The following is a 70489-nucleotide window of genomic DNA, read 5'->3' as shown; positions in this document are numbered from 1 at the left end:
CAGCCATGGGAGACGACCCTATGGAGAAGAAGATGTAAGCTGCTAGGGAGAAGAAATAAGGAGGAAGAAGAGAGAGAGACAGAGACAAAGGGAGGAAGAAGAAGACAGTGGTTAAGAGGGAGAAGAAAAGAGAGAGAGAGGGGGAGGAAGAAGAAGAAGACTGAGAAGGGGAAGGCAGAAGCGCAGACATGAATTCTAAAAAAAAAAAAAGTAAGGTATATGTTAGGGTTTTTTAAATATTTTTTTAAATTTTGTTGGATAGACCTATAAATACTAAAAGTATACATCAATAGCATAAAGATATCACTTACCATAGCAGTTTTTGAATTGAAAAGGAATTTAACACTCATTGTGCTCCTTTCTTTTTGTAATATTCAAGGTATTTTATTATTTGGGTTATTTTTGGGTGAGTTTATTTATTATTTGGGTTGGTGTTATTATTTTGATGAAATTTATGGTTTACATAATACATATATGAGCTTGATTTATTGAATGATGTTTTTGTTAATTGGAATAAGTTTGGTGCCTTTTTTATTTTTTATTTTTTGCATTGTTTCATCTTAAAAAGAAAATCGGAACTTTAACACTATGACCCCATAGAGTATAGAGTAACAATTCTGGATCCGCAACTGACTACACGGATGCTAGGATTCGAACTCATGACCGTTCCTGATGGACCAATTACTCCAAACCATTACACTAGAGGATCCAATGTCGGCTATTTGTTAGATACAAAGAAAGCCGACTCACTGCCCACACTATAACTTGTCTAATTTACATCTGCAGTTTAGTTGATTTTAATTATTCATGTAATAGCCAATGACGTACCAGATATCTTCACAACAAAAACAAACAATTTCCATTACGTAACGTATATTGTCTTAGGGAAACAATGTGCGTAGACCAATTAAACCTAATAACCTATGACTACATATATTTTGAAGACTCTGCTTGATGGTTGTCATCATTCGTCTTAACATTTATAAAACTCACCACAACAATAACCAGAAGTGGTGTTCACAGAGAATTAGCACTCGACTTGTCTACACAGAGAGAGAGAGAGAGAGAGAGAGAGAGACATCCCATCCCATGATGTATTTGTTAATTTTATCTCAAAAGCCTGCTTTCTAGCCACTTTACGTAGTGACAAAATACTTTATTTCTAGGACCACCAACTTAAGATTGGAGTGAAATTAATGGGGGGACCCAACATTTTATGTTTGCATGTAACTGTAAAGATAAGTTATTATATACACATTGCTATATGTCTACAAATATTTTTTCTAGCTGCTCTTTCTTCTGTGTGCGTGTGAATTTTTATTTTTTGTTCCCTTCAGTGGGTTAGAGGTCCATTCAGAAATTGTAACGTTTAGAAACATCTCGGAAATAAATAGGAACTTATTTTCAAGTGTATTTTAGTTAGAGGTAATTATATTTTTGGTCATTGGGGTTAGAGTCTAATTCAATTTTGATCACCGAAATTTTAATTTTTCGTATTTGCAATTGTTAGCAAATTATGTCAAATGTTCAATTCCGTTAATTTCATTAAAGATATGTTTCGACGAAAAAGGTTTTTATTTTTTTAATACTTTTAGACCTAAGCTAGAAACATATTGACACGAAAGTGGCCCACAATGTAATCATAAAATTTAGAAAAAGCAGTCCACTTTCGTGTGGAAGCCACGATACCACCACACTAGACTTGATTAAACTAACAAGAGTCCATTCAACTTTCGCGTGGAAGACAATGTTGCCATTTCCAGTACATTGAAAAGAAAAAAAGATTAAACCCACTCACATATATCTAACTTCCTACTACATATTTCAGCACGATTTATGTTCCCACATACATATAGCTTCCAAGTACAGGACAACATTTTTCGAAAAGCAAAACCCCTTTGTCCATTGATGCTGGCCTTGCATCCCCGACTTCTCATTATATTGTTGAGAGTGTCCCATATTGAAAGATGGAAGTTTTGTAATAGTGTTTAAATAGATCTTAAGCTTCTCCACTCAATTTCAATTAGTTTTGAGTTGAATGTGCATTGTGTCTATTTTTAAGAACAATTCTGATCCAATTGATATTAGATTGGAGGATCAATTTTTCGATGATTAAAATGAAAATGAAACGCTTCAAATTTAGTCCAATCATACATTCTAGAATATACTAAGCATAATTATGTCCAATGGATTAGGTTATTCATAATTTATTAACTTTCAAATGCCTTTAAGAATAGAAGAGCATGAAGCCAAACAAACTAGATTAGATGGGATTTGAATTTAGATGTCCAATTTATCACAACATTGTCGTTTGTTGAATTTAGAGATTCAATCCAATACACTAAAGTTATCCAAACCAATCATGATTTAATTGGATTACATTGGATGCAATGGTTTGCATAAATTGGATTGAATAGGTTAAGAGTTTGATTTGTTTGAATCTCATCAAAAGATATTTGAAATGAAAACAAAGGTCTCTTCCTTTGTGAATTCCAAAGAAAAACTCCACAAATGAGGAGGAGGAAGAAGTGTCACCTCCCCTCCTCTCTTCTTGTCTTTATGCAGTTGTGGATGCAGCCGTAACGGCTGCTCTTCAGGTGGTTGTGGTAGGTTTCAGTTAGGCTCCTGTGTTGTTATAGGGTTCCGACTATGTTGGGCTTGCGGGCTTTGTTTGGGATTATGCTTAATTGTGGTTATGTGATGGTTTTAGTGCTGTTTTTGTCGCTATAGTTTTGGTTTTAGCATGTTAGTTTTTTGCCCTCTTGGTATTGGTACTTTAGATGTCATGTTGATGTCTTTAATTGTATTGTTGAAGTTTATGCTTAATTGTGGCAATGTGGTCAATAGTCACAATGATTACGAAATTTAAAGTTATTAACTTAAAGTGATTAATTTTTTAAAGGGAAAAAAATGACTATTAACTGCCTAGCCTTCAAAGGTTTTTTTTTTTTTGAAAAAAAAAAAAAAGAGAAAGGCCAAAGATTGTATTCCTTATTTGGGCCTAAAGGCCGTCCACCACAGAAACCAATATATAAATAAAATAACCACATGGGGTTAATACAAATGCGAAAGTACAATAACTACAAAGGGATAATTCAAATATAGAGGAGTCCACCGGATACAACAAGTGTACAAGGTGCACCTCCGCTCATAGTCACACATGCCCAAATAAATTTCAGCATAAAGCCACAAGCCTAAAAAACCAAGTAAAGACCTCAGCGCACAAAACTACTACTTTTAAACTCTCACAAGTAACATGAGAGAGTTGGTTATCCCCAGCCATTTTGGCAGGTCAAAAGGACACTTGGTAGCCAATGATTGGACTTATAATAAGCAAAATCGCGTGCCTATTAAAAATCTCGTGCTATAAATTTGGCCTATATGACTGGTCATCTAGACAAAGTATTGTGATGCAGATGTTGATTTTCCTAATGATGCCCATTATAAATGAATGTGCAAATTATCTTGGTTTTGTAGCCTCATAAGCTCTTCAATGTACTTCAACTTTCTAGTAAATACTCAAGTCTTAATTTCAAAAGATGAGCTAAGAGGAATTACATACATGACAACTAATGATGTATACAAGAGAACACTATAATGCATGCAATGCATACCTAAAAATATTATCCTCGTTGAGCTTAATTGTATTGGTCAATTATGAAGTTGATCTCAGCCACAGTAGTCAACTTTGCACTAACTTGAACTAACCTAAATTTTTTGAACTTAATCATACATGTGAAATTACATGTTTGTCATAGAAACCTAAAAACATTAGGTAAACAAAACCTAACAAAATTATTATCATAACATGAGCTTTGCTTAAATTTCAAATTTATTTTCAACAATATTCAAACATGCCATCATGAGCTAGTTGATCTTGTAGGGTAACATAATAAATTATAGAAGCACAATTATTAGACTCCAAATCAATGAGAATGGAGTGTCGACCCATTATTAGAGTAACATAATATTCTCTAAATTGGTTTGCTTATATAATAAAAATCTGCCCCCATTAGGTCTGCGTTGCACCTAAAAGCACACTAGCTAGTGTCATGGATGGGAATCGTATTAATTGTTATGTTTTATCTATAGGTTTGTGACGAACTTACTAAATACCTAACTACCAAATAAAACAAATGTACTATACGTATGATCCACTTTCGAAATTATAATTGGGTAAAAATGTTACCCAAAACATTAGGATAAAAAATAAACCCCCCATGAAGATGTCACTATCCAATTATATGATAATTTTTATATGAAAGGACTTTTTGTATAAAACATCATATTAATTATTATAACCAATACAACTTATCAATTTAATTATGGTTGTAGGGATGGCCACTATAGGGTGGGACACTTGTGATTTTACAACTGATTAACAAGCTATGATTACAATATGTTATTATACATAAGTCATTGGAGATTGAAACAACTTCAAATAGATAAATACAATGAAACCAAGAGTTGTTAATCAAGTAATTGTCCTTAGATAATTAACTTGTGTTAGTTTTGTTGCCCTTTCGGCCTAGGTGATTTGGACGTCTTGTTGATATATAGTTGTATCAATGAAAGTTATCTTATGACGTTATTATTTGATTTAAAAATATAAAAAAAGGTAATTATCCTTAAATTTGCTACCTCCTTAAATTTGCTACTACAGTTGATCTGTCATACAAATCAATTACATACAATTATGTACGAAAAGGATTAAGTGTTTGTCAAAATGAAGTGTGTTACATACAAATAACGATACGAATACATTGTATATAGAGAAGATACGATTACATTGTATATAGAAAAGCTCGGGAGCCTGGAGATAGAGAAGGTGTAAATGAAAGTGTTGGAGAGAGACCCACAATCATTAAACTATTAATTAATAGGATGTTTTCATTTTTTATGTGGTATAATACTTTCAATACGCCCCTTCATATGTTGCTTCACTCAAGCAAAAAGTATAGACAACATATATTGGATGATGTGCGTGTACAGTGGCATTTGAACCTAACACGCGAATAACTTTCTTTGTTTAAATCATCGTAAAAAGAGTAAACTCAAAGATATGTGACATCGTATGCACTCGTTAGCGGATAACTTGCTTTGTTAAATCATCGTAAAAAGAGTAAACTCAAAGATACGTGACATTGTATGCACTCGTTAGAACAAAGGCTAATTATCAACACAATACCTAACTAATGTGTTGATTGACCAAACTAATTGACTAATCACCTACTGCAGCCTCCATTTAGGCATTATAATATTAATGCTGATTAAATTGACATTAAATATATATTTCATTTTGTAATTGAAAGGTGGGATGTTGTGGCTGTCAATCATTGCAAATGGAAAACTAAATGTCACATGTCACATGTTGAAAACAAGGCATGCACTTCCGTTACATCATCATGCTCTAACTCCGAATGACTTTAGTGCATGGCAGTTGGATCGTACACTAAACACAGGCTTTATTATGATCTATGCATGCCACATTTGCCGAATATAGTCGCATTCCAATGATCTCTGCCACCAATTCTTCTTTACCCCGATCAATTGTTCAAACACTGTTTTCTCAGTTCTTGTTTCATAGTTTTGAAAGAAACAAAAAATATATACAAATTTGGGATCAACAAATATATAACTGAAAATATAGTATAATGTTTTTGTGCTAAGTAGTAATATGATGTATTGTGTTATCCTACTGTCAATTATAATCGCGTATTAAAACATAATTATACGTGATCGATTTTAATTGCCAAGACTAAAAGAGAAAACATGTCCACTGAACAGAACTTTTTGAGATTATACATTTCTATGTAGATTTCTTACGACATCACATGTAAAGTTTCAAGAGGACTGTCTTGTGTCAGCAACATCTGAGTCCCTTTTTCTTTTCTGGCTGAGATTTTTCGGTCTCTCTCTTTCTTTTTCCTTTTTGGTTGCAGAAAAAAAAAAAAAAAAATTTCTCAGATTTCTTGTAGAGAGGGGTGTACATAATTGATGGACTAAGTCATTACGCAGGTGCTATCGTATGCCTGAGTGCGATGCTTTTTATCATATGCTCTATGAAGGACAAGCAAGCATTCAGCTTGGTGGTGGAATTTAGGCTTAATAAGGCTCCAAACGACATGAAAACTTGAGTGCAAGCTCACTCGAAGGACCAATGGCAAACCATTCCCTGACTCTAGCATGTCCTGCATGCTTCTTCCGGCACCATACATTGGCTTATTCCTTGTTCCAACATATAACTTGAATTTTGATGACCCACTCTCAGCAGCATATAGCTTTGGTCCCTGCAAAATTTAATCAATGACAATGGACTTGAGTAAATTGTAGCTGCAATCCTCTTTTAATTGTGTATCACTTTGGTTCTTCTCTTAAAATTAATCCATTTGCTTTTCTGTCAAATTAAGGGTAAATGTGCACTCACGTAACCGTTCACCTTTCATTATTTATTCTCCTATTTCATCTCAAGTTCGAGTTGCCATGCTCTTTTTCATCCTGAATTGAAGTTGCAACTCTAATTTTTGATGAAATATAAGAAGAAAAGTGAAGGGTGTTCGGCGGGAGTAGACATTTTGCTCTAAACAAGACAGAAAAACTAATAAACATTAACGGAAGAACCAAAGTGACACACCATTATTAAATATTTGAGGACTATACAATTTAAAAATCAAGTAATAATTCAAGGACTATAGCTACAATTTACTCTTAGCACATAAAAATAAAGGGAATTCAGCAAAAACTTTGGCACTAAATTAAGAAGTGACTTCATCCATATTGATCCTTACATGTGACAAAGCAAAAGGTAAGCGGCCGAAGCGCATTTGGATCGTTGGAGGATGAATGTGAAGGCCAAAGATCTTCGATTTGTTGTCTATTATTAGATTTATGGAACAATTGCAGGTGAGGATCTTAGTTGTAACACCCGAGCCATCCACTCCTTCCCCTAGCCCAAATTCGCCAATTCCTGCCATCTGCATGCAGTTTTGAACATCATATATCACTCAATAGTAGAGTAGGAACTGCCTAGAAACTATAGTTAGAAACAATATTGTGTATACATAATTTTTTTTCTTATCCAACGGTGTGATCAGGTGGATTTTTATTGGACAAGGCTCTAAGTGAAGCAACATCTCTACTATTATAAAGTCAGGCCAAAAATAATTGGAGTCACAAGCTTCACTAAAAAAATTGGACAAAAACACCCCTCACACAAAAGAACTAAAAATTGATGTGAAATTTATATTCAAAGCTCATAAGGGTAGTATTATAAAAACACAACAAAATACAGCGTTCTCGTCCATTTTTCTAGTTTTTTTTTAATTTATAATTTATATTTTTGTTCTTTTTATGAGTGCTTTTATTTGTTGATATCCACGAGTTCTAGGTATAAAACTTTTATGATAACACTACAAAGATAACTTTCTTCTTATAAATCTTAGCCTTTCTCATAAACAACTTCTAATGAAGTTTCTCTTTGACTATAAAAAATTAAAAAGTTAGTGGTCCGAATTGACAATTTAACAACATAAACTTTTGCGGGTCTAGCCCAATGAAAAAAGACATTGACTTGTAGACTAGTAGTCTCATATTCGAGCCCTCATGGCATTATAGTAGTGTGTGTATGAGAAACCCTTATAATTTAGACTATCGCTTGTACTAAAAAAAAAAAACAACATAAACTTTTATTTTTTTGAAACATAAAGTAAATTACAAACTAGATCCTCTATGGACATATCACAATGAATTCTAAAATTTACTTCCCTCGGAAAATTACTAAACCATATACAACTAGAAGAGACCTCTTGTCCACATATAAACTTTGATACTTTGTTGGTTGACTTATTATCCACCGTTTCGGCTTTTTTTTTTTTCTTTTTTTTTTTTGGGGGCTTTGGTCCTTGCGGCTTAGGCATGAAGATCATTCCGAAAATTTCATGATTCCTCCACCAATATTACTAGGTGGCATAACAATGTTAAAGGGAGAAGTTTGGGCCAACTAGAAGCTCTGTCTGTGGGCCATTTTATGTGATTTGAGTTTATATTAGTCTTGTGCTTTGAGTCACTTGACGCATGAACTTTAATTAAGTTGCTTCTTCTTTATTGGGTTAACACATCTCAAGTCAATCCCAAGGTCAAGCATATACGAATTTCTTATGGCCTGTTTCCATTAATTTCTAGGCCTTTTCTTGTTCTTCAATTCAACCAACGAGACAACTTTTCAGTTATCAAACACAAGGGTATTGATTTACAAACTAAGTATAAAACCCTAAATTTATTATGAAATTTAAACTTATAACCTTTTCTAATACACTAACTATTTACTAGTCTAATAGTATTCCTCTTTCTAATGTTGAAACAGATACCGAATTCGAATATCTCATTTTTCCTCGTTGATTAAACAAATTACAACTCTTACAATAAAATGGAGACAAATTCCAACCAACTCAAATGGTATAATCCCAAAAAAGAAAATCATATTTGTTAGAATATTATTGTGGTCGTTTATCATACTACTTTAATCCATTATTATATTCTTTTGGGCCACACCTCACTCATCATATGTCACATGCTAAACAGTTTCTCACCCCATTATATGACCAATATTATATGTTATATTGGGTTTTAAATATCTTTGAACTTTTCGTGATATTTTAGGCCTCAACACAAGCAGTAAGGAGCATATAATTTAAATATTAAATTAAATCATAATATTTGTTAAAATATTATTGTGCTAGAATATATATGTTTAATATTTCCTAAATTCTAATTTCTAGGGGGAAATTTTTTTTATAAGCATCAAATTAATGCAACATACAAAATTTGAAAAATAAAAGAGAGTACTTTTGGAGAGATGGATCAATATTTGAACGTACCTTAAGTGACACTTTGGGTGGAGGGGGCTTTGTAGCAATGTAAAACACAAGCAATGCAACGCACAAGCTCAACATAGCCCTCCAACTTATTTGCATACAAATCCATACACACGAATCTGAATTACGATATGAACAATACGTCTTCCACCACCCTGCTGTTTTTCTCACCCCATAATATTCCTCATCATCGTCTTCATCACCACCATCATCGCCCTTGCCACCACCGTCCACAATAATCAAACGGTTTTCTCCATTTTCGGTGCCTGTAACGTTGCTACGTGCGTCGTATGAGATCTTCTTCTGGTGCAAGAATGAGTGGCTGGATCCACGGGAGGAGGAGTAGTGTGAGAGAGTGAAGCGGGAGGCCTCTTCGTGAAGGGTCGGGTTTGTTGGTTCAGGTCGGGTTGGGGAGTGGAATTCAGATTCGGGGATCGTGTTCCGGATATCAGCACTGTTGGCATGGGAGACAGTTGATGGGCTTTGCACGTAATATGCAAAAGGGTATGAATGAAATAGAGCTTCTTGGTCTTGATCATGCTCCATAATAGAGAGAGAGAGAGAGAGAGAGAGAGAGAGAGAATTGAAACTCTGACATGGGAATGGGGTTTTTGGAGGGGTTTTAAACTGGATAAAGAGAAGTTGCTTTTGTTTTCTGTTGTGGGGTTGGCTTGGCTATAATTGGCTTTAGGTTGTGAGGATATGTGGCTATGAGTCAAAGAATGCTTCGCTTAGTAGGAAAGATTGAAACCATTGATCACAAAGAATAATCATACAATTTTTATTACAAACTTGTATAAGTTACACCAAATAATTCACCTTTGATTTTCTAGCTATTGAACCTTGCTTTCCTATACAGTTTGTCACACATAATTACACTACTTAACTATTTGAATGATTTGTCAACGGGTCTAGCTTAGTGGAAAAGAGCTTTGATTTGCTGACATGTGGTCTCTAACCCTCATGACACCTTAATAGTATGTGTATGAGAAAACACCCATCACCCTTCCTAACTTTGGCAAAAAAGAAAAAAAAAACTATTTGAATGATTTATTTCCACACATAAGTTTGACAATATCTCTTAATCTCTTGTACCAAAATTCTAAGAATGTGAAAATATATAATAATAAAAACTTAACAAAATAAAACACGATATATAAGTGAGGGGTTCCACTACTAATAACACTGAGACTTTTTGTGATATAACGCTCACATGATGGACTATGAATGTGGTTAAATGAGGGACAAAATAGGTGTTGGGCCAATTATAAGTAGGGTATCTACCGGTCTCTTTGAAATCTTAACATGGTATCACATCAAGTTGATTAATTGTGTCCAAATTATTGGGTGTCTACCCAGTACATGATATTCACGTGCTTGACTTGAATGAACGATGTGGAATTGGTTGTACATGTGCGCCACTAATGGTCGATCGAACATGAGGAGGTGTGTTGAAGAATGTAAAAATATCATATTGGAAACTTAACAAAACAATATTTGGGCTTGGTGGCCTCCTTCCCCGCCCCTCCGGCCATCCCCTTTCTCCCCTCCTCTCCTTCCCTCTCCTCCATGTCCTTCCCTCTCTCTTGGGGTTGTTTACTTGTGTGTGTGTGTGTGTTTACAATTTCTTTAGTTGTAATAATTGCTTCAACTCTTTGTGAGTTTGGTGTTTGTTTGTAGTCTACTCTCTACATATAGTTTCAATTTGGGAGAGTTTAAAAGTTGTAGTTGTATTGGTAATTTTAGGCACTGTGGTTTATATCTTACTTGTTTAAGCTTGTGACTTTTATGCCAAAATTTCTCTGGCCTTATGTGGCTAATAACACCCCGACATTTTCTGATAACGGCCTATGCAGTGCGCCACCCTCTAAAATGTTTCAAAATGTAAAATATAATCTTTAAAGGGAATTTTTTTTATAAAAAAAAAAAAATCAATCAATGCCCTAGGTAAGAAATCTGCTGGATGATGAAAAGCCATATAATTATTAGGTCTGAGCCACGCTAATAAATCAGCCATGATGCTCAGTGGAGCCATATTCCATACACTTTGAAATTTAATCCGAGAATTACGGGAGAGGGTCTCTTGATCTAGTCTTTAGTATTTGCTTTACACCGAATTGTCTCTCCTTTTACGTCTAAGGAATTATAGCAAAGTAAGCACGCTTTAGCATTTCCTCTATATCCTTTCCACTTTTCAGTTTGTTTTCCTTTCTTTAATTCAACAACACTAAAAGCCCGACAATAAATAAATATTATGCTAATGTTAAAGGCAGCACCCAGGGCTACTTCTTTTTTTCCAGGAAAATAACTAATATTATTATAACCGAACGCTGACCTTCACTCCCTTCTAGATATATATCCGTTTGATAATTATTTTATTTTTACTTTTTTTTAAGAAAAAGAAAACACTGAAAAATAAAAACTTATTTGGAAACAAATTTCGTTTTCTACTTTAGAAAAGTTGAAAACTAGTTTTCAAAGTCACCTTTATTTTTTAAAACATCTTGAGAGTGTTTTTCGTTTTCTTTTTCTTTTTGTTATGCGAAAACACTCCAAGATCTTGTTGTTGATCGACTACGCAACTATCACACACAAGCCACGCAAAGATAAAGAACACACAAATTGAAAGGTACACACGCACACAAAGAACTCAAGAATTTATAGAGGTTCAGCGTTGTGCCTACGTCCTCTTAATGATCCCCGAGAAACTGAAAATTGAAAACCGAAATGGTTATCAAACATGCCCTTAATTAATTTTATGCTAATGTGCCCCATTAGTTATATAACCACTAAAGTGAGATTATTAGAAGAAAATGTCTATATGGGTCTAACTAATCTAATTATCATTTAGTGGTATTTCTCTTCTCTATATGCTATAAGAGATCTTAACTTTCTTACCTCTCCCCGCTCATCAAGAAAAGAAAAGCAAAAAAGAACCAGTTTATACATTTGAAGGTGGTTAATTAATGCATTGAAGTTTAAAATCCAAGTTTTATGTATTCTGAGTTCAAACAAATTTTAATATTATCGGATGCAAAATATGATCCTCTACTGATTTCCTTTTTTATCACTTAAATTGTTCACATACATGATGATTTTCAAAGTAAAAAATTCGTTTAAAAGAGGAGAGAGAGAGAGAGAGAGAGAGAGAGAGAGAGAGACATATTGCTTTCTTTTAAAGATAGACGAGATGGATTGAGATAGAAGGTTCAAGGTTGGCCATGTATGGTAGTGATGATTATAGAATTAAAGTAAGGTGTACATATATTAATCCAATATGAGGATAGCTTTTGCTTTTGCAGACCAAGACATTATGAATTCAACTCCCTCACTACCATCATCATCATCATTTGCTCACAAACCAGATCTCACATATATACAAATATAATTACAACCTCATCCATCGTACGCATTATAAACAATAAAGATGAAAAGCTTTTACATCGATCATCCATGAAATGCAGGTAATACATGGCTTAATTTGTTAGCGCTAGCCCAAGTTAGAATGGGGCGAGCAGAGATAGCTGACTGTGGAATTAGATTTGACTCTTTCAATCCATCTGTTGCTATGCTAGCTTGCCGATTGGATAAGACGGAAAAAAAAATAGTGAGCAACGGATCACAGTTATCTTTTAAGGGGAAAAAATGGTAAATATATAGTGAAAAATAGTAGTAGGTTGTTTGGTAAACAAACTAGCTTCAATGTGAAATAATTCAAAACATATATAAGCGGCCGAAGAGCGTTTGCATCATCGGAGGATGAAGAGATTTATTGAACAATTGGGGTGGTGAGGATCTTAATTGTAACACCCGAGCCATGAAGAGCCATGGTTTCTGCCATATATATGCAATTCTATGATCTCTGTCTTGCCTTTCGTTTGCACTAAAATTCAAAGTTTTTAGGGTTTTACCTTGTCTAGCATAGCATCCACTCGAAATCAATTGATAATGGGTAGAGAGACCTAAGATCATTTACATTACTAAGTCAAGGTTTTTATTTCTGATATAGGATAATATTCTTAACACGTTTGGTATCCTTGTTATTATTTTCGCATACAAACCATGTTTTCCTTAGAGTGCTGTTGAATCCTAAAATTAGTTGAGTACACCCTAATATTTAAATGAAAACGTAAAATTAACTAAGTACACCCTATTTAACTACCAAAAATACCCTTGGTACACCGTAATACACTATCACACAACACCCTAATACCAATCTTAAACCAAGTTTATCTTTTTTACATGAATTCGTGCCCTTTTTCATATTTTGGGTTTGTATCAAAATCTTTAATTTCACAAACTGTTGTGGGAGTAGATTTGCTAGCTCCTTCCATTCAAAGCTTGATTCTTATAAATCCTAATGATTTTCTTTATTTATTTCTTATTTTCGGATTGAACTTGTTGCCCTTCAAATATGTTCTATTATCTTATGAAAGTTTTATGGGTTATTTTTCTTTCTTTTTTGGGGTAAAATTAATTCAAAGACAGACTCTGAATAGATGTATTTCACAAAATAATTCAACAACATAATGTATCGTTGAACACTTTGAAAAGTGAAATTCATCAAATTTGCAAAACGCAGCTATAAGAGCATCCACAGTGGGGGGGGTGTATTTTCGGGGGTGTAAAGCCATTTTTACATCCCCTTTAAACTTCCGGGGGGTGTAAATATGCTTTTTGCTTCAATGGGAAACGATGTAAATCTAAATATGTATAATTGATTTGTTTGTCTTAATTCGTTTTTGTGTTAAATTTTTATTTTGTGTTAACTTTATAAAATTAATTTTTTTTGTATTAGGTTAATTTTATTTTTTAAAATAAATAGATCTAAAAATATTTAAATTCGGAGAAGATATGATTTCATCCAAAAAGAATAGTTGGATTGTAAAATTAAAGCTGCTGCCTAATTCAAGCTGTTTGTTGTTGGCATGTTTTTCAAAAATTAAAGCTGTTGGACTTGATTTAAATGTTGGCTATTGCAATCTAGCCGTTTGGGGGGGAAGATGACAACCAAAAAATTGCGCAGCATATGAATTTTTGTCCAACAGTTACTGAAGCCGTGGGTCCCACCTTTTTATGCTGACTTTTCTCTATTTTTCCTCTCTTTTTCTCAGCTGGGTCCCACTCGGAGGAGATGTAAAAAAAGATGTACAATTGCATCTAAATTTACATCTCATGGTGGTAATGTAATTATACATTCATTTACACCCCCCATTGTGGGTGATTCCGATCACAATGAGTGTATATTTAACATACACCCCGTTATACACCTCCCCACTGTGGATGCTCTAAGTGTTAATATTTACCATACACTACAGTCTACTTCGAAATGTGGGGCACAATAACAGTAAGAATGATGATGTTCACACAACTCAAAGATGAATAATACCCACACACACAAAAACAAAAGTAACATGGACGAGAAGAGAAAATATTAAGTAACATAAAGCATTTAAAATGAAAATGAAAGCCGTCTATTCTAGTTATGAAAAAACGAAGAACCAAAGCTATTCACAGTAAGAAATTCAAAAACCAAAATACACCCTTTCCGCAAGGACATAACCCACCAGGAAGTTCATCTGAGCTGACATCAAATCGTCGCGAAATTCGCTCGGCGTTTATCTTGCTCGTTGCGTTGTTCGCTGTGAGCACAAAGTAATGCCAAAACTTCTCTACATTTGATTAGGGTTGAATATGGAGAGTAGGTGTACTTATTAAAACTATATTTGTTTCACAATTCAATGTATCCTTTTTTGTCATTGTATATTAGGGTAAATTAGTAATTCAATAAATAGTTTGGTAGTAAGGTGTACTCAGTTAATTTTAAGATTCGTTTAGCAACACTCTTGAACATTATGAATTTTTTTTTTTTTTTTAAGGGTTATGAACATCAAATTATTGGTTATATTTATCATTCGTGGGAAACTTGGAAGCACAGTTGGTGGGCTTGAGTCTCATGAATCAGCCGACAAGTTAAACACCTCATGGGCTTGAACTTAAGGTCTAGCATACAATTTCTTTACGGCCGGTTTCCTTATTGGGCTTGTTTTCCAATAATAAGCAATATCAGTGTTAAAGTAGCACTGGAAGATATGCATGCTAGGAACAGCTTCTATAGAAAATGTTTCTGCTCAAAGCGCTTCGGGGTACTCTATCTGTGGTAAGGTTCTTGACCCTGTTTTTGCGGTTGTGCGGATAAGGCTACTCAGTTAGTCCGACAACCGAGCCCGTATGTGTAGAGAAACTTGCCTAATCTCCGACATAGCCTAATTTTTTTTGGTACTTGTTACCTATTTCTTTCATCAATAATACTACCGCTCTTTTCTCAACCAAAACATAATAATAATAAAAGAAGGCAGCACTGGAAGATATGCATATTAGGAATAGCTTCTATAGAAAATATTTCTGGTCAAAACGCTTTTATTAAAAGTGCTTTTGATAGAAGCAGGTTGAATTTTTTGTTAAAAATCCAAGTACTTCCTGAATACTTCTCCAAAAAGCAATTAGGGCTTTGCAGAGGAATTAGGTCTCTCTACTGGGAGGAGGAAGGCATTTCAATTTTAGGGTTTCTATGAAGAACTTGTTGCACTTGGTGAAAGGGAATGGAGAATGAATAGGGAGTTCTATTGTTCTTTAATTAAAAACGGCATCGTTTTAGTCTAGAGCAATGCTGCCATTTGCTCCTTCTTTTTTTCTGGAATTGTTCCAAATGATTTTTTTTACAAAGAAAAATTATCAATTAGTTTAAATTTTGGGGGGGGGTGGTTTAGAATTTATTTTATCTTGTTGTTGATCATTGTGACAGGTTTAAATAAATGGTATGCATAGTAATAAACAAAAAGTGCTGATAACGAACAAGTAGTCGCTTTGGCCGAGTGGTTAAGGCGTGTGCCTGCTAAGTACATGGGGTTTCCCCGCGAGAGTTCGAATCTCTCAGGCGACGTTCTCACCTTTTTATGTTTTGGTTTTTTTACTTTTTGCTGGAAAACTTGACATTTATTTTCATTTAAATGATGTGACGTGACAGCCAAATATTGAGACTGACTCTCCACCTATTTTTATTGCCTTCACTACTTCGACTCTTCTCTGAGTCTATGACGAATTGGGTAACAGAGTGTTTCATTTGTAAGGTTGGGTTTGAAACCACCCCCAAAGATATATATATATATATATATATACAGAGTTTCAGTTGATGGATTCTTCAAATAAACTTATTTAAGGGACATCCTTGTAGGCCTCACTACGCATTATATTACAATAATCTGAACCGTCTAATTTTTAAATATTGACTCAAATATCATCTCTACAAAAAAAATTACTTAAATCTGAAACCATTTAATCACTCAATTAGATGTTGTTATTATAGTCTTTACTTGAAGCACCGTATTCGTTTATTTTGTTGGTCCAGATTAGATGCCTTAATGATTTTCAATTTGCCTGATTTTTTTTGTAAGGATGATCTATGAAGATTTGAAAAATGGCAATTTGGATCGTTAAAAAAAAACAATCGTACCCTAAAGGGTGTCCCTCAAATAAAAAAATTTGAGAGATCCATCAATGGAAAGGGACTATATATTTACATATCAATAATTTGAACCATCTATTTTTTAGGTATTCATTCAAACAATATTGCTCTCTTGAGGACAATATTTTGAGGACTAGTAAGGTCCAAACTTGTTACATCCGTCGGATTTAATCTAACGGCTGGTGGTGCTAGCCTCTTTAAAATACCCATTTCCTCCATCCAAATGGAAGGTAAGTGTGAACTTATATGAAATAAATATGCATGAGAGAGATATCATCAAAAGAAAAATATGAGAGAGAGAGAGAGAGAGAGAGAGAGAGAGAGAGAGAGAGAGAGAGAGAGAGAGAGAGAGAGAGAGAGAGAGAGAGAGAGAGAGAGAGAGAGAGAGAGAGAGAGAGAGAGAGAGAGAGCATTGAATATATTGAATCTATTTTGCTCCTTATTAACGTCTGATTACATCTTCACATATTCCACTAACAACTTCCACCACATTTTTATTCTTTTGTGTACAAAACAATTAACAAATTACAAATATTCCTCATGTCTTATTCTATTTTCTACATCACTATTGACACTTCTGATCTCTAAACGAACGATGAGATATATTATTGCATGCATGTACCAAAAAGAGGGTTGTTTGAATTTGGTAAAGAAGGAAATGATGTATGCCAAAATTTGCTTTGCAAAATGGCTTGGACTAAGAGAGAAAGGAGGATATATCTTGCATGAAACCCTCAAAATCCCATTCTCCCATTCTCAAGTTTTCTCCCTGCCCATTATTTCCAAACCCAAGCATGTCCTCATCTACTTTAAACCCGATCATTTCCGTCGTGCTGTTGAAGCAATTATTATGGAAGTGGTTGTTAATAGTCTTGCTTATATTCTCAGCTACTTGACCATTCATATTACTCTCGACGCTTCTACTCTCAAGTGCAGGAACACAAAGGTCACCTTCTAACCCCATTTTATGGCCAGCCCCTAAGTTTCCATAATCCCCACAATACCCCTGGTCTCCAATATTTGGTAAGTTTGCTAAGCATGTGGGATTAGCGTTCAATGTAGCATCTGCATGGGCCATGTCATAGCGATGGTCAAGCATGGAGAGGGGATCGAATAATGTGTTGCTGTTGACGAACATGGCTTGCATGGATGCAGATGATGAGGAAGATGAATCTATGTTGTACATGGTCATGGTCATCATGTCAGGGTCATGCATGGGCATAAACGTCCCTCCAGTAATGTTGACATCTCTAGGCTCTGATGAATCACTATCGTTTGGTGATGATAAGGACGTGGAAATATTGTTCTTTTTCAACCTTTTCTTCAATGCAGAATTCCAAAAGTTTTTTATTTCGTTGTCCGTTCGTCCTGGAAGACGTGCAGCAATCTGTGACCACCTAAATTGATAATGAGAAAAAACGTTAAGACATATAAAAGGAGGATATACTCTTCATTAGTTTTAAAAGATGTATGCATGACTTTTCTGCGGCCAAAACAAATGCACGGCAATGTTTAATTAGTTGCTTAAATTATACTAGTGCGTAAATGTCAATTGAGATCTCAAACAAGCTACAAACTAAAGACGCTAATTCAAGTTTGATGTCAAGGTTTCAACATGCATTAATTTAAGATCAAGAGGTTTTTGATATTATATTAGAATGCGACCGAAAATCAATTGACAATGGGTGAAGAGGCCCAAGATCTTGTAAACTCTTATGCTAGACTTTCATTCTTAGATGTGATATACCATCAACACTTATGCTAGACTTCCTTAAATTTAGGTCCGCATAGTGCGAACCCGAAAAAAAAGAAGCATTGAGGATTCAAACACTCAAGCCCAGGTGTTTGAACCCCCATTTCAGTTTTTGTTTTTCAGTTTGCACTTCAGGCTTCAACTGTTTTATAATAAACAGAGGGGGAAATATGTAGATGTTAATTAGGATGTATATGTGTATGTCAGTAACAAGTATATGTTACAACGTCATATAAGTTAATTTATATCCAATATAAAGTGGATATAATGGGGTAATGTTAATTTCATCATCAACTTTGTTGAACTTCATTTCCCACATCAAATGAGGCATGCATGTGGAAAAGCTTGCTGACAAACAACCTATCTGTATATATGGGGATCATATATTGCATATAATAATTTTAGATTTGAAATGTATTTATGTATATGGGGAATTGTTTAATCTCACCCAAAAAAAATTACATAAATATTAATGTTGGGAAAAGCTTGCCAAACTGTAAACCTACCGTTGGTTAAGTTGATTTTTTCAAGTAGTTCATAATGACTAGGCTGATAATGAATAGAAAAGAAAATAGTACTAAGGGGAAGAAAAGCAACAGGACTCAATAATATTCTAGGGTGAAGCATTTCGAAATGGTGCTATATATGTTTATGCGTTAAAGCATTATAATAGAGAGAGAGAGAGAGAGAGAGAGAGAGAGAGAGAGAGAGAGAGAGAGAGAGAGAGAGGGTACCTGTTGCCAAGAATTGAATGGAAATGGACGATAAGTTCTTCCTCTTGGGGTGAAAATGCACCACGCTTGAGGTCAGGCCTCAAGTAGTTAATCCATCGAAGACGGCAACTCTTTCCACACCTTTGGAGACCAGCATTTCTAGCAATGTCACTCCAACATCCTTGTCCATTCGTCAACATGTACCTCATCAGCTTCTCATCTTCCTCAGGCGACCACAACCCCTTCCTAAGCTTGCTCATTATCATCTTCTTCTTCTTGTTAATATTGTTTGCTCCCTCCTCTTTTCCCATGGACTCTGGCTTTCGCATTATAATTGCTAGACCAGTTTCTGAGGGGTTTCTGATTTAAGTGGTTAGTTGGAAAGATGGAGATCTAAAAGAAAGCTATATAAGATGATGAGAAGGCTTCATTGGGTGGTAATGGTGATGATGATGGTGATGGTTGTGGGGTTTGCTTAAAATATGAATGAATATAAAAGTTTGAGAGAGAGAGAGATTGTGTTTGTTGGTCGATGGGTGGAGTGGAAAACGGATTGGAGGGGGACCTCCATGGCTCCATTAATTCCCATATGAGAGAGAGAGAGAGAGAGAGAGAGAGAGAGAGAGAGAGAGAGAGAGAGAGATGATTATGTGAAGTGGAAGCAAAAATGTAGCTGTCTCATATACAAAAGATGATATATAATTACCTTGTGAGTGAAGAAAAATGCATCGAAAAAGACAAGAAAGAGTCAAAGACAAGAAGACCAAACCCTCCCCCCTATCAACATACACGTGAATTTGAAGTATATGGAGAGAGAGAGAGAGAGAGAGAGAGAGAGAGAGAGAGAGAGAGAGAGAGAGAGTACAAGAGTACTCTTTGTACACTCTCGGCAAAGTGTGGCATGCACTTTTGCCACATGTTTGTACTTAATTAGTTTGTTTTGTGTGTTGTGGATTGTTTAAGTGGTTGCATGAAACTTATTGGGGATAACTCAATTATGAAAAGCATGCTTCTCAAGCAAACTCTCTCACTTTGGGATCAATTACAGTTGTTCTCTTTGGTCAAAATTGCATTCTCAATCTCATATTAGAAGTTAAGATTGCGCAGCTAGCAATATTCCTTAAACATATATCCTCCCAGTCCCCACTACTACTGGCATGGGCATGGCATGCAATAAAATAATTGCTTTAGTCGTTGCCATGGCCCGACTCAAAGTGAATGAGAATTAATAGTTTCTTACCTGCACACAACCCTGTCCCGAGCTTAAAATCCAATCACAAGAAATCATCCGATCAAATCAACTCAAACGAACCCAAAATAAATACAAATAAAAATACAAATAAAGATTGCTTTTGCAACACTTGTTCATTTGTTAACTAAAAGAAGAAACAACCAATTATAGGCATCATGATATATAGACTAGATATAGTTTCACCAGATATATATATAACTGCTCTTCCTTTATTTCAAGTTTCATCATTGTTAAGAATTTCGACTGAACATCCCATCAGTGTTGTTAATTGATTGCTTCAAGTCTTTTCTATTATTATAAGGGAAGAAGATCAAAGGGTAAAAAGAATAACCAGAAACAAAATAAAAGAAAGGCACCTTATAATTTCATTCCAGAAACTGTGCAACATTATTTGCGCAGCCTTTGCTTATAACTTGGCATATTGTTCACTAATTGGAAAGAAATTTATCCTAGTAATTATATCGCTAGCATTTTCTTTTATTTACATGCTCGCTTGTCAAGCAGTTCTAGCAAGTATATCTTATGTTGCTTGAGAACATTTCATAATTGAGTTATCCCCAATCTTATGTTTAATTAGATTCACAATCAGGCAACTTAAGTTTGAGAAGAGAGTATTTCCCGTGCATAAGATATATGTTCTCTTACCATACTATCTCGATATAATCAGTGTTTCCCCATTACTAATCTAAACTATCTATCAAGACGACTCTTTGTATGATTGTGTAGTCTAAATTTACCCAAACTTAAGATTTCTCATAATCATATATAAAATGGCTTCCGCTAATCCATCGTTATGCATTAATCATAAAAATTTAAATTAAAAATAAAAAATAAAAAATTTGCGATTTCTTTTTAACTTGGAGTATGCATGCGTTTAGATAAACCCGAAATTTCGCTGTCCTGTATGTTGTGTCACCTAATTTTCCTGTCCCTGCATGCTAAGAGCTGTGACTTCCCAGTCATTTTCAAAGCCAAATGGCAAATCAGGTTTACAAGGGAGTCATATTCAATTCTTCCAGATAATTCCAATGAAATATTCAGTTACTTATGTTTGTTAACCAAAAACGACACTGTCACATTTTTTTCTGGGGGAAAAGTGAGTGCAAAACTCTCAAGCTACTCAAGTGTTTGTAAAAAGCCCTGTGTCCTTCTACAGCTGTCCCAGGATAGAATCTATATCTCATGCTTTTGAGGATGTCCGAAGCAACATGCCTGCTTGGTTACAAAGACAAGAAACACCAACTCATGACCCGAATTCATTCAATCTCACACCTTGTACTACAAACCTTACAAAAGTGAATGTACCATTAAAAGAATCTGTATCTTAAAATCTGGCTAGGTGCAGAAAAATACCAAATTTCCGCACACTGCCTCAACAAACCATGGGGTGAAAAAGCAATGCTCAGAAAACTCATGACCAAAGAAAAAGGTGGAGAGATTGATCTGGTTTGACCGTTTATACCTCTGTTTGCACATAGATTGTGGAGTTTCTATCATTATACTTTTTTTATGGGGGAAAAGTGGAGGGAGGCATGAGCACAAAAAACAAATGAGACAAAAAGTTCATCCAAATTCTAGTAGAGAAGGAAAAGGCACATCACATGTTAGAATTGCAACTTTTTTATTTTTTGGACTATGAATCATAAAGCTATTTACACAAGAAAATACTGGATTACACTCTGGAAAATAAAAAGCATCTAATTAGTCATTGACTAATTACATAATTTACTCAAATTCCATAATCGAAACTTAATTATATATTTATAATTACGTAATTGACGGCAAATTTAGTTAAATTAAAACTCTTGCTTGACACTCTCTTTGTCAAACGAAGTACATTGGCTCATATCAATGAAATGTCTGTCCACTTCAATATGTTTTGTTTCGTGCAAATCATGTCTGAACCTTGGTTGTGAGTAAATGTTGATGGCAACTCTGTTATCTAAGTAAAGCGTTACGTTCATCGGATCCCAATTCTTTGAACAAAACCTCGAGAAATAATGTCTCGCACATACCATGACGCATGGCTTCAAATTCTGTATATGCACTTGATTTAGCCATATTGAAGTGAATAGACATTTCATCAATCCAATCTTCCGGCCAAAAGCCCCCATGAAAATTTTAAGGCAAAAAGAAGGCTGAAGCTCTGCCACAGTTGGAGGATCAGTTCACATTGTCGAAGGGGATTCTGAAATGATTGTGACAGGTTAAGATGTGGGGTTTTTGGTTAGCAATTAGGCAAATTAACCGATACTTAATTCATACCAATCTTAGTTTTGAACTACTCATACTTCAATAATCCACGATTGAAATGAGTGTGATGACACCAATCACCACATTACTAATTAAGGAACGTTTGTAAAACACAGCCAATGAACAGCTCTCTATATAAATATTTGTGCAGCAATATAACAGAACTTAACAAGCTTTGACTTCAAAGGCGAAAACGCGACAAAACAGGAAGATAAAGAACATGAAACTAGCGAGTCTCTTGCCCAGAACAATGCGGAAAACAAGCTTTTATTTGCAAATGGATGGCATCCAGATCAAGTTGCTTTCCATCTTTTTAGAAAGGGTTCAAGCACCAAAATTAAACATTTTTTTTTCCTTCTTAGAACTTTGACAATAACAGATACATGAAAAATGGGGGAGACCGCAGTATCAGTCCGTGAACACCTTTTAGAGGCTGTCAAGGTTTGCGGGTTCCCGCAAATACCTCTCCATCTGGCGTGCCCTGGTCTTAATGGACATGTCAAACACCTTCTTATCAAACTCTACCACAAGCCCACCCAGAATACTAGGATCAATCTGGCATGTAAAACAGAATCAAATTTCCATCCATTATAAAACAATTGGTGCATTGAAGAGCAGATGAAAAGACCACTACATACCTTCTGCTCAAGTATGACCTTCTTTCCCTGTCCAATTAATTCCTGCAGTGTCTCCTTCAATTCTTTCTCCTCCACAGCAGGAAGGGGCTGGTCATAGAATAAAAATTAGACAGAATATGGCATAAAATATATACAATGCATAGTTTGGTACTTGTTAGTCAACTCAATTTCCTTTCCATGAAAATTCTACCATCTTGTATCAAGTTATCTTTCCAACTGAATTGTAGCAGGGCATAATCAATGTCATCACAAATGATACTTCAAAACGCAGTACAAAAACAGAACACAAATCAAACCCATACAACATCTCATGATACCCCAGCAATAAGACAGCATTAGATACAACACCAATTCCTCGGATACTTCAAAACACAGTAAAAAAAAAACAGAACACAAATCAAACTCAAACGTCTCATAACAACACCCCAATAATAAGAAGTCTAATTAATGACAAAGTAAGTTTTTCCATGAGATTTACGACTATTTGTTTCCCAAACAAGCACAAAATCAGCACAAAAGTAATTCAAGCAAAAACAGCATAAGTTTCTGAAATTGAACCTCCAAGGAACAAGGAAATTTTTTTATATGAAAAAAGGAGACGCCTAGCCCGGGAGGGAACATAAACCTAACCCCTCAAAGTCAAAGAAAAGCTAAACCAAACAAAAACAAAAGAGAGTCAAGTAAACCTGTAACTATGGAGCCCCAAAAGGTCCAAGGAACAAGCCAGCATAAAGGTGAGCTGAGCACCCTATTTAGCTAACTGGTTATTAATCATTTTGTTTAAACATATCGCTTCAAAGCAGGCAGCCCACATTATACTTGAAAAAACTAGAACAAAATAACCATGGACTAGAGCCCAAAGTCATTAGGGACACCAATGACCATGCTAATTTCGTTTAAGTGTTTCATACCAAATTCTGATACACATTTCAACAATCAAAAATCATTTCAAAGAAAACACAATAAAGTATTGTGTAATAAGAGAACAACTTAAAAGTACTAAAAAGACTAATGTCAGTTATGTCCTTTGGAATAAAACTCAGAAACAATTTCCGTTTCTGTAGAGAAAAGCATAGCGAATCATAATACCATCACGACAAGTTTATGTAAAACAGATACTATGAAGTATAAGTACTTCTTGCATTGCAAACCACTATGCCAAGTCCAACATTTCAAATACAAAAAACCAGCATAGTTGTAAGCAATCTTTTTATTTTCGTGAGTACAAAACTTCTACATACATTGTACTTTTACCCAAAAAAGTTGCAACAAATCAAAACTATTCCAGTGATACTTTCTTCTTTTAAATATCAAACTAAATGGCAGTATATAATATAGATCTTGATCATTTACAACCAATATTAAAATTAATGACCATTGACCAGTCACATTAGAAATGACAGACCAACTCGAGCAATATAACTTGTTACGAAAAATAAATTTACCATCAAAGCACTACAACTTACAATGACAGATGTAACAATAGCTTTCACTTCTCCCTTATGTGCCATGGTCAACTCCACAAATCTCTTTGCTATGGTTTCAAGGTTCTTTAGCCTACCATTCTGAGACAAGATAACTACAAAAAAAAAATGTATATGGGTTAGTATGTGTGTATGTACACATATAACATATACATATACATGTATAGAGAGAGAGAGAGAGAGAGAGAGAGAGAGAGAGAGAGAGAGAGAGTTTTAATTAAGCAACCATGAGAACAATTAGAATTAAAAGCAAGATCAAAGTTGAGTGAAAGATCAATAAGGAAAAGAAAACCTAATTTAATGAACATACTTGCAAACATTATAAAACACCTCGGCGAAGACAGTTATTAAAGCCATTATGTTAACAGCGCATAGCCAGGTCAAAATCTTAATAATAGCTCTCAAATTAGTGTTCATATATAACGCAGACAAAAAGGCTTGGTGTGAACAGTACATTGCACATACCAGGACACAATTTTGCTAAAATAGCTGTCAAATTTACAGGGCACATATAATACAGAAGATTATATTTACCCAAGTTCAATTACATACAAACATGTTAAATACGTAACTACTTTGATAACAATAACAAAACAAATAATAATGAATGTTTCAAAGATGAAGGTGTAACACAAGAGGTTTTAATCCCCGCAAGGTGAGGCATAAGCCCTTTAGGACCCAATTAGGTCGGTTTATACTTAGAAATACCCACTGCATTGTTACTGAAATTTTTCAGATAGGAAAAAAATTGCAGACAAATGAACAAAGAAAGTAAAATGCTTAGCGATTAGAGTTTTTGAGGCTTAGAGCTGACAAGGATTTGGGTTTGGAGCTGCCAAAGACGAAATTAATTTGGGATTATGATTTTTTTGGTTTAACTTTCTATTGGGAGGGAGCACATCTGACTTTCCTTTGCTTGATTCGATGCTCTTAAGTCTTGAAAGTACAAAGAAATACAGGAAAAAAAAACATGAAAAAAACCAAAGAATAAATCTAAAACAAGAAAGAGTCACTAATCATACCCAAAAAGTTCTTTGTAACATCTGAAAATTTAGCTTGAGTAGAAATGTCACTGATTGCCTTCACTCTAGTATCTGCTGGCACTGACAAATCCTTTGTGAACTGAGAAAACGTAGGACTTCTCTTCGTAGACTCAACAATGTCAAGAATCTCAGACTCAACCTTCTCCAAGGCATTAGCTTTTACTGCAGCAATGTACAAAGCAGAGGCATAGTTCCCAGAACCCCCAAACAACACCAGAGGCACCTGGCATTCATGGCAGAACAAATCAATATAATATAAATAATATGATTGAATTCTGACACAGTAAGCACATACATCAGTTGTTTTATATTACTAACACTTCACAAAATCTAATTATAAGTCTATTGAATCTCACTGTACCTCGAAACATAAATTTAGATATTTGTTTTCCTTTTTCCAAACACCATTAAAACCGAACAAATGACACACTAATTCGTATTAAAAAGTATACATAACAAAAGATATAACATCCAAGAAATGTATAACATCTTCGAGCCCTGCTCAATAATAAACATCACTCCTGCACTTGATAAGGATTTAATTTTCTTTCAAAATGAAAATTGTAAGGCATAAAATCCCAGAAAATGTTAAGCCAAAGAATTCCATTACCTTAACCTTCACTTCCTTCTTCCCAGGTGCGGTAGAAAAATTCTTTGACAACTGCAAGTACCAAATGTGAAACAATGAAAATTCAACTGTAGTTGACATAAAGACCTCCTAAATTTTATTTTTAAAACTTATATTAAAACACACAAAGAGAGACGCTGAGGAATAAAGAAAGCAAATTCATATAATGTGAATCATAAATCTTCTTCCTTTCAAATTTCCACCGATTCTAATCTATCGGTTTGGCTCAGTTAACGCACATTTTTCGCCATCTAGAAACAAAAACAGAAATGAGTTTTTTTTTTAATTATTAAAATTTCTAATGAAGAAAGTAAGCAAACTAGATCAGACATGTAAAAATCTGTTCTTTGCATTTCTGTGATTTGAGAATCTCTGTACCTCAGAATTGGTGAAAGTAGGGCAAAGTACAGACCGCTGGGCACTGGACCCGTGGGCGGCGGAGAGCGAATCCGATTTGAGAATCTTGGTTACGAGAGGAAGGCTCGATCGGATTCGATTAGCAAAAGCCATTGTCAAGAAACCCTAATTTTCTGTCTGTTTCTCTCTCGCACAGTCCTGCACTTTCTGCGTAGCCAAACAGAGCTTCGAAAATGAAAACTAAAATAGAGGCTGGGACAAGTAGCGAATAGTAATTAGTCATCCAGGCGAGAATATTACCAAGTGGTACTGACTTTGTATGCTACTAGTACGGGAGCCCAACACGTGTCTGCTAAGGTGAAACAATAGCGTACTCACCTTTGGAATAAGGTTCACAAACACTGGTTATATTTTTTTCGTAAGATTAAAACTGTAACTGTTTCGTTTGGTATTAATGGAATTCCATCTTTCCCTATAATTAAAAAAAAAAACCTTTTATTGATAAAAATTATCTAAACTTTTTTTAACAAAAAAATAATTACAGAATACTCTTACAACGGGTCAAAATACCCAAGCAAAGCTACACCACTACAATGGTCTAACAACTATTGACGGACCTATTAAGGCGCAAGGAGCTACATCTTCTCTCACCAGAAAAGTCATTGTAAGTGCTAAGACGCACTCTAGGTGTTCGATGAAAAGCTTAAACAAAGTTTGTGCACATATATATATATTTTTTATCCTGGGCAAAACGATGCTGTTTTGGGCCAAGATTTTTTATTTTTTATTTTTAAAAAAAGAAACTTGGGCTGCCATTGCTTGGGCTTTAACCTATTTCTATCTAGGGCCTGCATAAAAAAGGACAAAAGGCTTTAAACTTTAGGGCTTTTAACAACAATACTTCCTTTTTCTTCTACAACAATTGGTTATTTGTAATGCTATTTTTTTTTTATGACTTATGAATGACATTGGTATTGTTTAAATTATAAGGATATTTTATTGTAAATTTTTTTATATAAAGCTTTTTTAGCCTTTCAAATTGCACCTCCGCTAAAATGTTTCTAGATCCGCCAGTGTTAATAACAACTAGGTATCAAATTCATCACAAAAATATATAATTTTAGTCATTCACGTGAACGAACCTGCGACTTCTTCCAACAAAATAAAGACAAATACTACTACCATACCAAAGCCTAGTTGATTTCTTTCTTTCTTTCTTTGATCGAAAGAGTAGCAATTTGTATGAGACCTCATGTGATTTTCTTTCTTTTTCAGTTGGATATATATATATATAAAGTATGATAGTCGAACTTTTGCTGCTTGTGCAAGAGTTCAATGGTAGGGTGAAGTTATAAGTTTATAACTAGGGTGTACTTTAGTTCGAAATCGATATAATTTTACCAATTCACATCCGATCCAATATATATTGGATTATGATTTTTTCAATCCAATCCAATCATATTAGAGATTTAAATCCAATCTGATCCCATCCAATTGATATTGAATTGGATGATCGGTTTTCATAATGGAAAAATATAATAATGAAATATGAAACATTTATCGTCAAGTTTAATATAATCAAATATTTAAAAACATAAAATATAAATGAAATGCTAGAGAAAATTATTTTAATTTTATAATATATCAAACATAATTCCATAAAATTACTTAAAATGTGTATAACCTTCCTAATGAAAATTACTTAATGAGCAAAATAAGCATGAAACTAACTAGATTGGATTGGATTTGATGGGATCCTCACAAGCAAATCCGTCATCCGATCAAATCATATCAGTTTTGGAGATTAGGGATCCAATCCAATCCACCAAATCATCAAAACCGATTAAAGTTGAATTGGATTGGATTGGATTGGATTGAATTAGATTGGTCGATTTGGACGGATTGGATTGGATCTTGCACACCCTTAGTTATAACTTTGAATTACTTTACTATCACTTCATCCACACCCATGTCACTTGAGTGAAGGTCGATAAACAATTACCATCTATCTACTGCATCCCATCCATCTTGTGTAATTTAGATTGCTTTTTTCTTTGTTTGATGATCCATGTTAGATTCCAGACAAATGGAGTAGTGGTTCACTACTACTAACACCGATATTGTGTCCAACTTATTCATCACTTGCATAGTCCACTATATGTGGGATTTTACACAAAAGACTTCGGTGTTATTAATAATGGAACCACTCATTATATATTGGATTTATTTTGTCAAATTCTGATATATGAGAATTTTTTTTTGGTCAAAACCGATATGTGAGATTTCATGGCCCCTCACATAAGACCGCCATATAGTGGACTGTGCGTACAGCCAATGTCACATCGGTTGTTATTGGTGCTCTATATGAGGGTCCAGTTAATCAGTCAAGCCCACACTCGAAAACCACATATTGAGTAAAATGTAAGAGTAAATGCACAATGATTTAGGCCCAGTACGTGGTTTAGCTCCGTTTGCTTGGTATACAAATCGGACAAGCTGAAGCTGAAGCTGAAATTGTTTACAATTGAGGTACGTGCTGTTCCACATGCAAAACAAAACACAAGAATTTGGACAATCTTCGTACTGCACAAAAGTCTTTCCCAAATGCTCGCTTTAGTAGGGAAAATAATAGCATAGAAAAGATGATAAAAAAACATAAACGACTTGGCAAATCGACATTTGAAAGCTGAATTTGCAAATTCACTAAACCTAACTATACCACATTGCCGAATGTGAATTGTACCACATTGGTGACCACATCCTCCCATCATATGTGAGAGACACACAACTCTGACCCCTGTAAGAATTGAATGTGGTCATGTAGCATCGGTCTTGTAGAGTTCATCGTCAGATACATCGTGCTTTCTCCACTTTCACGGCCTCTTTGTTCAAGCAACACTACACTGTAATCGAAATCGGGAGATAGAGAAGAAAGAAAGGAAAATTTACAATTGAGAAGAAGGTGTACAAAATGAAAGCTGCACTTTAAATGTTTAAAGCTAAGCAAGATTGAAGAGTTAAGGAAAAAATTAAACCTCACATTAAAAAATAACAGAAATCTTGTTAATAGAATTAAAGAAAAGACAAACCCCAGTTTAGTTTGTAAAACAAGACATAGAATGTATGTAAATCACTTTAACAAATTTTACCTGCATAGGTGACTAGCATGATTATGCTAACTATACATAGCAGTTGTAGAGGATCTATAGAATGTTTGAATCCAATAAGCATTTGAACTTTGACAAAAAGAAAAGAAAAGAAAAAGAAAAAGAATGGTATGACATAGCATTACAGAATAATATATGTATATTTTGTATCTACCAAAATAATTCATAATAGTATAGTTTTAATACCAGAGACAACTTGTAGAGGATATAACAAACACTAGCAATATTAGTCTACACCCAATAGCATTTTAAAAAACTACAAGAGTGATCGAACGAAATTAGGATGGTTTACTCATGCAATATGTACATACCTCTAAGAATCTTCTAATACTTGATCTTCCACATTAGAGAGGAATGTGATCTATCAACAGCATAACTTAGTTGAGAAGACACAGACCCCGTTATTTTATGACTCAACAACTTAGACGTCAATAAGGAGAGCAACTCCTTATGCCGTGATTGCTTTCTCTTCAGTACTTGGATATAAGCAAATAAACCAAGCCACTCAACTTCTCCCTTTTCCAATTGAAGTATTGGTTGGAAGTCAGAACCATTATACACAGAACGCATCCTTCTCTTTATGAGCACGTACATGTACCTAAAATCAATGCAACAAAAAGATCATAACTCCTCCAAAAAGAGGATGTAAGAAATCTTGTTATACTTAACATTTTGGATAACTGATGAATGAGATACCTCGTAAGGAAAACCAGTTGTAGCTAGCTTTAAGTATATCAAGATCTTAGTCAATTATTAAAGCTCAACTAACTTCCATGTGGAAAGACTGCTTATTATTGACGAAAGACTTAGAAAAGATAAAAGACAAAGTAACAGAAGCATACCTCAAAGATCTCTTGATCATGTTAGCATAGGATCTATTGCAAAGTTTCCATATGTTTGATAAGTCGCGAACATAACAATGGAACTTCATTGCACATAACAAGAACGCTTGGTAGATATTTAATCTCACAACAGATGCTGAATTAATGTTGGAATCAAAGAATATCGGATGACATTTAGGTCTCATATAGTCACACAATTTTTCCTTCAAATGATGACTAGGTTGGCCTTGCCAGCTGACAGTAAGAGTTGAACTTAAATGGTTGCTCAAATACCTGATAAACAGATGAAACAGGTTACTCAAAAAACTTACACCAGGAATGATATTGTTTTGACACACTTGATCATAGTGTTACCATTACAAAAGGCCACAACCATTACAAACATGCAACAGATAATCGTCATCCTGGAAAAATGGGTAGTTTAAAACAGACATTGCTTTGGTAGACTGCAGACATGAGAAATTTATAACCTCTTCGGCAGTGCATGCATAAAACAATAAATATAATTGTTATTAGTCCTAATAAATTATGAAATATAAAATTAATCATATAAGGGAATTAACTTTGTGTAGTCTGCCTGAACTTCGAGAGTGCAAGAATTGATAAGCAAACCACAATATCGAAGGAATGATATGCCGTCTTCACCAAGGTATACCCTGTTTGATGGCAGCCTAGGCATCTGTCGAATATTAAAATTTACACCAAACTTTTTCTCATTCATGAAGCAGTTGTAATCCCGAAATCCTCTTTGCAACCTGGAGTAGAAGCTAGAAGCCTGCTTCTTTGAAGTTGAAATGAAAAGAAAGTCATCAATAAATCTTACTAGAAAATGACTAGAGGACGAACCAATTTTATCCTCACTACCACTCTGTGCAGCAGAAGCATCTTCAAAAGTATGTCCTCTTGATAAATCTACTCTCATAGGTTCCCAAGTTTTTTCAAGAAATGGAAATATCACATTCCTGTCCAGATGTCCATAGTATAATGAGCAAAGCAAAGAAGACAAAACACTTCCTTGAGGAATGCCTACACCTTGCAAATAAAACTTCTTATCCAACTGCAGAACATTGCGCTTCACATGTTGATTTAGATTAAAAAATAGCTCCTGCTTCTTCACAGACCTGCTACACTCCTAAGCATTGAAAAAACAAAACTATCAGCTAAAGCTAAAAAGAACAAGAAAGGAATCAGAATCCATCAAGATGCTGAAGAAATTTTAAGCAACTACACAAATCTCCATCCCCTTCCCCATGATCAACCTAAACGAGGCCTTCATGGTAGCAGATATAAAGTCACTAAAAATCAAATCTTCCAGTAGTAAATTTAACAAACTAGTACCATCTCAATCCTATGTTCAATTATAGTGTTTTGAATACTATTTTTTCTTCAGTTACAATTACTACTTCATTGATATCAAGCAGTTTATTTTTCTGGGATGGCTTGGGGATAAGAAGTTCATGAATATACAAAGTACACAAACTACATAAACTAACAGAAAAAAACAGAATAAATAGTGACATATTCAAAAGATATAAAATTAGTTTACAAAACCATGCCAGACACTTTTTCCAGAATACCCAAAATTACCTGATTAACAAGGACACTGTGCAATGATCGGTGTATGACAGAAGATTTAAATCTCGAGCTGGTATTTTGATCCACTAATATAGGCTTCTCATGAACCCACAAAGATTTCTTTGTGCAAAGAACTTCATAAGCATGTTTGAGAAAGTATTCATCTGTTCTTAGGACATCTTTCATTACACAAAGCAGCTTATCCTGGTCAACAGAATCAAAGGCTTTTGACACATCAGAAACAACAATAAATACATCAGGCATCATTGCCGATCCATTCTTCAAACCAATTACAAAAGGGCACAACTTTCTGTAGACATCATTGTAATCAAACACTGATGAACCTAACTTCTCTGGCTCCTTGAATCGTATAGATTTTAAAACAGCATGTGTATCACGAAGAACACGATTCACTGACTTAAAATGTTCAAATCTGACCTTTCTCTGATGCATTTTTGTTCTTCCTAGTCTTCCACCGGACCGATCTCCCAAATAGAACTCTTGCCTTGGCATTCTTGATGATGCTTTTAAATTTGCTAGCAACCTCACTCCATATTCTTTTGGACAAATCCGGAGCTTTGAAAAACCAAACAATCTTTTTCTTATAATCCTTCTAGTTGTTGCAGTATCCAAGTAATGATAGTTCTGAGCTTTCATGCAAGTAACGGTCTTATTCTTCACTTTCTCCCAAACTGACTTTTGATAGTAATATAAATCTTGCTTCCCATTCTCACTTTCAGTGACATAGAAGTTGGCTTGCAACAAAGGAACAATTATAGATGAAAAGAACCAATAAATCCAGCTTTCTAAGACTTTTTGTTTTACAAGATGTGCGGCATCATTCAATTTAGTGGATCCTTTATTAATTTCTGAACTTTTTCCAACTATGCCCTTTGGTGCCTGATTATTCATGCAGCAGAAATACTGTTTATCTGATAAAAATGGGAACCTAGATGTTTTCAATTTATGCATACATTGCTTTAAAGAAAATTTTTCAAATCTTCTAAGACAAATGAACTTGGAAATATTTCTCCTCAACATTCTCCAGTTAGAAGGAGTTCCTAGCAAATCTGGTGGAATAATACTCCTACAAACAGCCCATACAAAGGACACCACCTGACTTTTCAAGCAGTAAGACTTAATTTCCTCAGAATGAGAATCAATGGCTGCTGGAGAACCATTGCAAGAATCAGTAGTACAACACTGAGATTTCTTCAGTACACTGTTACCCCGCCTTTCTCCCTGATGAGAGTCAAAATCATGTTACCTTCTTATAAGAAGGGGGAAAGTATCGCAAAACATAAATCAAGAAATATAAAATGTTGAAACTAAAAGCACTTAGTAAGCCAACTTCATGCCTCGTACACTACCATCATACATCTCACAAAATATCAAAATAGAATGCTGACCTCAAAGATGCAACCAGAATTTTTAATAGCATTCGGATTTGGAGATGTAATAAAACAATGCTTCTCCAATAATCTCAAATGATGGCAATGCCGAGCTCTGCGTATGAGAATTTTAAGCGACTTAACAAGTGAGTGATACCTGGAAAACATAAGCAGGCAATTAACGTTCATGAACAGGAAGACCACACACACACACACACACACACAAGAAATTTGATAGGAAAGACATTATAAATGGCTTAAAAACAAAGATTACAAGCCTAAGATGACCATAATGATCTAAACAAGTTCTCCCACACACAGAGAAGAGAAATAAAAAAAGTCATATATACAAAACTACTTAAAAACAAAGGTTGTAGGCCTATAATCAGCAATCCAAATAGTCATTCCTCATAGTCAGCATAATATATCAGGTTTGTGTGCTCCAAGTTACAAACCTGAAACAACTGCAACCAATAATCGTCATCAACATATTTATCCAAAATCTGGTCCCATCAATTTGATAGAAGCCAATGAAGGCACATCAATTATTATTTCATTGACCGATGACTATCATTTTATTGAGGCAGCTAAACAGTAAAAACAAGAAACGGGTTTTCTCAAAAAACTCTCCTACTGAAAGGCATACCTTATCATGTTAAAATAACAAGAAAATATGAAAACTGCACCTCAGAATGAATGCACATTCCAGGGGCATGGAATGAAAGACTTCCATTCCAGTGTTTAAAAATTCTGCGAAGCAAAAACCAGGGAATACCTTTTATTCCCATTCCCATGTTTCATTTGTGCAGAAATAGGAATTAAAATTTGTTCAGATTTTCAATAATACCCTTATTAAAAAGGAAGAAATGCCAATCATTTTTAAAGCCAAAAGTTGTATTTTTAGTTTATAATGGGGGCAATTCAGTCACAAGAAAATGAAATAGATCCATTTCCAAAGCAAGGGAAAAGCAAACCCAAGGAGGTCAAAGGGTTTCACGTTCCCTGTTTCATGGGAAGTTGATAAGTTGTTAACCACGCAGCAGATAAGACATTCCTATGAATATGCTTGCTAAACATGGGAAGGGAATCTCATACCCATTCCCAAGTCACTAATCTGTGAACCAAACAGGTCCTTAGCCATTAGACTCATACTGGCTAGTAACTAAAAGCTACCATTTACGCATTCCTTATAAAACAACTACAACAGATAGTCCGGTACCACTGAAATTGAAGCCAAAACCATAAGGCATCACCAAAATTAAAAATACAAACCATTATTCCTGAACAGCATAAAATTAAAGATTATGTTGTAACTCCAAACTGTTATCAAGAATAATGAGCAGCTTACAGGCATGCAGAACCCATGAGACAAAGACCACTTCCATGAGGACATATCTTGGACAGAGCACTTTCTATGTCCGACATACCAAAAATACTCTTAACAAGAGACTCTGCACCGACAGAATTGGGCTTTACAGAATTCAGCACATCTGAAGATCATTAAGGACAATGCATTCAATATCGTTTGAAAAAGATAATAATAATACACAAAAATGGCAGCAGGAACGCATAAGTGTACAGCCAAAAAAAACCTAAGATTCTTGGGGAATATATTATAATAGGAAAAGAAAAGAACAAGATTGCACCATACATAATCATCATTTTTCAGGGAATTATGCATGAAAAGTAATTATCTCAACAATTTATTGTTGAGATAAATATATGCTGAGATGGTAAGGTATAATTAAAATGGACAACATTGCATAAATAAACAAAATAAAATGCAAAGAATATATACATATAGATTTTGATCACTTGGTCACTATCGACCTTGAAAATCCAAACCAATCATTAGGTCAAAATCCAATAGTTTCTTCAAATCCTAAAAATTTATAGAATTAATGCCAACCATTGGAATTTAATCCAACATATGGTCACCATGGATTCTTATGGTCAATGGTAGTCAAGAGACTGGAACTGTGCATCTTTCTAGTAAGTATGTATGTATGTATATGTATAGATATATACCACACACCAAAACTAGTACAAAAGGATACGTCTTTTGGGGAAAACTGATAACGAGCGTTCCAAGTTAAAGAACATGGATTTTCTGTCTATTTCAGCCCCTTTGGCAACCTTTTGTGGAACCTGGAACCCCAAACAACAGCACTGCCATATAAAAACACTTGAGTAAAGTACACAAGGACGGCAAATAAACAGAAAAGAAACTTGCTAAAGTCTGTAAGCCTCCAACATTTCAGACCTTTTTTTTCCAATCAAACAGTATTGAGGAGCCCCTCCAGAGAGGCAGGAATCAGACATTTTACACAAATTTTGAGTAAGAAAATTGGAGGATTTGTCAAAGCACCTTTGTATCATGATGACCTGAGCTCGGTTTCAAGCAACAAGAAAGCCTGCCAGGTAAGCTTTCTTTGTCAGCGAGAACTGTTGTGAAAGGACCCTTAACGCTGGTTTCTTGAGAAGTTAATTGTCTGCGCTTCCTGCAGCGCTGCCATCTAAATGGTCTATTACGCTTTTTAAGCCTTTCTGAACTCTGTTGAAGTTCATGATTTAAATTACCCTCATTGCCATCGCTAACAGTGCTGGTTGTTTCCATAGCTGCTTCAGTATGGCCATGCTTATTCCTATCAAATCCACTATCACTGCAGCAGCCATTGCAGGTAACAGAACTGAATGTTTCATCAGTGCTGAAAGAACTACCGAGCTGCTGTCTCTTCAACATTGACTGTATGTTATCATCTCTTTCCCTCTTTTTCCGGGGTCCTGAGATAAAGTTGCAGTTCGATCATCCTTTAAGGGCTAATTCTAGATATGAGCAAGTAGAACAACATAAGAAGAACAAAAAGCTTAAAAATCATAAATCAGAGACCTGGAGAGATCATAAGAAAAGAAGTGGCTCCATGAAAACACATTATAAATCAACATGGACGTAGAAACACACTGAGTAAGAGCAGACCAAGAAAGATCAGGCATTGTAAATTCCCTAAATCCTGCAATTATGCTGAGGGCATAACTAAGAACCATGATCAATTAGTAACATGTTAAAGGATTAGCATGTTATTTACTATTCTAGCCATATTTCGCATCTCTGAAGAACAGATATTTATCTTATATTCTCTATTCCTTGTGTGTCTAGAATTGTATAATCTATTGACTTCCTGCGCTAACCGTTTAATATGTCTAATACCCAATATATCACTTGAAAAATGGAACAATCCAATCCCCTGCATTGATCAAGAGAGAAAGGGAATTGCCACATATACATGCTCAAAACACAATGGAATGCCAAAAAAATTGATCTTTTTATCTCCTAAACACAAAGCATGACTGCATATATATGAATCATGATTTTCTCAAGATAATTGAAGATATGTATACATCTTCTGAGTACTTCAAAACACAGTACATTACATTATAAACTCACGATTACCACATGGATTTTGCAATGACTGTTGATGTAGTGCCTGCGGTGCAGGCTTCAACTTCTTTGGACATAAGTTACTAATAGGAAGACCTGTGACCTGCTCATGTTTCTTACGCTGAATTGGCAAAAATATAGACGCATTCCTTAGTAAATAAACCATAATACCATCCCCAACCTGCCATACAAAATTTCCACCATAATTGAATTTCAAAATCCGAACATAAAACTAAATTGCATCATTAAACACAAGTAATCAATGTGTAACACTAACATACCCTTTCTAATAGAAGACACCAAGCCGAAGAATTAAGAAGCTCCACAATGGGGCTTGACTGATTACACTGCCAAATACAAACAATTAAAAAAAAAAACATTATATTTTGTATGTCTATAATGAAATTCCATAAATTCAAAATATACATAATGAAAAAAGAAAAAGAAAAAGTATTTACCTTATCATAACCAGTACATATCACATTGGAAGACAGAGGTTGCTCAAGCATCATCACTTCAATCACCGCCCTCACAATCTGAACACAGTAAAACGCAATTTTTACACAAATACACAAACAAAAACAACACAAGGAACCAAATATATATTCACGTGTATGACTACGAGTACCTCAATTTGGGACCAATGAGAGTCGGGGGAAAAGTGAGCAAGCGTAGGGGCGCGTTCCCAGACGACGTAGCAGTGGTTGAGGAGGTTGCGGTAATCGGAGGGGTCGTTGGGTCGGAGAATGAACGACATGCCGTTGGGCCCGCTGCAGCTGAGGCAACGGCGGCCCTTGCAAAAACGACAGTGGTCAGGGACTGACGACGAGGAATGAGGAGGGAGTAAGGAGGTGATGGCGTCGGCCAATGTGTGCGGCCGGTTATGGAATAGCCGGCGGAGGACCTCCGGAACGCGGCGTTTCTTCCGCATTTCTCGGAAAGTGGGCAGAAAAATTGGAGGTCTGAAAAGTGAACTTTTTTCTTGGTTGGCACAATGGACAGTGGACTGGACTCTGAAGAGACGAGAAAATCTTACGAATTTTAGAGGGGCAATAAAAGTGCGCCATTTCAGTTCAATTGTTTTTTTTGTTGGGCAGTTCCATTAAAAAAGCGCGGGTTAGGTTTGGTCAAACCACTAAATTTTTGTTGAGCAACAATTTATTTCGTTTGTATTACAAACGTAGTTCCTTCTTTTCTTGGCTTTTTATCACAAATAGTTGCCGACAAATTATCATCTTTTTAATGATTTTTTGTGACACTAATGATAAGGTTACTTTCCGCACATCAAAATGGTCCCTATCATTAGCTTTCGTTAAATATTCTGTTAAATTACTGACGTGGCACATGTGGGGAGCTCACACATCCATGGTATAGTATATTATACTTAAAACCATGTGGTTCTATACCATCGGATGTGTGGGCTCCCACATGTACCACGTCAGTAATTTAATAGAATATTTGACGAAAGCTAACGACAAGGACCATTTTGATGTGTGGAGAATAACCTTAAGGGCATCGTAGTAATTACTTACATCCCCAGCCTCTCCGCCCTCCTTCCTCCCCCAGCCTCTCCCCAGCCTTTCTCCGCCCTCCTTTCTTGATTCCTTTTTGATGGGTACCGATGTTACTACATCAGGGTGTTTGTATCCTCCTGATCAGAAATAGTATACTTCACCGTATAACTATAAGGCTAACAAGGTATCCTTGTTCTTTCCAAACTCCAGTTCATCCCTTCCAAATTACAGACTCTTCTATTTGCCCTTTGTTTTCTCTAACTTTTTCTTTACCTTTGGCCCAGTTTTCAGAGAGCAGCTCTTATGCATAAGCTTTCAAATTTCCTTTTCTTCTATAACACTTGTTTCTAGATTTTTCTTCTTTTCTTAAGTTTGGCTGGAATGGTCCTATTGTAAGTGCAGAATAGATTTTGTCTCTGGTGAAATCTCCCAAGAGATTTTCTTGTGTTGGATCTTGATCCATCTTAGTTCTGGTTCTCATCATGGAGGTCCAAGATAGTGAGTGGGATGATTTACTCATAGATGAGCCAAATTATCACTTTGATGGTAGCTATGAGGTGCAAGAGCGTATAAATAATCAGATCACACTAGTGGGTCTACTAATCGCAGATCATGAATTACCACAATCTCTGGTCAAGAATGTGTTGTGTGCAATATGGAGTAATATGGGGACGATCAAAGTTATGTGGTCCAAGGAGAATGTTTATTCCATTTGTGTAGGAGACGAGGCAGTGGCTAGGAGATTGTTGGATGGTAATCCATGGATCATCAAAGGTAATATTTTTACAGTTAAAAGTTGGCCAATTTATCATTCACTTGATGACATTGTTCCAAATTGTGCTATCTTCTGGGTTCAAGCCCATGGCCTCCCAAGAAGTTTGTGTTCGTCCGGAACTGCAAGGAAACTGGGTGCTCAAATTGGCTCTGTTATGGAAATCGAAGATGTCGAGGAAGTGGGTTTTCGTGGCTTTCTCAGAATGCGCATTGACATTGATGCATCAAAACCTCTTCCTCCAGGTTTTTCGATGCCATGCCAAGTTCAGGGCCGTAGAAAAATTCGATTGAGATATGAAGGCTTAAAAGACTTCTGCATGAGATGTGGCAGATTGGGACACTCTAGGGGTTGCCTCTTGAAACCAAATGCAAGGCTGAAAAAGGAGGGCTGGAAGTATGATGAAGAATTGCGGGCTCCGTCAATCTCTAGAAGGTCTACTTTCTTTTTCAAACCAAAAATAAACGGTGGAGATACCGGAATCTTTGATAAAAACCATTAGAGACATATGCTGGAGCAAGAGGACGGTGGCCTATACGGTTTCTCCGACGATGAGCGCAACAAACAAATCTCTGTTCCAGTCACAGTCAATGAGCCAGCTAAGGAGACAACTGTCCCTTCTGACCTTTCTCAGGCTACAGGCTCCATGCTTCCTGTGTCTGACCCCCCACAGGCTTCAGACTCCTTGCTTCCTGCGCCTAACCCCTCACAGGTTTCAGACTCCATGCTTCCTGTGCCACCTGCTATGTCTCAGGCCTATGCTTCGTCTCAATCAACAGCTGTGCTTCCTGGGACTGACAATGCTGCTAATCCTATGAATGGAGTGATAAAATCAAGAGTTATAAGAATGTGGGACCCGGAAAGCGTTGGTACCCACTACAGAAACGGATCTCTTAGACTTGCCATAGGGGGGGCTCTCTCTTAATCAAAATTGGTGTGACCCAGACACTATTCCTCCATGGGCTTTGAATAGGGGCGCACGTGTAGCACTTTCGGATACTCAGGGGGAGCCCAACTTCCGAGCCCATATTGACCCCTCTCCCCTAGTCAATAAGCCTTGTATTGAGGTGGTGGGTGACTTGGAGGAAACTGGCCCACTTGAAGATGACCAAGTTTATCAGGAAATTGTGAGAAAAGGAAAAAAGAAACTCATGGGTGAAGGAAGACCCATCTCATCAGTTAAAAAGGCTAAGTTAAATTTGAGCCCTAATCCCGGTGTTTCTCTACGGTTCTCAAATAGAGGAGGGTACATTACTCATCAGAAAAATAGAGGACGAAAAGTCAAAGCTCGAGGAGGAAATGTCGACCAACGCCAAATATGTAACACAAGGGAAACAAATCTGCGAGATGTGGTTGTTAGCCCCTCCAAAGAGATGGAAGAAGCTGAATCCGGAGGAGCGAAATAGGCTCCAAGGTCGTGGTGGCTGGCCTTCAATAGCCACACGGAATCAATGATACAGATAGTCTGGAACTGTCAAGGTTTGGGGAACCCCAGGACAGTTCTGTATTTGAAGGAGTTGATTCACTCCAAAAACCCTTCTGTTCTATTTCTCATGGAAACAAAGATGAATAGGTACATAATGAATCAAATTATGAGGCAATGTGGTTTTTGTAAAAGTTTTGTTGTTGACCCGGTAGGGACTGCTGGAGGGCTTTGTTTGTGGTGGAAACCTTGGGTGGAAGTGGAAATATTAGACTGGAGCAAAAATTGGATTGATACTTGTGTAAAATCTGACACAGATCATATCTTTGGAAGATTCACTTAGTTGTATGGCACTCCATATAATATGGAGAAGACCGCTTTTTATGAAAGTATTCTTGAGTGGGATAAGGGGGAACAAATGTCATGGTTTGTTAGCGGTGATATGAATGAAGTGTTATGGAATTTTGAAAAAGAGGGTGGTGCCCCTTGGAATCCTAGAAGACGTCGATATCTTCTAGAGTTTATGGAATCTAACTCGTTGATTGACTTGGGCTTCAGCGGGCAATGCTTTACTTGGGAGAAGAAGTGTACTGATAATGTTGTTGTTAGAGAAAGATTGGATCGTTCCTTGGGTAATGCTGATTGGGTGCTCCGTTGGCCTAATACTTAAATTTTGCATGGCTTAAGAGTGGGATCGGATCATGTCCCCCTGATTATTGACAACTCCTCGTCCCCTGGTAAAAAGAATAAATTATTTTGGTTTGAGGCTAGTTGGGCGGAAGATCCAGTTTGTAAGGAGCTTATCGGAGGGTGCTGGAGTGAAAATAGTGAAGAATCTGGCATTTCAGGGTGGCAACACAAACTATCGACTTGTAAAATGAAGTTGATCCAGTGGCGTCGCGACATGGGAGCTAATAATAAACAAAAAATCCAAGTCAAGCTTAGGGAGCTAGAGAGTCTTCATATGGCTGTGGCTTCCGATAGCACTCTGCAACAACAAGAGTTAATCAAAGCTGATCTCGAAAAGTTATGGAAGGCTGAGGAACTTTATTGGTGCCAGCGAGCTCGTGTCAATTGGCTCAGTGCTGGGGACAAGAACACTCGTTTCTTCCACCTTTCAACTATTCAACGTAGGCAAAGGAACAAAGTTTCACGTCTGAAAAATGGGAGAGGTAGTTGGCTTTCGGGTGATAAAGCTATTGGTGCTGAATTTAAACTCTACTTTTCTCGGGTGTTCACGTCAGTTGGTAATCGGAATTGGGGTACTTTTTTGGATTGTATCCCTGTGACTATCAGTGCTGATATGAATGCTCTTTTGGTGGCTCCTTTTTCTGAGGAGGAGATTTCTATAGCAGCACATCAATTAGGCTCCCTCAGGTCTCCTGGTCCAGATGGTTTCCCAAGTCTTTTTTACCATAAATATTGGCATGAAGTGAAGGATACTGTGAATTCAGCTGCTGCAGATTGGTTTAGCGGTCGGTCTCATCTCAAAGAACTAAACAAAATGTATATTGCCCTTATTCCTAAAGTGGCTGCTCCTGAGTTTCCCAACCAATTCAGACCAATTAGCCTCTTCAATAGTTCTTACAAGATTCTCTCTAAGATGCTGGCCAACCATCTAAAAATGGTCATTCCTTCAATTATCTCGGATACCCAGAATGCCTTTGTTCAAGGAAGACAAATTCAGGATAATATTGTGGTTGCTCATGAGGTTTATCACTACTTGAGGCTGAAACGAAAAGGAAGCAAATTTGAAGCAAGCTTAAAGATGGATATGAGCAAGGCTTATGACATAGTCGAATGAGATTTTTTGAGAGCTGTTATGGCAAAAATGGGCTTCAGTAACTTTTGGATACATCTGGTGATGACCTGTATCTCTTCGGTCTCATTCTCTGTCCTTCTGAATGGCAAACCAGGCTCTCCTTTCTCTCCTTCTCGTGGCCTTAGACAAGGAAACCCTCTGTCTCCGTATCTGTTTTTAATCATTTGTGAAGCCTTGTCCCAGAATCTAAGGAAACTCATCAACGACGGAGTTACAAAAGGGATAAAAATGGGCCATGGGGGTCCGACTTTGTCGCATTTGTTTTTTGCTGATGATGCTCTGTTTTTCTTCAGGGCGGAAAGATCTAATAGTTTTCAATTGAAGAAGCTTTTCCAAGATTACTGCCATGCGTCAGGGCAAGAGATTAACTTTGACAAATCTTGCATTTTTTTTCAGCAACAATACTCCCATGGAAAGGCAAGCTGGTATCTGTTATGTTTTTGGCATAAAAGGTGTCGTTAATCCAGGGGTCTACCTGGGTCTTCCGTCCATATGGGGAAGATCAAAAAAATCTGCTCTTGGTTATATCAAAGAAAGAATGAGAAAGAAAGTGCAAGGATGGAAATCTAGCTCCCTCTCTTTAGCAGGAAAAGAGGTCCTCATTAAAGCTGTGGCTATGGCAATTCCTGCCTATCCTATGATGTGTTTTGAATTCCCTGCTAGTTTATGCAAAGAAATCAACAGTGTTATTGCGAGATTTTGGTGGGCTAATCAAGAGAATGATTCAGGTATGCATTGGAAAGCTTGGCACACCCTGTGCATGAGTAAGATGAATGGGGGGTTAGGCTTTCGTGACTTACAGGATTTCAACCTTGCCTTACTCGGCAAACAGTGCTGGCGTTTAATCCAAAACCAAAATGCCCTATGGGCTCAAGTTCTCAAAGCACGCTATTTCCAGGATGTGGATTTTTGGAAAGCTAAGAAAGGTCATCGTGCCTCCTGGATTTGGGCAAGTCTTATCGCAGGAAGAGATGAGGTGCTAAATCATGCTAGGGTCCAGATCTTGAGTGTTGAAAATACTAATATATGGACGGATAAATGGCTTCCTGCTCCTCATTGCGGAGTCATTCATCCTACCAGTTCTGTCCCTGTGAATTCACCCCAGTTGGTGGCAGAAATTATAGACAAAGTCTCCCACCAATGGAACTTCCAAAATGTAGGTATGGTTCTTGATCGTGAAACTATGGATGCAATCAGGAGCATTCCCATTGGTAATGTTGGTAATCCAAACCATATAGTATGGCCCTGGAGTGCTAATGGTGAATACTATGTTAAGTCTGGGTACCACCGAATTCATGCTCTAAGATTTGATCTGTCTGGAGTCAGTGCTCACTCTTCTCATATCATAAACCCGGTGGTGTGGAAGGAGTTGTGGAGTTTGGTTTCTCAACCAAAAATTAAAATGTTCCTGTGGAGACTGCTCTCTCGCTCTCTGGCTACTTGTCTCAATCTCTTTCGAAGAAAAATTAGGGAGTCTCCTTTATGCCTTATCTGTGAGGAATTGGAAGAATCAGAGGAACATTTGTTTTTCTTGTGCCCTTGGGTCCGAACAGTTTGGTTTGGCTCTGAGTTAAACTATAGAATCAATCCCCAAAGCTTTCGAACCTTTGATCAGTGGTTTCTTAACTTGACCCAAATGGAGTTCTCGTCTAAAGTAGATAAAAATTGGTGCTTAATGATCGGTTCATAATTGTATATCATTTTGTACCCTTCTAGCTTATGATTTGGTTATGTTTTTGAGTTAAACTTGTGCTTTTAATCCTTTTTGTGTTTATCTTTCAGTTCATTGAGCTTTAGGTAATAATGAGGGCTTTGGATAGTAAATGATGCAATCCATGCATGTTAGGGCCTAATTTGGATGAATGGATGAAGAGCTTAAAGACAAACTCAATTTTGGCTACAGTCCCCTGCCAGCCCAGTTTCGTAGGTCATATTGCAAGCTTTGTTTCAGCAACCTACATAGCTCTGATGAGGCCACATTATTCATGAAAGTTGTTCCAATGGGTGTATACTATAACATATCCAAAATTCAGCCCCATTGGATAATTGTGGAGTCTGTTACCTAGCAAACACAGAGCCATGCTCAGGATGGATTTTATCAGCGTGCAAAATGAGTTAGCAATTTGTTTTGGCCTTAACTTCCTCCTCCGACCTTGGATTGGCCCAAATGATATATGGCTGGAAAGAAGACATTCTGAACTTCAAGTTTGAGTGCTTAAAGTCTTAATTTACTTAAGGGAAGCCCAATTCGTAAGCCCTTGAAGTTGCTGGTCATGCTGACCTCAGGATGAGCTATTATTTCTGGTTGGAAGCTTGGTCATGGTGACATGAAGATGAGCTAGGGCTGCTGGTGGGATTTATTAGTGAAGTGCATCAACCATTTCAGATTTTATAATGGAAGTGTTGTATGCATTAGTGAAGTGCATCAACCATTTCAGATTTTATAAAACAAGTGTTGTATGCATTAGCCATACTTAATTCAGATTTTCAGCTTCCTTAGGCCTATATATAGTGAGGTTTCCCAAGCTTGTAAACACACCCCAAGGGGGGGAGCTCTCAAACACTTCTCTAGAGCTCCCTTCCCTTCTCTCCCTCAAATTCTCTTAGTTTTGCTTTCTAGTTCTCAATTCTAGCTTTCTTTAATGTTTTCTTAGTTGTAATTTATTTTTCTTGTTATGTAAATTCTTTTCTTAAGTTTTCAAGTTGAATTAGTTTCCAAGTTTCAATTATGGTTCATGTTCTTATTCATTATGCTTATAAGTTAATATGCTAGTTTGAATGATTGATCACCATTTAGGCTTGCATGTTAGCTATCTTGGTTTGAATTAAGAGTATACACCATGCTTTAATTCGAATTGAACTATGAATAGGAAGAGTATGTATGGACATTCGACAACAGGGATTAGATACATACTTGGTTGTTTAAAATGTTCTTCTATGCTTAATGGGTTCCTAATGCTTAATTTTAGGTTAGACAACAAATGATCAAATTAGGGAATTAGGAACACAAGGTTATGACCACACACCATGGCTTAATCATACTTTAGCTAGAATCAATCCATTAATCTAATTGAACTTGGGAACTTATCTGCTTGAGTTAGTTATTTTCTTTCTTTCTTGTTGTATTTATTTCCTTTCTTTTTCATTTGTATTTTGTGTAGGAGAAATGAATGGGATCATTCAATCACCAATCCTCGTGGGATCGACCTCGCACTTACATACGCTATACTACCGAACGGCTCGTGCACTTGCGAGTATCACAAGTTGAGGATGCAGCTTAATCCATTTTGGTGCAGCTGAATCTACGCAACAAGTTTTTGGCGCCGTTGCCGGGGATTGGCAACATAGTTTGGTTCTATTTCTTTTCCCTACTTGTTTTATTTTTATTTTTCATTTTCATGTTTTTCTAGACAATTTCAAGTTTTAAAGTTAATGACGTTAATGGACAAGTTGTGTTTGTAGTCCAACAGAAAAGGACAATTGCCCAACAAGCAAGAGAACTGGGTTTAAGTCCCAGCTTACACAACCCATTGGTGCTTGTTGCTTTGAAGCATGGAATTGGATGTGTGTTAATTTTCCTTTTCATTTTAGTTTTTATTTCCTAATCCTTTTAATTCCATTTCAAGTTTGTGTGTTTGTTTGAGCAATTTATGATAGCTTAATAAAAATGGAGAGAGATGGCAATCTCAATCACAAGAATGGGAAGTGTGGAGCAATGGGAGAAGTCGCGACCTCCAAGTGCATCACATTCGACCTAATCGCTTCAAGGGGGAGCATTTCAATCCTTTCTCTTCTTTGAATTATGTTTATTTCCGTCATTGTTTTTACCTTTTGGTCCGCGTTGAGTTCTTTGTTTTTCTGTGCTGAATCCAACCATATAAAGAACGTGAAATTTGGACTTACGGTTGGAAAGTTATAGCCTAAAAACTGAACACAGGTCGAAGCTGAAAAACAGAGAAACGAATCTGTCCAAATGGTGATAAACGGGTGATAGAAAGTGCTGTTTGTGTTTTTCTTTGGTTTATTGGTTTGTTTCTTTTAGTACAACAATTTATGTTGTTTGTTTGAATTTGTTTAGAGTACTTAGTTCATTTTCGTTTATGGTTTGTTGTTCCATTTTATCTTAATTTGTTTTTGTTTCTTATCTTAAAAATTTTAAAAAGATTTTCATATGAGCTGACTTATGGTAACTCCAGTGAGCACTTCCGTCAATACAGTGTCTAGGAGTTCTATAGGCGACACCTTCGGTGTCTAAGAAGTTTGGGTTTTAAGCGGGACCATTGTGACCCCTCCAACCTTCCCGGATCCCCTGGCTGTGTTTTCTGAGGCCCTTAACTGGTCATCCGTGAGTTGCTTGTATATTCGTGTGTTTTTAAATTAAGTTTATTTTTATTTTCTTTGTTTTCTTTTCTGTTGAGTCTTTGTTTTTGATTTGTTTTTGTTTTTGTTTCGTTAAGTTAGTTTATGTTTTTATTTACGTGGTTTGGTTGGTTAGTTTATTTCTGAGTGTTAAAACACATTTTTATTTCAAACATTGCATAAATAAAAAAAAAACAAAAAACAAAAAACAAAAAACAAAACAAAACAAAAAAAAGAAATATTCTTCATCTTCTTCATCTTCTTCATCATCATGGCTTGCCTCTATTTTCTCGCACTTGTAGAATCTGCAGCAGCTCCACATGGTCCTCATTTTTTCTTTGCAGTGCTTCCACGTGCTGATTGGCACAGTAGAGCCGCTTCTGCAAGTCCGCCACCATAGCCTTCAAGGAAGCTATTTCCTCGCTCATCGCGGCACACTCCCTTGTCCTCGCTAGTAGGCGCATGCCCAAATTGGTAGCGGAGACCGCGTGGAGCACAGTTAAATTGTGGGACTCCTCTACCGCTGCCTTGTCAGACCTCTGTGCCACATGCAGATGATCTGTCGGAGTGAGCTTGCTGCTAATCATGCCTCCTAGTAGCACTGCTCTGTTCGGCAGTGCCTCAGAAAAGTTCGGTATTGCCTCAGCAAAGTTTGAGGCCGTACCGTGATGATATGTGGAGTTTGGGAAGACACGGTTTGGAGGAGCCCTTATCTGGGCATTCGGAGGTGCAAGGGACAGCTCAAGGTCGAGATCATCAAGGTGAGTGCATGAGGATGCCATTTTTTTGTTTCTGGATTTTTTGATGTTTTTCCTTGAGTTTGCAGGAAGAAATGCTGGGTATCATCCGCTTGTAGAGGCGTGCTTTAAATAGACATATGCTGATGAAGGTGCCAACACCATTTCGGATTTCCCGGGCATGCTCGACCTAATCGCTTCAAGGGGGAGCACCTTTACTTTCACTTTACTTTTCTTTTTTCCGTGTTTTCTGGTGTTTTATTGTTTTGCCCGTTACTTTCATTTTCTAGAGCTTTGTGTTTTTGCCTTTCCCTTTCGGCTATCATCTTTATTTTATTTTAGTTAGGGAACTCTGCTTCCATTTCCGTTTGTCGTCTTCGTTTGATTTAAGTTTGGAAAGTGTGCTTTCTTTTCCGTTTTCTTTTTCCTTATGCAAATTTACTCTTTTATTTCCAAAACAAAATAAAAACAAAAACAACCAAAAAAAATAAAATAAATTAAAATAAAAACATCAATAATGTAGTAGAAGTCATTTCTTCACAGTGCTCGGTGTCTCGACCATTGGAGCTTTGAGTTTGGCCCTATGGCTGTCCTCTTCCTGAGCTTCACGCACAGCTTCTTGGGGCTCATCACTTGAGCTCCCAAAGATCGCAATCTTAGCTTGAGCGTAACTACTCTCGCGATCTGCTTGTTTGCGTTTACCCGGTCTGTCTAGGTCTTCCAGCTGTTTTCGCATGTCGCGAGAGTACAACTCTACCATTTTTGATAGGTTTTTATTCTCGTCCCGCAATACTTCTAGCTGGTGTCGATTCACCTCCACTATCCTTGACCTCTCCCTTTTCAAGCTTTTTATAGCAGTCTGACACTCCTCAACCATACTTCGCTCCGCCGCCAACTGACCTTTCAGCACCTCTACCTCATGGGACTTCGCAAGTAGGCGATGACCCAAACTTGCGACTGTTGCCGTACTCTGCACGCTCAGTGCCAGGGCATCGCTCACGACCCGGTTGTCATCCCTTGTCCCCAGAACACGTATATCTTTAGGAGTCACTAAATTTCTAGCCACTCCAATGGCAACATCGTTGTCCAGGAGTATTGAGTCAGTTACTGTCACAGGCCCCCGTGCGGAAGCAAAGTAGGGCATCCATACTGGTGCCGCTGCTTGGCCTCGTGTCTGAGTCGGTGGAGCTAGGTTGAGATCCAACGAAAATGGGTAGTTAGAGGCCATTTGATTTCTCACTCTCTTTTCTTCTTTCTTTCTTTTCTCGTTTGTGTGTTTCTGAGTTTGTGTTTTTTTTACCCTTTCTTTTTACCTTTTATAGACTTAGTCTGCTAAACCCTAGCCGCTGCAGTTCTGAGTTCTGTGCGGCCCTTACCGCTTATCTCTATATGTCGCCGCACCCGTTTCCCAACCCCCTTAATTGCATTTTCACCTTTCACCACCTTCAAGTGAAAAAGTCGTCGCGCCTTCCTACGAGTCTAATAATTCTAGCTTGGGGGATGTGAAAGCGGCCTCTGCACGCCGACACGTCCCTCACCTATTTTCCCCGTGACTTCCCAGGAATCAAGGCATCAAGGACCACACTTTTTCTGTTTCGTAAATACCCGCCTTCGCACTCCCAATTCATGTTTCATTAAATTAAAATAAATAAATAAATAAAATAAATTAATAATAACATGTGGGCTTCGGACTTCATTGTGGGCTTCGGGTTTTCACCGTTGTTAGGTTTCAAAGTGTGTTAACTTCTTTTGGGTTGGGCTTTCAATCGTTTGGGTTTTGGTTTGTGTAAGACTGTTTGTTTTCTGTTTCGAGTGTTTTACTGTTTCGTTTTTTTTATTTTTATTTTTTTTTGTTTGTTTGTAATTTTTATTTTATAATTATTTTATTTCAATTCTTGTGTGTTTTGTGATTTTATATTTACTTTAGTACATTTCATTTCTTGTTATGACATTGCTTGTTCCTAATCTTTAAACATTGAGGACAATGTTCATATCTAGGTTTGGGGGTATTAGAGTTTACCAAGTAAATTTAGTTTCTCTTATTAAAAAAATATATATATATTTCTTGCTTGTTTTTTTTTCTTTTTCTATATTTTGAGTCTTGTTTTGTTTTGAGTCACTTTCCGAACACATTTGATGAGATTGTGATAAATGTTTGCATGACTTAAATGAAAATTGAATTTTATTTATTTATTATTTATTTATTTTTTGTTCCTTGTAAATTCTTCTTGTAAAATAAAATAAATAAAATAATTCATTAATTAATTAATTTGGCATCGTTCTAGCATGATATGTTCGAAACCTTCTTTGCACTTGCCATTTGTTTCATAATTTTCCAATTAAAGGATTTCCATGACCCAAAGAATTGTATCAAGCATAAATTAGACTTATATAACCATATAATGTGAGCTTTTGAGCCTTGTGCTTCATTTCATGAGTGTTATACACATACTCTTATTTTCTTGTCATCAAAGTTGTTGTTTGATCTCATTATTCATTGATTTGGTTGAACACTTAAAAGTCATTCATTCTTATGCAATTTGATTTCATGACATTTAAAGAAATGATATTAAGGCCTTCTTTGGATCGTTTGTGCCTTTCAAGCTAACCTTATGCATGCTTAAGCATGATTTTCCATTGTTAACCATTTTGAGCCTACATGTAAACCTTTTCTTTCATTTTACCAATTATATTTCCTCGCCTTAGCCCGAAAAACAAATATTTACCTTTCTAAGGAACTCATGAGCTCTAATTCGGATGTGTTTTTCATGCTAAGTTTGGGAAGGGATATTACATAGAAGAAAAAAAAAAAGAGAAAAAAAAGAAAATCACACAATTGGTGAAAGAAAAGAAAAGAAAAAAGTTATGATTAAATGGTAATTGAATGAAATTTTGTTTTTGGGTTTCATTGGTGTTTGGAAAGGAGTTTAAATCACTGTAAATGAAGGTATAAGGAGTTTTGATCATGTAAAAGAAAAAAAATCTAATCGTGATGATTCGAAGTCTTGTAAACAATTTTTTTTATGCTCTTACATTGTGAGTTCCTTGGACTTTGTATTATCCATACCTTTCATTTCTCACTCACCTTACACCCTTGGCCCCATTACAACCTATAATAAAGACCTAAATTGATCTTAAATGTCATGTGGTTGAATTGCATTTATTTTTCTACTTTTAAGTGTTTGGCATCCTTCTTGAGATCATATTAATGCAAGTTCTTCATCTTTCTATTGCGAGTTAAGTCCCTTATGGTTTAACTCTAATCTCATGTTTATAACTGAGTGTTGCATTGTAGCCCTCTTCTGAGTGATTCATTTGTGAGAGGACAACTTTGGTGAGATTTGAAGTTGCATTTGTGCTTGGTATGATTTTTGAAATTGTGTGGAAACTAAGATTGGGGAATTTGTTGCATTTGGCTATCACACTACTACACTTTGAGCATATTATGTTTTGAACTTTGCCGCCTTGTAAATAATGTCTAAAATTGAGCTTTTAAACTTTTGAGTCATGTGCATGAGTCATTTCTCTTCATAAAATGTTCGGAAAGATTGTTTTGAGTTTTTATTTTTTTATTTTTGTTTTTGTTTTTGTTTTGTTTTTGTAATTATTTTTGTGTTTTGTGTTTTGTTTTTATTTTTATGTTTGTTTTTGGTTTTGGTTTTGCTTAAGAACTAACAAATCTAATAAGTTTTCTAACCATTTTGTTTTGTAGAGTTAGAAAAACGTTTGTGGGTATCGTAACTGTTAAACCCTCAGGAGACACAACTCCTCCTACTAGGGATGCCTAGAGGTTTAAAGGCTTGTTGCATTCGCTCAATGCAATCGAGTTACCTACGAAAGTCGTCTAGTTAACTTCTTGTTTTGTTTTTAACTTTGTTTTGTGTTGTTTTGCTTGAGGACTAGCAAAATCTAGGTTTGGGGGTATTTGATCGGTTCATAATTGTATATCATTTTGTACCCTTCTAGCTTATGATTTGGTTATGTTTTTGAGTTAAACTTGTGCTTTTAATCCTTTTTGTGTTTATCTTTCAGTTCATTGAGCTTTAGGTAATAATGAGGGCTTTGGATAGTAAATGATGCAATCCATGCATGTTAGGGCCTAATTTGGATGAATGGATGAAGAGCTTAAAGACAAACTCAATTTTGGCTACAGTCCCCTGCCAGCCCAGTTTCGTAGGTCATATTGCAAGCTTTGTTTCAGCAACCTACATAGCTCTGATGAGGCCACATTATTCATGAAAGTTGTTCCAATGGGTGTATACTATAACATATCCAAAATTCAGCCCCATTGGATAATTGTGGAGTCTGTTACCTAGCAAACACAGAGCCATGCTCAGGATGGATTTTATCAGCGTGCAAAATGAGTTAGCAATTTGTTTTGGCCTTAACTTCCTCCTCCGACCTTGGATTGGCCCAAATGATATATGGCTGGAAAGAAGACATTCTGAACTTCAAGTTTGAGTGCTTAAAGTCTTAATTTGCTTAAGGGAAGCCCAATTCGTAAGCCCTTGAAGTTGCTGGTCATGCTGACCTCAGGATGAGCTATTATTTCTGGTTGGAAGCTTGGTCATGGTGACATGAAGATGAGCTAGGGCTGCTGGTGGGATTTATTAGTGAAGTGCATCAACCATTTCAGATTTTATAATGGAAGTGTTGTATGCATTAGTGAAGTGCATCAACCATTTCAGATTTTATAAAACAAGTGTTGTATGCATTAGCCATACTTAATTCAGATTTTCAGCTTCCTTAGGTCTATATATAGTGAGGTTTCCCAAGCTTGTAAACACACCCCAAGGGGGGGAGCTCTCAAACACTTCTCTAGAGCTCCCTTCCCTTCTCTCCCTCAAATTCTCTTAGTTTTGCTTTCTAGTTCTCAATTCTAGCTTTCTTTAATGTTTTCTTAGTTGTAATTTATTTTTCTTGTTATGTAAATTCTTTTCTTAAGTTTTCAAGTTGAATTAGTTTCCAAGTTTCAATTATGGTTCATGTTCTTATTCATTATGCTTATAAGTTAATATGCTAGTTTGAATGATTGATCACCATTTAGGCTTGCATGTTAGCTATCTTGGTTTGAATTAAGAGTATACACCATGCTTTAATTCGAATTGAACTATGAATAGGAAGAGTATGTATGGACATTCGACAACAGGGATTAGATACATACTTGGTTGTTTAAAATGTTCTTCTATGCTTAATGGGTTCCTAATGCTTAATTTTAGGTTAGACAACAAATGATCAAATTAGGGAATTAGGAACACAAGGTTATGACCACACACCATGGCTTAATCATACTTTAGCTAGAATCAATCCATTAATCTAAATTGAACTTGGGAACTTATCTGCTTGAGTTAGTTATTTTCTTTCTTTCTTGTTGTATTTATTTCCTTTCTTTTTCATTTGTATTTTGTGTAGGAGAAATGAATGGGATCATTCAATCACCAATCCTCGTGGGATCGACCTCGCACTTACATACGCTATACTACCGAACGGCTCGTGCACTTGCGAGTATCACAAGTTGAGGATGCAGCTTAATCCATTTTGGTGCAGCTGAATCTACGCAACACTTAACCTATATAAGCTTTATCTTGTGGGCTATTTGGAAAAGCAGGTGTCGTTTTATTTTTGAAGGTGTTAAGCTAGAGCCTATTGAAGTGTTGAGGTCTGCATCCTCTTCAACAAGGGAATTTATGGAGGTTCAAAAAACTGCAGCTCAAGCTTCTTTTGTCAGTCGAAGTGTGGATAACCTCTCTGTCCGTTGGTCTCCTCCAAGGAGAGGTTGGTTTAAAGTAAATTCTAATGTGGCTTGGAGAAAGGATACCAATCGTGCTGGTCTTGGAGTGATGATTCGTGACTCAGAAGGTTTGTTATGTGATGGTTCAGCGGAAGGTATAATCTGTCCTTCGGTGTTGTTGGCAGAGGCAAAAGCGGCTTTGGGTGGGCTTAAGTTGGCTTTGGACTCCAATTATCGTAAGGTTAATATGGAGACTGATTCTCTTGTCCTCAAGGCCGGTGTTGATGGGAAGTATGAAAACCGCGCTTGGGAAATTCTTCCTATCATACTGGAAATCAGGCGCATGGAAGCTTCGTTTGATGCTGTCGAGTGGAGTTGGATCCCTCGCGAAAAGAACCCGGCGGCTCACGCTGCGGCTTCGTTTGGTACAAGAGCGGTGCATAGGGTCACCTGGCTGGATCAGCCACCACCGTCTCTTATGGGTGTTTTAACCTCTGATGGGCTTCCTTGCCCCCTTGTCATTTAATATTCTGTTTTGCTGGGTTAGGATTCCTGCACTAAGCTTTGTCCAGCATGTGCTCCTTTCCCAGCGTATGCTTTTCTAGTATTCTCCTTTTGGCTCCCCTGGTTGGGGTTAATGAAGTATCCTTTATGACCAAAAAAAAAAGCACCATTAGTGTCACAAAAAAACGTTAAAGATGAAATGTGATAATTTCGCAAATCTCAGAGACCATTTATGATAATAAAAAAAACCTTTCTTTCTTTTTGGATTCGGGGTGGGCAAAAAATTGCACAAACTAAAACCATTCAAACCAAACTAGCATGAATCAAATTAAGCCAAATCGCATTTAATTTGATTCGGTTCACCTTATTTGGAATCAGGTGGCTCGATTTGGTGCTGTACATTATTTAGCAAACCAAAATAGAGAATCAAAAAAATTGGTTTTCACATAAGAAAATCAATTGCAACTTGCCTTACTAGATAATAAGATTTAACTTCTTTTTTTTTTTTTTTTTTGTGTCTCGATTTGAGTGGTCGTCTCAATGTTATCTTGGTTTGTGAAACACTTAAGAACTAGGGGTGGCAATTTCAGGCACGACTCGAAACCCGCACGAGAATTTAGCTGGTTCAACTCGCACGATTAAAATTCAGGTCTTTTTTGGGTCAACCCGCATGACCTGTTTAATAAACGGGTGGGTTTTGGGTCAACCCGCCAACCCACTAAAATACCTATTAACCCGTTTAACAAAACGGGTCATGGTGAGTCAACCCGCCAACCCGCTAAAATACCTATGTAACCCACTAACTCGCTAAAATACCTGTGTAACCTACCAACCCACTAACCCGTTTATTTGTTTGTTCTTCATTTTTCTATTTTTTAAAAATGTATTTTAGTTGATATCACTTAGCGGGTCAACCCAATAAGACTCGAAACTCACACGAGGACTTAACGGGTTGGGTTTGGGTTGAGCATTCCTGACACGTATATAATCTTGACACGACACGAATCCAACACGTTTATTAAACGGTTCGAGTTTGGATTGAGCATTCATGACACGTATATAATATTGACATGACACGAATCCGACATGTATATAATCTTGGCACGACACGAACACGACACGTTTATTAAACGATTTGGGTTGAGCATTCCTAACATGTATATAATCTTGACACGACACGAACCCGACACGACGCGACCTATTGCTAGCCCTACTAAGAACCCTAATCCATCTCATTCCATACCCGCAACCTCCAACACTCTCTTTGTCTTTCATCTCTCTCTGATTGGTAGAAGCTGAGATGGCTCAATTTTCAAACTAGATGCTTCATTAAAAACGTAGTTGGGGGTGGTGGTTGGTTTTAACCTACAACACTGTCGAATTGAATAACGCTTACCCCCTAACTTTGTCAAATTTTATAGTGTTGTCCTTATTAAAATGGTCATTGTCATTAGCTTTCGTTAAATATTCTGTTAAATTACTGACGTGGCATATGTGAGGAGCCCACACATCCAATGGTATAGTATATTATACTTAAAATCATGTGGCTCTATATCATTGGATGTGTGAGCTTCCCACATGTGCCACGTCAATAATTTAACAGAATATTTGACGAAAGTTAACGACATGGACCATTTTGATGTGTGGAGGATAACATTAAGCACCATTAGTGTCACAAAAAAAGGTTAAAGATGAAATGTGATAATTTCGCAAACCTCAGGGACCATTTATGATAAAAATAAAATAAAAAAATAAAAAAAACTTTCTTTCTTTTTGGATTCGGGGTGGGCAAAAAATTGCACAAACTAAAACCATTCAAACCAAACTAGCATTAGCAGTTTGGTTTAGTCATTACATTTAAAAGGTGTAATCTTGAATCAAATTAAGCCAAATCACATTTAATTTGATTTGGTTCACCTTATTTGGAATCATGTGGCTCGATTTGGTGTTGTACGTTATTTAGCAAACCAAAATAGAGAATCGAAAAAATTGGTTTTCACATAAGAAAATCAATTGCAACTTGCCTTACTAGATAATAAGATTTAACTTCTTCTTTTTTTGTGTCCCGATTTGAGTGGTCGTCTCAATGTTATCTTGGTTTGTGAAACACCTAAGAACTAGGGGTGGCAATTTCGGGCACGACTTGAAACCCGCACGAGAATTTAGCTGGTTCAACTCACACGATTAAAATTTGGGTCTTTTTTGGGTCAACCCATCATGACCTGTTTAATAAATGGGTGGGTTTTGGGTCAACCCGCCAACCCACTAAAATACTTATATAACCTGTTTAACAAAACGGGTCATGGTAAGTCAACCCGTCAACCCGCTAAAATACCTATGTAACCCACTAACTCGCTAAAATATCTGTGTAACTTGCCAACCCACTAACCTGTTTATTTGTTTATTCTTCTTTCTTTTTTCTTTTTTTGTAATGTCTTTTAGTTTCTATCACTTAGTGGGTCAACCTGATAAGACCCGAAACCCGCACGAGGACTTAACGGGTCGAGTTTGGGTTGAGCATTCCTGACACGTATATAATCTTGACACGACACGAACCCAACACGTTTATTAAACAGTTCGAGTTTGGATTGAGCATTCCTGACACGTATATAATATTGACACGACACGAATCCGACATGTATATAATCTTGGCACAACACAAACCCGACACGTTTATTAAACGGTTTGGGTTGAGCATTCCTAACATGTATATAATCTTGACACGACACGACACGACACGACCCATTGCCAGCCCTACTAAGAACCCTAATCCATCTCATTCCATACCCGCAACCTCCAACCCTCTCTTTGTCTTTCATCTCTCTCTGATTGGTAGAAGCTGAGACAGCTCAATTTTCAAACTAGATGCTTCATTAAAAACATAGTTGGGGGTGGTGGTTGGTTTTAACCTACAACACTGTCAAATTGAATAACGCTTACCCCCTAACTTTGTCAAATTTTATAGTGTTGTCCTTATTAAGTACATTTTTACAATTTCAGAGACCAAATTGCGACGAAAAAAAAAAATTAGAACCAAAGTTGAACAACCTCAACAAAAAAAAGAAAAAAAAGAAAAGGCAAATGTATAATGAACTCTTTTGTAAGTAATGTTATTGGTAAAGGAGGGTAAGGTTCAATTTAGAACCTATCATGTAATGATTTTCTCAACTGTAACCAACAAAACGTTATCAATTTAGTTCAATTCGATTTACTCGAGATTCTCATGTTGCCCTCGTGTGACATGTGTAGTAAAAAAAAAGTATTTTATGTTAAATTATAATACTCGGTATGATTTTGTTTATTGATAATTTAGGCATTATTCTACCCCAAACCAAAGAATAGTTAAAAATTTATAACTCAAAAGTTTTAGGTTCGAATTCCCTCTCCTCGGTATCATTTATACTTTAAACATATGTTGATTCAGTATTGTCGGAAGTAAAAATGGTAAACTCCCTAACACTTTATGGGGAATTTTGAACATTATCCAAATATGAATATGTATGAAATGCATTGTCGATTCTTCCTTGAAAGGCATTTGCTTTTTGTTACCAAAAAAAGGCATTTGCTTTCGTGGGCCATGAAACGACAATTGTCTCCCAATAGTTTGCGTGTCTAGCCTTTCAGCCACAAAAGGACATGGATGGATACTTTGGTTTGGTGCATCAGATTGCAGCCTTTTTTTATATAATTGCGTCCAAATTCACAAAACCGACTTCAAAAGCAAATTGCTCTCCAAGTGTCTTGGATAAACATAGCACATAATTAATTGATCACCATCAATTAATTAATTTTTTTTCTTTTTTCTTTCTATTTTGTTGAAAATTAAATTCATTGAAAAATAAGGAAAAGAATTACAAAGGGACTGGATTGGAAGTGGGCCGGTACAACCCAACATCCTCAACCCACACTCATTGTTGGGGCATAACCTAACCTGGCACTTACAAGCAAGAGCTTCTCTCCATGTTTCTTTTTTTACTTTTGTTAGTTGAGATGAGAGACAGATTATAGAATGTTTCTTAGTCAATAAATACATAAAAAGCTAATCAATTTCTTGGAATAATCAAACTAAAAATAGAAATAAACCCTAGTTGCAAAGAAAACCCTCTATAAGAGTTCAAGAACATCCCGAATTGAGGAGAGACGAGGAAGAAGAAGCGTTTCTGAGTTGTGGGCGTGGCTTAAAATGACGCTTAATGTTAGTGATATGAGTTTGGTAGTTTTTTGTGCGCCTCTTATCAACTTTAGTATTGCATTATTAGTTATGTTGTTGAAAATTTATTTACTGAAATTTGCTAGTTTATTAGTATCCGAAGCTCGATGGTGAGGATTACGTCATGATAAAAGATTTATGATATTAAAATTGTATAAAGTAAAAATATGGATTCTCATGTCAGAATCAGATGTATCAAAATTCTTGGTAAATAGAAAGAGAAAAAGAGCAAAAGGAAAAAGAAAAAAAAAGATTCCGCAAATAGTATTTTTCTCGACTTGCTATAAACGCGAGCCAAGGAATAGTTAAGGGGCTGCACAGAGACAGCGAGCTGGAAACATCAAGGAGCCAAAAGCTCGCACTCACACAACAAAGTCAGCCCCACAACCCCAACCACCAGTCAGACGGAGAGACTCACACATTCAACATTTCTATCTCTCTCTCTCTCTCTCACTCTATACCTTCTTCTTTGAATTTCCAGAACCTCCTCCTCTCCTTCTCTTCAAATCCAAATCCAAACTTTCTACTTCTTTGCATATCAATCTTCAACACCCTTTAAACTCATTTGGGTTTCCATCAAAATCCAGTCTTGAACAACCAATTTGGAGTTTTGGTAGATGATCATGTTGCAGCTGTTCTTCACAGTGGCCTTCTCTGCAGTGCCTCTGACTCTGTATGTTCCACCACTCAGAAGCCTAAACCCCTTTGTAGAGACCATGGAGGAGCTCTTCTCCGAGTCAAGGTCATACACCAATAGGGTCTACCCACGTGTACGCCATCTTTGGGTTAGGATCTTGGATTGTTTACTTTGCAGCACAAGGTAGATTACACATATATCATAGATCATCAAGACTTTTCAATCGATTTCACTTGGTACCATGTAATTGGTTACATCCCACAAACAAACTTCTGAATCTTGTTTTAGCTTTTTGTTTTTGTTTTTGTTTTTGAATTTTTCTTTTTGTTGTGGTAAATAAGGTGTGATGAAGAGTTGGTTTTTGGTGTTTGTGGTGGTGTTGTTACTTTGCCAGCCGGATGATCTGTTTATGTTGTAAAGTTTGTGTCTTGTAATTTCATGTGAATCTTTTCATGCCATTGCAGAGGTGATATGTTTATTGCTTTGATTGCTTTCTTTTTCGCTGTTGGTTAGAAATACACAGGATTTTCCAATCTGGATTTTTGGGGTCTATATCTGAGTTGTCATGGGCAGCTGGGCATATATGGCGTTTCATTTTTATGTTTATAAACAGAAGGAAAGATTCAAACTTAGTTCATGTCCCAACATTAGTAGAAAAAGAAATCATAAGGGCTAAGAGCTAGTTGGTTGGCTCGTATTTGTAATTAGGGAAGTAAGAGCTCGAATACAGGACCTTGAATACATGAGTAACTGCTCTTAATCACTTGAGTTACAAGTAAATTGCACACTTGAGTTACAAGTAAATTGCACACTTGAGTTACAAGTAAATTGCGTATAAATAATCTTAGAAAACATGTAACAAATATTATGTTATCCGACACTTGCAATTAGGTTGGACTAGAACTTGAGTGATAAAATACTTACTCGACATTTACAACAAGAGTTCGATTTTTGTAAACCCTTACGATTTAAGTTGAGGATAAGGGTACATATGTGATGGCTCATGGTTTTCTTTGAGAATTAATGTGGGATTTTGAGCTCTAATCTTACCCATTCTTCTGATTATAATAGAAGATGAAAGAAACAAAGAGTGCAGATTAATGGCTATAAGTATGAGAATGAATTTAACTGATAAATAGATAGATATGAAGGGTATAAAATGCGGCAGATGAATACAAAATAAATGTTCTCATTTGTAGCCTCCAATTATAGGTTTGCAGGCGAGGCCAAAACAAACAAAAAAGGGTTGTGAGGTGGCTTTTTGTTTTGATTTGTATGTGGATTAGGTTGGCAAAGTTTTGGAGGTTTGTCATTGTTGGTTTACGGTTCCCATCTGAAATTGGCACGCCTAAGAAATTAACTTGTATGCTAAAATTGAAGGACAAAAGACAAAACGAAAGGGAACCTTTAACAAGTAACCCTTGGCCATGCCATGTGGCTTAAAACCAGAGTTTGCTAGGGTTTATCTTTTCTCCCCCTTTTGTTTTTTTTCTTTTTTTAAATAAAATAAAATGTTTAAGAATTGTAACTCATTGTCAAGTAACCGTTGACTTGACCTATTTGATTGGAACCAATGAATTTGATATATCTTACACTAAACAGTTACAATGGCAGCTGCTAACCTCGTTTATCTTTAAGACAAATTTAACACATGGGCAGCCTCTTGTAAGGAGAAATATTTTGGTCCGACAGTGGGATTAAGTCAGTCGTTCACCCACTCTCACAACTAGGTGGACCCCCTCTAGTAGGGTACATCCAGGTCTGTCCAATACACGGGAACCCCACTTGGTTGTGAGGGTGAATGAACGGCAGACGTTGCCACGGCCGGACCAAAGAATTTCTCCTCAACAATGTATGAAATTAGAAGTAAGCCCACAACTGAAGGCCTCCGGTACATGAATACCATAAACTCAACAGAAACGGGTCTCAATGGTAAAAATTGAAATTTTATTCATGGGAACTGACTGAGCCCAGTACAATTATTGTGTGGTTAGTACATTACAGTTTTATTTATCAACTCCACATTAATCAAGAAAAAACCGAAACTATACTCTATAATGGAAAAAGAATCAATGAATCGTAACAAAGCAAAGAGATTAAAGAAAAATGAAAAGAATGAAATAATGAGCATCAAATTCTTGCTCAATGTTGTCCCTTTTTAGTTGGACAGCGTTGTGCAAGGTTTTAGAAACCAAAAAACGTCCACGGTTCTTGCTTCTCTTCCATCAACAATGCAAGGAGTTTTCCCTTTCTCTGTGGAATCCTCCTTGGTCACTTTATTGTTTTGCTCTGCGTCTGCAAGGATTCCCCTTTCCTGCTCATTCAATATAAGAAGTCAATTATGAAAACTGACAGAAAATGCTTGATTTATAACTAAGCCAGCACATAAGTCTCCTCTATGAGGTGATCTTAGTTCAAGCAGAAGTCAAGTCAAATCCAAAATACAATACGGAAGGTGATAGGAAAATTGAATTAAAAAATCACAAGTAAATTAATAAGGTAATGCATAAATTGACAAGTATATGAAGCATGGTTATGCATAAAATTAACAAAACAGCCCAGGGTGAGGAGCAAATATAAGAAGATCATTATGCAGGCGTAATGTAATGGCCAAAATCATATTCATATCTACCATAGTTTATGATGATAAACTGGAAGAGGATCTTCTGAGCTTTAAAGAAGGAAGGATGCAGAACAGGTGATGACGAGATTGATTTATGTGTTCCAGTGTCCATGATTGAAATTTTAGTTTCATCATTTCAACTAAGATAGCTAGGCTAAAAAGAGCTAGGGTTTTGATTAACACAAAGCTATAAAGTAGAAATGGTGCGCATTCAATGATCAGTTTCCAAGCTTTTGCAGAAAAGAAGACACGGATATCTCAGTCCATGTTAGAGATTGGCTTGACTAGATCAAAGGGCAAGCTTACATTACTTGGACTAGCTTTATTCAGGTTTTGTTGGGGTAATAAATATATATGGGTGCTATTTTATTTCTTCACCGGCTCATTTAGCATTTTGTTGTGGCCATAAAAAGAGATTGTCATCAACTAACTTACAACCCTTAGATGTAAATTTTCAGTCCTCATATTTCCTTCCCCACCCCAACTTTTGTAAATCATTGTTAGAGCAAGAATCAGAACCATAGTTTAATTCTTCATGCCACTGATCTTGGTAAAACAAAAATAATATAATATGAAGAAGTAGAAGGACTACATACCATCAGCTTGGACTTGGAAGCTTGTGAAGGTGTCAGTTTGCTGGGGGGCCTCGGGGCAGAAAAGCATTGAGGAGAGGGAGGGTTGGTTCGGATTTGCAGCAAGCTCTCCCCTCCTTTGCGCTTTACATTCTCCAAATTCAGAGAGATTGGGATGTTCTCTGTTTCGTCAATTCTTCTGCATGATGTGGTCATCAAAAGTTAACAATACTTTCAACCATCAAATGAGCAAGTTTAGGAAAAAACATATATCAATGGCATTCAAGGATACCTAGAAAGATCAATGTCATCAGAAAGTTTAATCATACAATGACTACCAGCAAGTTTGTACAGTAATTGGATTGTTATCTTTGCATATCAGTCTGACAGTTCTCGTCATATAACCAGCCAACTTGTCAACTTCCAGCCTAGAAGTTGTAACAAGAAGAATCCTTGTGCATCTCTATTAGCATAAATGAATTGTATAACAAAGTACAATTAGCCATATCGCAAGGGGTAAACTGACAGACTGAGACGCCTATTCATAAATAAAGTATCATGCCCTAAAATTTAGTGCAAGAAAATCCTTCCATTTTGCATCAATGTCATGGCCTGCTCGTAGCAATCAATTACTTGAAATTAGATGGTCTTAACCTAGGTGTTTCAGCATTTTAAAAGCATTTCTTGCCACCATATCAACCATATCAATCATATCAGGTGATCATATATCAACTGCCTCAACTGTTTCTACCATCACAACTGAAAGTGACCATATTCGCATACTTGCATATACGCATATACAGAGACATAGACACATAAATATAGAGACGTGCATCATAAACAAATGCATGTACATTAAAGACAGAAAATAGAGGAAGAATAAACTTACTTGTTCCTCCTCTGCTTCTCCTTGATAATGGTCCCCTCCATTCCTTCAGTTTTCACCTCAAGCAATGGCATGTTCTCTGTTTGCCTCTGAGTTTTCCCTCTACCAACCTCAAGAAATGGCATTCTCTCTGTTTGCCTCTGAGTTTTTCCTTTACCCACCTCAAGCAATGGCACTCTCTCTGTTTTCCTGCCATTCAACTCACCCAAAACCTCACCATTACACTCCTCCTTCTTCACCACCTCTTCCTTCAAAACCCCTAGGCTTTTCCTCACATCCAACCTCTCCACATCCTCTCTTTCCCTTGCTCTCATCGCCATTCTCTTCAATTCGCTGCAGAAGTCTGTAATCTGATTCAGAATATCTCGCCCTGCAAATAAATTCCTCGCTGACAGCGTGCTTCTCAGCCTCGGAAGAACCTCACTGTTCTGTGGTGCCCTTTCAATTGGCTGTGTCTTCTCTGCGCTAGATTTGATTGTTGCCTTCATGGACTTAGCTTGGTTAATTGGAGGAGTTGATAGGTTGGGGTTCTGATTTTCGCTGTCTTCCTTGACTCTAGAATTATTAGTCGGGTAAATTGAAGACTGAGTGAACCCTCTTCTCTTCAATTTCACATCTCTAAATTAGAAAAGAAAATAAGTTAAGTTCTGTGAAAGTTGAATTATGTTGTACTGTGAAATACAAGGGTTCATGGGATTTTCTTGTTACCTCTGGATTTTATCACCAAGTGGGGGAACTTCAGAAACAACAGCTGGGCTTGAAACCTTCTGGAAATCAACAAACAAAGAAATTGGGAAACTTCAGAAAGAAATTTTAAAAAAAAGAAATTATACAAAACCTCTGCTTGGTAGCTCTGAAATGAAATGTGAGGAAAATGAAAATTCGATCTTATGCTGTGGTTGGAACTGCAAAGTGAAACTGGATTTGTGTTTCCTAGGCCCATAGAAACGTATGCCAAAGAATCAAAATCTTGATTTTTCTTTTTCCTCACAATTTCTTAGCAACCAAACAGAGTACCAACAAAACGAGAAAGCAAAACCCTCATAATAAAACCAACCAAAAAGAAAGAAAGGCAGTAAAAGTAAGAACCTTGGGAGGTGATGATTTGAGAAAATCTTCAGCCGTCTTTGGATGCTTGCATTCTGCAACAAGAAAATAATGGTCAATAAAAATTAGTATAAAAAAAGAAGAAGAATTGAAGTAAATTTGTAATGATTTAAGCTACCGGGTCTGCAGAACCAGGCCTGGTCGTCCACAGAGTTTTGATCTGGGTTCAAGAAATCGAACCACTTGGGTGCGTTTATTTGCTCATAGGCTTTATCCTCTACAAATTTCCATTCTACGTTTTTCCAATCAATTTTTGCTGGTTCCATATCACACACAGAGTGACACAGACAAAGACCCAGAAACAAAGGGAGCTGTACACTGCAAGAGAGAGAGAGAGAGAGAGAGAGAGAGAGAGAGAGAGGTGTTGACGTTTTGGGTTTTGGGTTTTGGGTTTGGATTTGGAGGAGAAGGTGGGGAGACAGTGGAAGAAGAAGTGACCGTTACAAGAGACGGTGAACGTTGGTGGGGTCGGCGAGGGGTTCTACTAAATTTTCGACCGTTGGAGATTAATTAAATAATTGATTATTGGGGTCGCGGCTTTGGCCGAGTGAGGATTTAGTTTTTGCTTTGATCAGGTGGGAGATTGCCATTCTTGGATCTGGTCGACTCTGCAACCAGCTGGTTTCGGAGTTACACGTGGCTTTTAGCCTATTTTCCTGAGTTGCTAGATGGAATGACATTTTAATTTAGGGATATAATTTAAAAACCAAATAAATTTTGTTTTTAATTTTTCTACAAACCAAACCTCATAAAGGAAATAAAATTATATGTTATGGTTACTTTCATTAAATTACCAAACATAAAAAAGAAATCTCACATCACATTTCTCATTTCCATAAGTAAATTTTCGCTTGTGAAATGTATGAATGTTTATAAGATACATGTTCTCCCTCTTCACAAAACCCAAAAGTGCAGTCAATGGCAAACAAAATTTGATCATCAAACTTCAACCAATTTCTTATTTGAATTATATGTTCCATTTAAAATAGGCCCATATGTTCTAAGTCTCAATTGTTTAATGTTGCATTCTCTTTATTATTTAATTGAATTAAGAATGATTACGGACTTAAGGTCCCAAAACCAAATTGAGCTATGTGAGCCGTTATTCATTAGATGAATGAGTTTGATTGAATGATTGAATGATTGAGTTGTAACTAGCGATTGGGTTTGTAAATTAAATATAGGCTTGTAGGCTTCTCTTCTTTGGGAGTTTCTACAATGAGGAGTTCAGAGTGAGGAGCTTATTTGAGAGGTTCAATCCCACCATCAAACTATTTAAAATGTTTAAGTCCATTGATTTCCTCATATTTGCTGATGGTGGGATTGAACTCCTCAAGTAAGCTCCTCACTCTAAACTTCTCATTATAGTATTTCTGCTCCTCTCTTATTCTCCGATGTAAATTCTATCTCCCTTGAATTGTAATTTCCTCAAGGCCCATTGGGCTTTGAGTTTTCTATTTCAATTAGTTATATAATAGGAAGATGGAGGCCCGGAGAAGGAAACAAAAGGAGAAAGAAGATTAGTTAGGGATTCTAAGATTAGTCTTGGGTTCAACTCCCACCAACCATGAATATTTTAAAGTAGTTAAGATGTGTAATAAAATCAATCACCCACCTTAGACCAAGATTCAACATCGACTCGATGTTGAATTGAAATTATAAGTCCATAATCATCCATAAGCCTATAGACAACTATTTAACCATACTTGAGGAATGCAAAGCACATCGTTAATACTAACACATAATCCCAATTTCAAAATAAAAATCATTTTATGATATTGATTTAGTTTTTGAAACAAAATAGTGGGAGTATAGTGTAATTATTGATATGCTTTATGGAGTAATAGTTATCCTAGGACAATATATTTTAAATTGTTTAAACAAAATTAAAAAATGAGACCTTAAAACTCCCTCAATCAAATGCTAATATTAAGTCGAATAAACAAAAGGCATTTTGATGTCTTTGTGTGGCCTTCCACCATACTGAAACTCCCAATTAAGTGTGACCAATGCATAAAGGCTTGTACTCAGTTCTGAGGGGCCTAAAACATAGGACTCTCACTTAAAAGGAGGTTCATTTCATACATATGATGTTGCAATGGTAAATAACAAGTATGACCGATATTCTATTAAGATGAGGACATATTTGAAACTTTACACAAAGCAAGTATGGTGGGCTAAGAATTAACTAGTACAATGGTGCTTCACAATAACATTCAGAAGTTCACATTTGCTAGAGGTCGAACGAAATGGGCAATCACTTCATGATGTGAATGGGCAAACGCGCCCTTTCTTTACTATATGAGAAATCCCAATGACCTATTATGGTGCGGTGATCCAGATAATAGGGAGCCTCCCATCCCACTAAGAGTTTTAACTGAAACTCTCAGATTTCATCTTGAGGTATGTGGAATTTGCCAAAAATAGTGGGAGATACTATTTGACTTAAAGACCCAAGTCAATAGTAATCTAAAAATCAATCTAAGACTTGGCTATATATATTTGTAGATATGTCTGTAACCACATTCACCAAGATCCTAGACAAACACTGTCTAGAGGGCTGATCGGTTCATAATTGTATATCATTTTGTACCCTTCTAGCTTATGATTTGGTTATGTTTTTGAGTTAAACTTATGCTTTTAATCCTTTTTGTGTTTATCTTTCAGTTCATTGAGCTTTAGGTAATAATGATGGCTTTAGAGAGCATAATTCATGCAATTCAAGCATGTTAAGGCCTAATTTGGATGAATGGATGAAGAGCTTAAAGACAAACTCATTTTTGCTATAGCCCCCTGTCAGTCCAGTTCCGTAGGTCATATTGCAAGCTTTGTTTCAACAACCTACATAGCTCTAATGAGGCCACATTCTTCATGAAATTTGTTCCAATTGGTGTGTACTATAACATATCCAAAATTCAGCCCCATTGGATAAATATGGAGTCTGTTACCTAGCAAACACAGAGCCATGCTCAGGATGGATTTTATCAGCGCGCAAAATGAGTTAGCAATTTGTTTTGGCCTTAACTTCTTCCTCCGACCTTGGATTGGCCCAAATAACATATGGTTGGAAAGAAGACATTCTGATCTTCAATTTCGAGTGTTTAAATTGTTCTTCTATGCTTAATGGGTTCCTAATGCTTAATTTTAGGTTAGACAACAAATGATCAAATTAGGGAATTAGGAACACAAGGTTATGACCACACACCATGGCTTAATCATACATTAGCTAGAATCAATCCGTTAATCTAATTGAACTTGGGAACTTATCTGCTTGAGTTAGTTATTTTCTTTCTTCCTTGTTTTATTTATTTCCCTTCTTTTTCATTTCTGTTTTGTGTAGGGAAAATGAATTGAATCATTCAATCACCAATCCTCGTGGGATCGACCTCGCACTTACATACGCTATACTACCGAACGGCTCGTGCACTTGCGAGTATCACAAGTTGAGGATGCAGCTGAATCCATTTTGGTGCAGCTGTATCTACACAACAAGTTTTTGGCGCCGTTGCCGGGGATCGGTAACATTGTTTGATTCTATTTGGCTTTCCTACTTTATTATTATTTTTTTTTCTTAACTGGACAATTTCAAGTTTTAAAGTTAATGACGTTAATGGACAAGTTGTGTTTGTAGTCCAACAGAAAAGGACAATTGCCCAACAAGCAAGAGAACTGGGTTTAAGTCCCAGCTTACACAACCCATTGGTGCTTGTTGCTTTGAAGCATGGAATTGGACTTGTGTTGATTTTTCCTTTTCATTTTTAGTTTTTTTTTTTATATTTCATAATCCTTTAATTCCGTTTCAAGTTTTTCTGTGTGTTTGTTTTAGCAATGTAAATAGCTCAATAAAAATGGAGAGAGATGGCAACTTCAAAGATAGGAAGTGTGGAGTAGTGGGAGAAGTCGCGACCTCCAAATGCATCACGCTCGACCTAATCGCTTCAAGGGGGAGCATTTCAATCCTTTCTCTTTACTTGTTATTATTTTAAATTTTTGTTTCTTTTTTTATAAAAATTTAAAAAAAATAAAGAATTTAAAAATTTAAAAAGATTTTTCATATGAGCTGACTTATGGTAACTCCAGTGAGCACTTCCGTCAATACAGTGTCTAGGAGTTCTTTAGGCGACACCTTCGGTGTCTAAGAAGTTTGGGTTTTAAGCGGGACCATTGTGACCCCTCCAACCTTCCCGGATCCCCTGGCTGTGTTTTCTGAGGCCCTTAACTGGTCATCCGTGAGTTGCTTATATATTCTTTTTTCTTTTTTTTTTCTTTCTAAACCTTCTTCTTAACTTTTCCCCTTATCATTTACATGTTCTCAATCATCTTTACTTTGCTTAAACATTGAGGACAATGCTTCATTTAAGTTTGGGGGTGCTGGAAAGTTTTTAGCTTTTGTGTTTGTGTCTGAAAACGTAGGCTTCTTCATTGCTACAAATTTTTTTTTTCTGCTACTGTTTTGAAAGTTTGGTCCACGTTGTATTCTTCATTTTTTCATGCTGAATCCAACGACGTAAAGAACGTTAAATTTGACCAAGTGGTTTGAAAGTTACATGTCAAAACAGATTATATGTTGAAATTGAGCAGAATAGCAATTTGAAACCTCACGTTTTTCTTTTATGTTTCTTTTCTTTGAGTCATTTTCAGTTTTCCTTCCCACACCAATGATAAATCTTGAGTCTAACTTCTAATATGGCTCTTAGGAATTTGATAAGCATTGTGTTAGGTCTGAATCTTATTCTTTTGTAGCTAAGTCTCACATAATTATGCTTGAGCTTTCTATGCACTTTAGCCATGATTATACAACTCTTGCATGTCTTACCCAATTGTATGCATTTTTGCTTGTGTGATTCACTGGAATGTTAAGTTATAACTAAGATATGATTCAGGCCATCTTTGTTAAGCCTCTTTCTTTTTCCTCCATCAACCCATACAATACATATTCCATTGTAAACCCTTTTGTGCCCAAACACTTAGCCATTTCTTTCTATCACCTTATCATCTATTAAATATCCTACCATCTAGGGGACATGTAGAGTATGATTGTATTTGAGATTGTAATGTATTCAAGGCAATAAATGAGCTATTAAAAAAAAATTCAGAAGAAAAAGAGAAAAGAAGTGTGGCCAATGTAGTCACGACCCTAGGGTGATATAAGGAGAAATCAAGGTGATCTAGGGTAAAGAGCCGCAAAATTGGGCCAAATATTATACAAAGTGTGTAAATGTCAAAATCAAATTGTGAAGTGATTCAATTGCAAAATCTGGTATTGTGAGCTTTTCAATTTATGTGCCTTACATTTCAAATGTCAATGATCTTGTTTACATGATATGCTCTACTTTGTTCCTTAGACTTTGTGTTCCAATATCCATTCCTTTTCTAACCATTACATTACATCCATGAGTAAAGTCCTATTGATTTTGGTTTAGCTTGGCAAACTTGTGTTCATTCTTGCAGGAATTCATATCGTTGTTTGAGAAGCATGAGTTGTATCTTCATGGCTATTTCACACACACACCTTGAGCATGATTTTTGTGAGATTGTGGTAGCACTTGAATAATGTTTGGAACTTCCTTAGTGCTTGTTTTGTTCCTTGTTGAGCCATGTCTATGAAGTTTAAAATTTCTGTTCGGTTGGAAGGTTAACGTTTTTGTTTTTGTTTTGTTTTTGTTTTTGTTTTTCTTAAGGACTAACAAATCTATTAAGTTTTCTAACCACTTTGTTTTGTAGAGTCAGTAAAACGTTTGTGGGTATCGTATCTGTTAAACCCTCAGGAGAAACAACTCCTCCTACTAGGGATGCCTAGAGGTTTAAAGGCTTGTTGCATACGCTCAATGCAATCGAGTTACCTACGAAAGTGGTCTAGTTAAACTTCTTGTTTTGTTTTTATCTTTGTTTTTCTTGTTGTTTTGCTCGAGGACTAGCAAAATCTAGGTTTGGGGGTATTTGATCGGTTCATAATTGTATATCATTTTGTACCCTTCTAGCTTATGATTTGGTTATGTTTTTGAGTTAAACTTATGCTTTTAATCCTTTTTGTGTTTATCTTTCAGTTCATTGAGCTTTAGGTAATAATGATGGCTTTAGAGAGCATAATTCATGCAATTCAAGCATGTTAAGGCCTAATTTGGATGAATGGATGAAGAGCTTAAAGACAAACTCATTTTTGCTACAGCCCCCTGTCAGTCCAGTTCCGTAGGTCATATTGCAAGCTTTGTTTCAACAACCTACATAGCTCTAATGAGGCCACATTCTTCATGAAATTTGTTCCAATCGGTGTGTACTATAACATATCCAAAATTCAGCCCCATTGGATAAATATGGAGTCTGTTACCTAGCAAACACAGAGCCATGCTCAGGATGGATTTTATCAGCGCGCAAAATGAGTTAGCAATTTGTTTTGGCCTTAACTTCTTCCTCCGACCTTGGATTGGCCCAAATAACATATGGCTGGAAAGAAGACATTCTGAACTTCAATTTCGAGTGCTTAAAGTCCTAATTTGATTAAGAGAAGCCCAAGTTGTAAGCCCTTTAAGTTGCTGGTCATGCTGACCTCAGCATGTGCTGGTTGGATGCTTGGTCATGGTGAGCTAGGTATGAGCTATCATTTCTGGTTGGAAGCTTGGTCATGGTGACATGAAGATGAGCTAGGGCTGCTGGTGGGA

At 36.4% G+C, this 70489-nt stretch overlaps 7 protein-coding genes and 1 non-coding gene across 11 annotated transcripts; 3 read left to right on the top strand and 5 right to left on the bottom strand.

The window, feature by feature from the left end:
• Positions 1–5759: 5759 nt before the first annotated feature.
• Positions 5760–9472, bottom strand: LOC110744899 (delta-latroinsectotoxin-Lt1a protein). Its single transcript, XM_021944934.2, has 3 exons — positions 8877–9472; positions 6789–6974; positions 5760–6290 (listed from the first exon to the last, which is right to left on the bottom strand). The coding sequence occupies exons 1-3, from the start codon at positions 9417–9419 to the stop codon at positions 6003–6005; spliced, it is 1017 nt and encodes a 338-aa protein (XP_021800626.1). The 5' UTR covers positions 9420–9472; the 3' UTR covers positions 5760–6002.
• A 6262-nt stretch (positions 9473–15734) lies between these two features.
• On the top strand, positions 15735–15816 carry TRNAS-GCU (transfer RNA serine (anticodon GCU)). The gene has a single exon. It is a non-coding gene; the product is annotated as a tRNA-Ser (tRNA).
• A 999-nt stretch (positions 15817–16815) lies between these two features.
• Positions 16816–19253, bottom strand: MYB83 (myb domain protein 83). The gene is made up of 2 exons (XM_021944938.2): positions 18886–19253; positions 16816–17795 (listed from the first exon to the last, which is right to left on the bottom strand). The coding sequence occupies exons 1-2, from the start codon at positions 19191–19193 to the stop codon at positions 17096–17098; spliced, it is 1008 nt and encodes a 335-aa protein (XP_021800630.2). The 5' UTR covers positions 19194–19253; the 3' UTR covers positions 16816–17095.
• Positions 19254–22620: 3367 nt separating this feature from the next.
• Positions 22621–26765, bottom strand: ATP5 (delta subunit of Mt ATP synthase). Its single transcript, XM_021944936.2, has 6 exons — positions 26541–26765; positions 26145–26195; positions 25514–25757; positions 24474–24586; positions 23008–23094; positions 22621–22924 (listed from the first exon to the last, which is right to left on the bottom strand). Exons 1-6 carry the CDS (start codon positions 26670–26672, stop codon positions 22796–22798), a joined length of 756 nt encoding a protein of 251 aa, XP_021800628.1. The 5' UTR covers positions 26673–26765; the 3' UTR covers positions 22621–22795.
• A 2196-nt stretch (positions 26766–28961) lies between these two features.
• TERT (telomerase reverse transcriptase) lies at positions 28962–38080 on the bottom strand. 3 transcript variants are annotated; one of them, XM_021944930.2, is made up of 13 exons: positions 37562–38080; positions 37392–37469; positions 37215–37280; positions 36946–37114; positions 35863–36278; positions 35552–35663; positions 34843–34984; positions 33513–33651; positions 32116–33345; positions 31092–31660; positions 30529–30801; positions 29998–30284; positions 28962–29422 (listed from the first exon to the last, which is right to left on the bottom strand). In XM_021944930.2, exons 1-12 carry the CDS (start codon positions 37862–37864, stop codon positions 30011–30013), a joined length of 3771 nt encoding a protein of 1256 aa, XP_021800622.2. In that variant the 5' UTR covers positions 37865–38080; the 3' UTR covers positions 28962–29422; positions 29998–30010. The 3 variants fall into 3 exon arrangements, with proteins under 3 accessions (XP_021800622.2, XP_021800623.2, XP_088103862.1); XM_021944931.2 differs by having other exon boundaries at positions 35552–35642; XM_088247736.1 differs by having other exon boundaries at positions 36946–37054.
• A 4730-nt stretch (positions 38081–42810) lies between these two features.
• On the top strand, positions 42811–53817 carry LOC148296233 (uncharacterized). Its single transcript, XM_088248069.1, has 2 exons — positions 42811–43745; positions 53169–53817. The coding sequence occupies exons 1-2, from the start codon at positions 42811–42813 to the stop codon at positions 53815–53817; spliced, it is 1584 nt and encodes a 527-aa protein (XP_088104195.1).
• A 4500-nt stretch (positions 53818–58317) lies between these two features.
• LOC110744325 (DIS3-exonuclease-like protein) lies at positions 58318–59138 on the top strand. The gene has a single exon (XM_088248128.1). It carries the CDS (start codon positions 58623–58625, stop codon positions 58827–58829), a length of 207 nt encoding a protein of 68 aa, XP_088104254.1. The 5' UTR covers positions 58318–58622; the 3' UTR covers positions 58830–59138.
• A 1434-nt stretch (positions 59139–60572) lies between these two features.
• LOC110744327 (interferon-activable protein) lies at positions 60573–64451 on the bottom strand. Of its 2 annotated transcripts, none has more exons than XM_021944305.2 (6): positions 63949–64451; positions 63813–63865; positions 63432–63487; positions 62727–63341; positions 61862–62036; positions 60573–60956 (listed from the first exon to the last, which is right to left on the bottom strand). In XM_021944305.2, the coding sequence occupies exons 1-6, from the start codon at positions 64094–64096 to the stop codon at positions 60801–60803; spliced, it is 1203 nt and encodes a 400-aa protein (XP_021799997.2). In that variant the 5' UTR covers positions 64097–64451; the 3' UTR covers positions 60573–60800. The 2 variants fall into 2 exon arrangements, with proteins under 2 accessions (XP_021799997.2, XP_021799996.2); XM_021944304.2 differs by having other exon boundaries at positions 63432–63490; positions 63949–64450.
• Between the last annotated feature and the right edge of the window lie 6038 nt (positions 64452–70489).

This window comes from Prunus avium, chromosome 2 (assembly GCF_965620075.1).
Source record: "Prunus avium chromosome 2, drPruAviu1.hap1.1, whole genome shotgun sequence".
In the NCBI taxonomy this organism is placed as follows: domain Eukaryota; kingdom Viridiplantae; phylum Streptophyta; class Magnoliopsida; order Rosales; family Rosaceae; genus Prunus; species Prunus avium.
Note: the sequence above shows the minus strand (reverse complement) of the source record. Positions and strands in the feature narration are given on the sequence as shown.

Coding starts and splice junctions, on each gene's coding strand:
- LOC110744899 (XM_021944934.2), bottom strand. CDS start 9,419: ATGGAGCATGATCAAGACCAAGAAGCTCTATTTCATTCATACCCTTTT. Junction 6,975..8,876: donor CACCCAAAGTGTCACTTAAG/GTACGTTCAAAT, acceptor AACTGCATGCAG/ATGGCAGGAATTGGCGAATT. Junction 6,291..6,788: donor TACCTTTTGCTTTGTCACAT/GTAAGGATCAAT, acceptor TAAATTTTGCAG/GGACCAAAGCTATATGCTGC.
- LOC110744327 (XM_021944304.2), bottom strand. CDS start 64,096: ATGGAACCAGCAAAAATTGATTGGAAAAACGTAGAATGGAAATTTGTA. Junction 63,866..63,948: donor GGCCTGGTTCTGCAGACCCG/GTAGCTTAAATC, acceptor TTCTTGTTGCAG/AATGCAAGCATCCAAAGACG. Junction 63,342..63,431: donor CTTGGTGATAAAATCCAGAG/GTAACAAGAAAA, acceptor TTTCTAATTTAG/AGATGTGAAATTGAAGAGAA.
- LOC148296233 (XM_088248069.1), top strand. CDS start 42,811: ATGCGTCAGGGCAAGAGATTAACTTTGACAAATCTTGCATTTTTTTTC. Junction 43,746..53,168: donor GAATACTATGTTAAGTCTGG/GTACCACCGAAT, acceptor TTGGAAAAGCAG/GTGTCGTTTTATTTTTGAAG.
- LOC110744325 (XM_088248128.1), top strand. CDS start 58,623: ATGATCATGTTGCAGCTGTTCTTCACAGTGGCCTTCTCTGCAGTGCCT.
- ATP5 (XM_021944936.2), bottom strand. CDS start 26,672: ATGGCTTTTGCTAATCGAATCCGATCGAGCCTTCCTCTCGTAACCAAG. Junction 26,196..26,540: donor CTACTTTCACCAATTCTGAG/GTACAGAGATTC, acceptor TGGTACTTGCAG/TTGTCAAAGAATTTTTCTAC. Junction 22,925..23,007: donor AGGTCATACTTGAGCAGAAG/GTATGTAGTGGT, acceptor TTTACATGCCAG/ATTGATCCTAGTATTCTGGG.
- TERT (XM_021944930.2), bottom strand. CDS start 37,864: ATGCGGAAGAAACGCCGCGTTCCGGAGGTCCTCCGCCGGCTATTCCAT. Junction 37,470..37,561: donor CTCATTGGTCCCAAATTGAG/GTACTCGTAGTC, acceptor TACTGTGTTCAG/ATTGTGAGGGCGGTGATTGA. Junction 33,652..34,842: donor CTCATGGGTTCTGCATGCCT/GTAAGCTGCTCA, acceptor TATGTTTTCCAG/GTATCACTCACTTGTTAAGT.
- MYB83 (XM_021944938.2), bottom strand. CDS start 19,193: ATGCGAAAGCCAGAGTCCATGGGAAAAGAGGAGGGAGCAAACAATATT. Junction 17,796..18,885: donor CATTCAATTCTTGGCAACAG/GTACCCTCTCTC, acceptor TTATCAATTTAG/GTGGTCACAGATTGCTGCAC.